At 32.1% G+C, this 60,948-nt stretch overlaps 2 protein-coding genes and 1 long non-coding RNA gene across 5 annotated transcripts; 1 reads left to right on the top strand and 2 right to left on the bottom strand.

The window, feature by feature from the left end:
- Positions 1-6,366: 6,366 nt before the first annotated feature.
- On the bottom strand, positions 6,367-13,555 carry Tsp74f (Tetraspanin 74F). 3 transcript variants are annotated; one of them, XM_071704919.1, is made up of 7 exons: positions 13,289-13,555; positions 8,645-8,742; positions 8,368-8,562; positions 7,971-8,141; positions 7,732-7,824; positions 7,090-7,230; positions 6,367-6,825 (listed from the first exon to the last, which is right to left on the bottom strand). In XM_071704919.1, exons 2-7 carry the CDS (start codon positions 8,720-8,722, stop codon positions 6,778-6,780), a joined length of 726 nt encoding a protein of 241 aa, XP_071561020.1. In that variant the 5' UTR covers positions 8,723-8,742; positions 13,289-13,555; the 3' UTR covers positions 6,367-6,777. The 3 variants fall into 3 exon arrangements, with proteins under 3 accessions (XP_071561020.1, XP_071561036.1, XP_071561026.1); XM_071704935.1 differs by lacking the exon at positions 13,289-13,555 and adding an exon at positions 10,628-10,979; XM_071704925.1 differs by lacking the exon at positions 13,289-13,555 and adding an exon at positions 9,154-9,925.
- Positions 11,074-50,695, top strand: LOC139771841 (uncharacterized). Its single transcript, XR_011717996.1, has 4 exons — positions 11,074-11,250; positions 48,742-48,829; positions 48,967-49,028; positions 49,512-50,695. It is a non-coding gene; the product is annotated as an uncharacterized lncRNA (long non-coding RNA).
- LOC139772583 (F-box/LRR-repeat protein 4-like) lies at positions 44,217-47,351 on the bottom strand. Its single transcript, XM_071706402.1, has 6 exons — positions 47,106-47,351; positions 46,321-46,992; positions 46,045-46,231; positions 45,603-45,957; positions 44,681-45,005; positions 44,217-44,526 (listed from the first exon to the last, which is right to left on the bottom strand). The coding sequence occupies exons 2-6, from the start codon at positions 46,575-46,577 to the stop codon at positions 44,217-44,219; spliced, it is 1,434 nt and encodes a 477-aa protein (XP_071562503.1). The 5' UTR covers positions 46,578-46,992; positions 47,106-47,351.
- Positions 50,696-60,948: the final 10,253 nt, after the last annotated feature.

Below are 60,948 nucleotides of genomic sequence, written 5' to 3'. Positions count from 1 at the left end.
TATGTACTGTGCGTGCTATATTTAATTTCAAGCGTATCTTTGATTAACCAAGTGCGTGTCTTTATAAACCGTCCGTTCGACTTGCGTAGTAAACGATCGCGCCAAGTTGCCGACATCTTAGAACATATTTCGTCGCTATTAACGTAACATCGGTAACGTAACGCGGTAATGAACGCGGAACGAATCGAGGCAATCGGCGTCGCGACTCCTTCAAATTTGCACGAAAAATCTATGTTACTTGCTATTATATATTACAGAGTAAAGTACTTCCTTCCCATGGGTACGACCTTGGCGCGGTGGGAAGGCCCAGTACCCAGTACGTGGATTTTACCCAAGCAAAACTCTTGTTCTGCTTGGATAAAAATCCAAAGACGGGGAAGCTAACGTACCCTCGTCCGCCGATTAATTGAATAAACGAACCGCAGCCGGTTCGTCGCGTTTGCTTCGGGAGTGCCGTTCAAGTAGTCGGACTAAAGGACTTTTTTAAACGGAAGTGCCGTACAATATCGCGCGAGAAAAAAATTAGTCCGCGCGCGATTGTAGTTTATTATCCGCGAGTGTTTCTCGCGAGTGTCCTATGCGGTGAAAGGAGGAGACCTGACGTCCTGAGAGGAGGAGGAGGTCTGAGAGAGACATCAAGCACCGGCGGAGCAACCTTGGGGTAAGTATCATCTCTTATCTGCATAAAATTAATAGTTTTTTACTGGACTGTTTTATTTCGATAAGCTAAAAATAATAAAAAAAAAAAGAAATTATTAAAAATTTTATAAAAATTTATATTTGTAAATATTTTTTCACAACACCTCCACGGAAAGTCCGACTTTCCATGCCTGTAGAGAGGGGCGAAAGTGGCCAATTTCACGTCAGGGCGGCATAGCGGGCGGAAACTAACCACTTTCCTCCCTGTTTAGCGGGCGGAAAGTAAGCCCTGGCTTGAAATTGACCACTCTCGCCTCTCTCTAGGCATGGAAGTCGAACTTTCCGTAAAGGTATTGTGAAAAATATCGTGTGCACCTCGGGGCGAAAGCTTTTTCAGACTCGTGTGATTTGCCGCCCTCGCCTTCGGCTCGGACGGCAAACTTCACACTCGTCTGAAAAACGCTACTTTCGCCCCTTGGTGCACAATATACTATTTCCGGAAAATAGATAATTATATCAATAAATGTAATTGAAAGACGAATTAGATGCGCATAAAATTATGTGTATCTTTTGAAACATCAATCATTTTCAGCGCCTCTTTAATTTATATCTTTCGTTTTTGTTACAGTATCATCGTAGCTACGTGGCCGAATTACTCCGCCCGTTGCGCATCGGATCGGTGAGTGACGAATTTTTTATAATAGTATGGGGTAACGAATTTGCGAGACTAATATTAGATATATTTATGTATTGTATTCATATAATAGTACTATAGATAAATGCGACTTCTCACAGATCCGTTGCCCTAAAAGGAATAGACTAGATCAGACTAGGCTGAATAATTAATCCTGGAGCATCATTATTTATCGATTTATTATGCTTACGGGAAAATGCACCCATAAGCACATACGTTATGTCGGTGCATTATTTATTAATACACCTAATGTTCTTTGTATCGCAGAAGTATACCAGTCGCCTGAAATTTATAGGCAAATTATTTATATTTGGCAAATATATTTTATTATCAAGTATATAAAGTATTTAAAGGTATTAGTTATGATCTTTTTTGTCCAATATTAAAATCAATTATTTAAATTTATTACATTATATAATTATACATTTTTCAAATTTATTTTTAAAATTATTAAGAAATATAGAAAAAGATAAAGAATTAAAATAAAATTGTACAGAATATAGAATAACATTTTTTGGATATCAGATTTTTGGTGACTTTTATTTTTCGTGCAAAATAAAAATTTTAAAAGTATTTATATTTTTTATATACAATTAAAATAAATAGAAAATATTTTTTTTATAGATAGACAATAGATAGTTTAATTACAATTAAGGAATTAAAAAATTATAAAGGATATAGGTATTTGTAGATAAGATATAGATAGGTTTAACGAAATAAAATAAATTAACCGACGATTACATAAATAAGAAAAATTTTTGATATTTTACAACAATTAAATGTGTCTTTTCTTTTCTCTCTCTCTCTCTTTTCCTATCTCAAATATTCCTCCAGGATTAAATATTACATAAATTGCAAAAAGCAAAATGTATTAATAAATTCAATATGCATGTATTATGAAAAAGACTAAATTGATATTTTCATTCATGTTGCATATATTTCACATGAACTTTATTATATATAGATCACACTAAGAAGTGTTAATTGTATTTATTTTTATTGTGTACATATGTATAATGCGCTGATTTTATCCTAATCTTTTATAGTCTATCCATGTAGCTTGGCTTTGTATAAACAAAGCAAAATAAAATAACGTGAGATCCAGTGAATATTTTGTTGCGGGACAGAATAATTTTTTATGTAGAATTATCTCAAAGTTGATAGTTTTTATATCAATTATATTACATTAAAATGCATTAATATAATCGTAGATATGTATTTCTGATATGTCATGTTAAATATAATTTTTATAACAATTTGCATTACTTATAATAACGAAATATTTATATAGATATGCATATATGAAAGTTTGTTTCATGTAAAGACAATTGTTACATGCGCGAGAACTTGATAAATTTATTATATTGATCGCGATATTAATTATGTGGAGAAATTATTAGTCCCTTTGGATCTCACGTCATAATTCAGTCTGAATATCTCACTTAATATCTAAAGTGAGATTAAGTAACGATTCGTGATTCGGTTCGCGGTTCGGTTCGCGATTCGGTTTATACCAAACATTGTTTGTCCATTCATTAATAAATAATTGATTGATCGAGTCATCGATTAATTTTTAAATTTCTGTTGTCTCGTGTTTCTACATTTGAAATTTTGAAACTTTACTATTGAAATCCAGATTTGCGACTGATTGTGAGATATAATCACGACGATTTTTATTAGAACGCGATTAACATAAAATTCTTTCATTTCTTGATATAATTCTGTTTTACTTTCTATTGCTGCTGTATAATTCTTGGACGAATTAAATACATACAAATACATTAATTACGCGTATCATTGTGAAATTAAAAGCAAAATTAAATCGCTTAATTAAGATTTTACTAACGATCCAACGTGGTTGTTAATTTTTTTCCGATATGATTAACGCGCGTTTATTAACGATCGGAACGATTCGTAATCGACCGTAATATTATAATCGTCTGCCGGCGCTGTTAATCAGCCAGCATTCAAGGAGTTTGTCTCCTTCTCATTTTCTGGCTGACATACAGCCAAAATGGATTTGGCCAGTAACAACGAAAGGTGAGTTTAATCTTGGCCAGAAGATACGACGGAAACTACGCTACATCTTGTAAGGTAAGGTCTATATTGACCAGAAGGTTTGTAAGGTAAAGTTAACATATACATAAGACAACATACAAAATAATTTGATATTTCTATTTATTTCCCCAAAGTAGAGGGCTATTTTCTTTATATTAAATTTCCTCGCATATGTGCGAGATTGGAAAATCCCTCCTTAATTAAATCCCAAACGCGCGCGTGTAAAACCTGAAATTTTACATTTCCCAAATCTCAAGTGATCATATCACATTGAGGTATCCCGCTGGATTAACCAGCAAATCAGGTCCCTTATAAATCGTGTCGCGGTCTGAATTAAAGATTTGTATTAGATTTATACTAAATTGCAATATGGATAGGTAGGACAGATAATGGATAGGTAGGACTATAAACTCGGACTATGGGTAGGTAGGTAGGGATACGGGTAGGTAGGGATTCGGGTAAGTAGGGATTCGGGTAGGCAGGGACAAGGGGATATAATTCAATAATTAAAAAGATTGTGGACGAAATGATTATAGTAATAACTTTAATATAATAATAATAAAAAATATAATTATATTTATTATTATTATATTTTTAACAATAACTAAAAAAATACATTAAGTATTACTAATTTTTTTATATTAAATAATTTTTAATATAAAAATTATTTAATATATTAAAAATTAGTATTTTATATTAAATACTCTAATTTTTATATTAATTAAGTAATACCAATTTTTACAGATATTGTAAAATATTATGTACTGGTGTATATTGTATATGTATATGTATTTCAAATATATATACTGTAATATTAATTGTATAATATTAATTGTGTAAATGTAATCGGATGTGTATAATAAGACGGAAATCATGACGTGTTTGGTAAACAGTTTACTTTTTAAAACTTTAGTAGTTTTTATTTGCTAAAAGATTGTTAATAAATTCGGGAGATCTTTCATTCAAAATTTCATATTAGAAATTATCACTATTAGTACAAGTAATATAATTTATTGAATAAAAGTGTGAAAAGGTTCGATGTTAAGACAATTATCATTAACGTGTAAAATTTTTGCTCACAAAAGAGAAATAATTATATAGGGAACTCGCGCGCATTGCAACAATCGAGTGTTATAAAAATGACATGTATCAAAATTGATTTGGGATCGTTTCATTCGTCGCGTATTTTTCAGTTTGATCATTGTCTTACATCAAAGCTTTGTTTAATTTTTCGCATATTGGTCATTTCCTTTGAGTTTCACAAAAATAGTATGACAATAATTGACAGTCTGCTTGATTGAGTAATATAAGTAATTTTATTAACGATCTTTTTGGTTGTGATTGCTCGAGTAAATTAAAAATGAAGTAAAAATAACTTTGGACTAGTTATTTAATAATAAGAAATGTTACATAATAGCCACATGTTTTACATTGTGAGAATTTCGTTTTATTGTACGCATACCGAAAGTTGCATATATAATTTTATGTCAAAAAGAAATATTGTATGTAATTTTATTGTATATTATTGTATATTGTATATTATATTTTCAGTTTTGTAATGAAACTTTTTTATAATGTTGTAACTGTTTACATATTGTAAAATAAATTATAAATGAAATAAAATAAGTGTTAAAAATGTAAAAAACGGATTCTAAAGAAAAGAGGATCGCCGCCCGATCGGGATCGGCGGGGGTGGTGGAGGGCCTCTATAGGTTGACCTGTTTCTATCGGATAAAATTTTAGTTAAAACTTAAGATAAGAGAGAGAATATTTAATTTATAACTAGGAAAATGCGAAGTCCAAATCCATGCATTTAATCGCAATTACATTCGGTACAAGCAGGACGGCCTTTAAAAACATTGCTTATACATATTGTACATATTGTAAAATAAATTATAAATAAAATAAAATAAGTGATAAAAATGTAAAAAACGCATTTTAAAGAAAAGAGGACCGCCGAAAAATCTTGGTAATTTAATAACAAATATTATTTCAATATTAATAAAACAAATACTTATTTTATTAAGACAAGAGCATGACGTATTGAACTAATAAAATTATTTCAAATTAGACTAATGCTGTTAATATATTATTTTTTTATACAAGATATATTCTTATTATTAGGTAATAAATATATTTGGCAAAATATGAAGGCTCTGGTGGAAATCTAAATTGAGGAAAATGGGCTAAATAAGAACCAAGCGCTGTTGTTGGTGCGTCGAGATATAGAATTCTTTTATTTGAAAAAATTTTTTGCGTACGTTTCGATCCGACAGTTTAGACCATCTTCAGCGGAAATAAAACCGCGAAGCAATTTAAATTGATAAATGCCCCCGATGACGCAACCCGGTGGTAAGGAAAGTCGGCCTCTCTACAGTGCCAGTCATGGTTGGCACCGTAGAGAGGCCGACTTACCTTACCACCGGGCTGTCACCGGGGGCGTTTATTAATTTAAATTGTTCTGCCGTTTTATTTCCGCTGAAGAAGGTCCAAACTGTCGGATCGAAACGTACGTAAAAATTTTTTTCAAATAAAAGAATTCTATATCTCGACGCACCAACAACAGCGCTTGGTTCTTATTTAGCCCATTTTCCTCAATTTAGATTTCCACCAGAGCCTTCATATTTTGCTAAATATATTTATTAATAATAAGAATATATCTTGTACGAAAAATTAATATATTAACAACATTAGTCTAATTTGAAATAATTTTATTAGTTCAATACGTCATGCTCTTGTCTTAATAAAATAAGTATTTGTTTTATTAATATTGAAATAATATTTGTTATTGAATTACCAAAATTTTTTCCAATTAGATCTATGCTATTAATACATCATTTTTTTCCGTAAAAAATATGACACAACTAATCATATGAGATATAAAAGAGCGACTATTATAAAATAAAAAATTGTTACATTTTATTTGATATCGATCAAAAGTATTTATTGAGAGAATTGTATCAATGCACACAATATTATATATACATATTGTATTTATTACGGCACAAAATACATATAATGTACGATGCACTAACACACTAGTGATATATATATATATATATATATATATATATATATATATATATATATGTATGTAACTAAATGAAAATATCTTAAACGTATAAATTACATAAAAAATGTAAAGAGTAATGGTAATCGTAATGCGTAATGCTACGTATGTGTAACAAATTAGCGAGACCTGTACAATTGGATGGAGATTCAGTTTTTTTTTATTGTCACGGTGTAATCAACCGCGTTTATGGCGACAAGTAATTTTATTGATTGGTAAAGTTGCGCGAATCTTCTGTAAATTTCGAAGACTCACCACTTCCTCCTTTCTTTTTACGAAAACTGCCTCAGCCTCAGACTGTACTGTTGTCCTGCTGTCATTCGATCATTTTAAAGAGTGCGCAGGAGAATATCATTCCGAAGAACTGCAATGATCCGAGAATTAAAATACTTAGTAAATATCAAGGAACGAAGAAAATGAAAGGAATATTTGCTTAAACACACAATATGCTCAAGAATGCTAGTCACAATATGACTTTAAGAAAAAGTACAGAAAATGCTAGACAAATTTTAAAATTAATTTGATCGTAAAGGGAATACTTGTTCGGGTTTGATCGACTTTATAACGTCGAGGGTTCAATTTTAACCGGGAAGAATATCATAAAAATGCAAAGTGTACGCGTTCTTACCATGAGACATGCAAGTGCAATACCAGCGCCACCCATAACGGCCGCATGTTGCTGCATGTAGATTCGCGTTCCGTTGATGCAACCCTCCACGTAAGCGTTGGAAGGATTTACCGTGTCTGGGCCGGCGTTGCAGTGGAATCGCTGCGAGCAGATCGAACGACCATGAGAAACGCGGTTCTTCGTTCGCGAGAAAGCCGATCGGAAGAGTGAAAGTGTGAGAGGCGCAGACCGGGGCGGTTAAAACTCGGTCGATTAAGTAATTGCGGGCCAAATTGACGGTACTCGACCGGGAGGGAAACTCGGTGTGTCACGTATAAAGAATCGCTTAGACTGCGAATACCTAATTATATTCGCGTCGAGTCGCAATCGCGCGAGTCTCTAATGCGAATCACGAAAAGTCGTTACCTCTATCGAGGAAAATTCCATTTTGCGCAAAATGTAAATCAGAATCTCACCTTTGAATTAATTGACTTCGATAAAAGTGAGCATTATCAAGCGGAGAGTCGTTTATAAACACGCCTTGTAAACACGACACGTTTATGTAACGAGATGCACGTGCGTAACAAAATTGCCGCAATTAAGTCGGTGGATAAACTATTTCATCGAGTAACGCAATCACGTTAAAATATAATTGATCTTTACCTGGCCAGGTTGAATTTCTCGACAGCAGCTCTCTGGCACATTAAGACCGAAGCTTCCCCAGTCCCTCCAGCTGTTAACGCCGCAACAGTGGAGCTGAAAGCGAGAATTGAATAAGCTTCGGGAAGTTTCGAGCAACAATTGGATTCGAGGAAGATAAAGCGCGCTCGAGATCGCGCCACGAGTTTGATCGTCTGATAAAATTAACTTTTATTCACGTAACGTCCGCGGAAATTATTTACCGTCGATTGCGTGGTGTCCCAGGCGTCGCGAATGGATCTACGATGATCGTAAAGTCGAAGCGAACTTTTCATCTCTCTGTCGAGCGTGCCCAGCAATTTCTCGCGGAAAACGTACCCCAGGACGCCGCCGATGAGCATAGTCACAAACAGCAGGAATACGATTATGAAGTACTGAAAAAAAATAATAGATTTTATTAATCGACCGTCACGAGTCGATATTTTGATAAGTTTCGGCGACCTGACGAGCTTTGAAAGCTCAATGTTTAATCAATTTGAGATAAGTTTCTCTTCTGTAAAGATTAAATTCGTCGTTCAGTCGCCAAATCAGGTAAACGCTGGAAATCGAGACGTTGGTTGAAACGTTTTCCCGGTTCGAAAATAGATCCTTGGTACTCACTGTCAGAAGCATACACTTGACTTCCCGCGACGCACCGACGCATCCAAAGAAGGCGATAAACGCCACGACGATTCCGCCGACCAGTAAAACGTAAACTGCGCCGGTTAACAGATCGTTTCCAACGAGTTCGCCTATCCATGGCACTTTGTCAACCAAGGCCCACACGCCCAAACCCGTTACGACAATCCCGCCAATCTGGAGCATAAATTAATAGTAAATTTAATTATACATTAATGCGCAAGTATATTACACCTTCAGCAAAGGGACTGGAACTTACGAAGATAACGAAGTTCGTGAAGAACAGGGAATATTTCATGAAACGTCCGCAGCCATCCATTTCCGTACCGTATCCCATTCCCTCTTAGCTGCGAAACTCTGTTAACAGACCGATAAATAAAAATGCTAATAAAATTAACAATAAAACGCGAGAACGTTAAAAAGACAATAGCGCGGTAGCTCGCAAGTATTTGCTTTTCGTTAACAATTAACGACACTGTAGTTGCTATTTCGTACGAAGGGAAAATTTGAAAAGCGCTTCACTAAAATAAATGGTTCTTCATCTTTCCCGTTAAAATGAATTAAAGTAAAATGTAGTTGTCAATTAATTATTTCTGTTTTTTTTTAATTTTTCCTTAGTTTTTCTTTCTTTGCCTTTTCGTTATATTATTTTGTTTCCTTTTTTTTCTGTGGTAAATAATACAGTGGTAAATGCAGTGACATTAAGCGTCCTGAAGATGACGCGCTTCAACGAACGTAATTAAACGAATTTTTATAACAGTCACGTACATCGCTCTTAATTATGTCACACGTCTCGGTGACATCAGACTTATGTTTGGCCCAGTTTGAAGCACCTTGGCCGTCCACCATAGCCTTGGCAGTATCCATAGGCGCGGGACTTTCTAAGTTTCAATTCGTATTGAAGAATCGAAACTCACGTAACGCGGTGAAAAGCGAATTTCTTAGTCGCGCAATTTGTGTGGCAAACTTTACTAATTAATAAATTAATTATAGTAATTTATCGATTAATTTTCGACCAATGTTACTTTGATTTTAATTCAGTACATATTCCAAATGATTCAAACCATTGTCCATTTAATTACATTCCTCACGAATTAATCCAATCTAAAGCTAAAATCTAATTTAATTAAGTGCTCCTTCCCTCGTTTCTCTGTCGTGCAATAATTTACATACGCAGTAAACTCCGACGTTCTAATAACTATTAATGGGCCGAGAGGTAAAATAGGTGTTCGTGATCAACGCGAATTTTTACGGCTCGGCAAGCAGAGTCGGCGACTTCCTGTTTTGAAAATACTGCGCACACGGCTCAATTGCACGCTATTGTTTGTCGAACGCGTAACAGAGTCCCGCGGCACTCGTCAGCGGCTGATCCTTATCCTCGTAAATCGTCCAAACGATAGAAACGTTTTCGCGTGTACGTTTTCACATAACGAAACTTCGCTCGTTTCTGAAAAACGCGTTCACCTGTCGGCACCCTACGCACCCTATGCAGAATACGATCAATGATGCAACGCGGCCCCCCAGAACGGCTTTGCGCGCGCGTTGATTGTTATCGTTCCGCACAACCTCGTATACCACGAACATATAAGATTGCGCTATACGGACCTCGGTCACGCACCGGTATATCGTCTCGAAAGCATGGAGTTACCGAGAGACCGAGAGAGAAAGTTTGCTTCTCTGCCCGCGCATTAAGTAATCCACGGCCAGAGCGAAGAATGAAAATGACGCGGCGATGCTCGCACTTGCAATCCCGCATCTCGCAAGCGACGCGGCCGTGCTTCCTCCGGTCTTATCTTGCGAAAGGATTAGATCACTTTATGCTAACCGCGTTCGATTACTCCTCATTTCCACGAAACTACAAGCTGAATTCCTTTCTCATCCTCGAAGCCGTCCTCTCTCTAACGTTGAATTTCTAATCGTCAGACTCGCGGCATCGCGTCATTTCTAAGAAAAAGCGAGAAAGTCCGAGATAAAGTCGCGTTAATTAACTTCAAAGTTAAAAGTTTTTCACAACTGCTTTCAATCAAAGATTCAAGGAGCGATGAAAAATGAGTCACACTATATACGTCTGGAACACCTTGCGCGCAAAGCTACGTGCCTTTAGAATTAATTCGCAACTGACGCACAGCTAGCGCCATAGAATCATAAGAACTCTGTTAGATTATTCTTAGGAAAACCGCACGCCCACGATGACGCTAACGCTCATTAATAAATCGCTTTATCTCGGCAAAGCAGTACGTACGCGAACTCTCCAATTAAAATCTTCTGACATCATCAGCTAGAATCGCGTCGTAGTTATCCAGCGGAATGCTGACACATGTGTAGTTTGCCCTATTACACTGTACGTCGAGCAATATCATCTTTTTCTCTCTCAAAACGACAAACATTTATTTGCTTATTAAGCGCACGACATTACGACGTAATCGCTAACGATTTCACGGCCGTCGATTCGGGTTGGAGAAACGGAAAGACGCGTGGGTATAAAAATCTACTCTGTCAAACTTATTCTTAGAGTCTTGTCAATATTAATCTTCGATAACCGCCACGTTCTTCCCGCGCGCGAGAAACGCAGCATCTGCGCGTCTTGCCGCACAATCGCGCGCTTATCTGCGTGATACAAACGTAAGCGAAACGTTTCTTTTTTCCGCGCGCTAAAAATAAACGCGCACACCTGTGAACAATCTCGTTCGCGGTGGTTCACATCGAGAAGAAACGTGAGCGGGAGAAGAAACATTCGCCGAGTAGGCGCCGAGTAGCCGGAGTCTGAGGTGCGGCCCTTCGATGATGAATAATCGAAAGTTAAATCTCGACCCGAGGTCCAGGCTTTACAATCCTCCGGATAATATTTCCAGATAGTACTTCCAGGTAGTATCTATTTAGCCGACCTGTCTCTCGTCATAATTACTGATCCTCGCAAGCTAACGTGACACGTGCAATCGGAGCGCGTTCTTACGCGACGTCGCTCGCGTCGTCGTCGCGTATCGTTGCTCCTGCGATTTACGAGCGTCCGTCATCGCGCGATTCGCGGTGGTTTTCATAAATGCCATAATACGGCGAGGGGGAAGAATCGATAATACCGGCTACGACGTAACGACCGGCGTGTGGAGCATGGCGTTTCGAAGTCGCGTGGAAACTCCCCGCGAGTGACTTGAATGCGCTCTCGCGAAATTACTTATGTGGAACAAAACATTGCGCGCTTCCACGCGAGACTCCTCATCGCGTTGATTAGTCATTTGAGGAAGCCTCTCTGCAAAAGTTGAAGTATTATGCAAATGTTGAGTAACTCTTGTGGTGAAGCGCAACAATTTTATGACTGCTCTGCGGATAGAAGCATTTTTCTCGATGTCTTTTCGTGATATAATCGAAACGCTTGGATATTAATTTAAATGCACATGAGGGTCTCAAATCTGGTTTAGTTGAAGGTTCTCAAGATGTTTCATACCGATTATGTAACGTTATGTAGTAAGCTTTAAAAATTTTCGACTCAAGGACAGAAGAAGGAAAGAGGATAAAATAAAACAACTAATTTTATTTTTTAGTATAATTACCCTTTATTTCAGTGTATTTTTTAATGAATTAATTTTTCTATATTACTAAAAAATAATCTGAAATTCTGTTTTTAGAATGGTTTAACATCGAAAAGATCATTTCTTTATCATTGATAAACGTTTTCCACGCAAATGGGATAAATATTGAAGATAAAAATTAATTTTTAAAATTTAAATCCGATTTGCGTGGAACTACATTTATCAACGATGAAAAAGTAATCTCTTCAGTGTTAAATCATTTTAAAGATAAAAATTTAAAATATTTTTTCAGTGATATAGAAATATAAATTTATCGTTCTAAAAAATGTATTGAAATAAAGGGTGATTAGATTAAAAAATAAAAAGGGTTATTGTTTTATTTTACTCCCTTTTGTCTTCTATCCTTAGACCGGAAACTTTTCTTTAATATATATTATTATACAATTGAAGATTTATTTTAATATTTCGATGTAGAAGATTCTTCTTCAATATAATTGTGTTTTAGAGAAAGCCAAATGAAATTGAAGTTGGAAAGAAATAAAAATGTTGTTTCTCGTTTTATATAAAAATTAGTGAATTGAATTATGTAATAATTAATTTAATAAGGAGCGAAGTGATACGAAACGGTATTGTATAAAAACTACTTAAAGACATTAACACGATGAAACTTGACAGTAAACTCGCAATTAGTCGCGCAGTCAGCAACTTTCTCGTTTATTAGTCATCAAGTTGGTTCTAGGTGTAAATTAAATTAACACATTAATCAAGAAAGTTTCCATTGTTGTTCTCGTCTTTAGCCACTTTACAGATTGATATTATTTGACGAACGTGGGCGTAAGTTAATTCACATATCATTTCCTCAATGAACTAGATGATATCTAATTACACTTCCTTTCTGATTCACGTCTTTAGCACAATGTTATGATAAAACTGTCTATTAAGTTAAGCGAGCTCTTAACTTAGAAGTTATCTTAAAAGAGTTAAACAAAAGTGCGAGTGTGTATGTGCCGGCGACTTTATTTATATCAATATTAATACTAATATTAATTTCAAAGATTAATTTCAAAGATTAAGTATTCACAGAAGGGAGTTTTCGCAGAAGAGACAAAAGTTTCCGATTAGAACTTCCACTTTTTTGCCGGGACAAGAAGTCGCCGAACACGCAAAACATCGAACTGATATAATTCATATTTAACTGCCGCGCGTTAAATCGTTAAATGGCGGTTCAACGATGAATCACCGCGACGCAACTTCGGCGATTCCGCTTCAAACTTCCTCGTTTTAAGACGCGGCGGAGCGAAAATCATTTTCGTGAGAATCGCACGCGACCGGGTATTCTCTAACGCGCCGATCGATTGCTCAACATCTTTACTCACGCTGGTCCCTCGCCGGGTGCCTTTCTCTCGAGCCGGCGGCAGTCGCGGGAAATAAAAAAATTAAACGATTCCTTTCTCCCGCTTGGAAAGCCTCCCCCGTCTCGAAAGGAAACGTCGAAACGATGGAGTCGTTCGGGTTTCGGGGAAAACTGATAAATCTCGCGATGTCGGAACGGATGTTTCGCTACAGACGAAAGAATTCGGGAACCGAGTTTAGACGCGCGCGATTTCAGACCGTGTCGGAGTGAAACTGAAACGGTAAGACTGGGTAAGACTGAATTTCTGCCTCGCTCGCACTCTCTCTTTCGATCTCCGTCCTTCTGTTTCCCTCCTGTTTCTCCCTTCCCCTGCCCGTTCTCGTAGTAGAATCCCGCCGTCTCTCTTTCTCTCTCATCTCCTCTCCCCTTCACAGGCGAGTCATCGCTTACTATACCATACACGTTGCGTACGCGTATACTACCATCGTGATCTAACTATAGTGCGAGAGCCATTGTGTACGAACCGACGCGACGCGCACGAGGAAAACTCACGATGGGGGCCAACGAAAGTGGGGAACCACGTTGGCACATATGCGCCGGTAACAACACGCACGCAGCACGATGTATACGCATGAGTATCCCACAAACACACATACGCGCTGCGAAACACGCGGGGAACCGCTTCTCGAGGCTCGGAGGCCCCACTTTCGGGTAGGAATGTGGATGTGATAATCAAGCGATTCGTTGCTTGCAGAAGGTGATCTGTTGATTTAATGTTACCTCGATAATTACTACGAGAGGTCGAAGATTTTTGCCGCTAAAACGAATACGGTGTATCACTTTCGTTACGCGGAATTTCATCTTGGGAGACGTCACGCGGAGGTCTCTCTTATTTAATAATTAATACGCCGAAAACAAAAATAGAAAATAAATCTTTAAACGTTTATATATATGTATATAATTATCATTTTAATTATAAAATTATAAAATAATCCTATAAATAAATTAATTACTTAAATTGATTACCTTTAAATGAAAGAAGAGAATATATTTTAAATTATTCTTTTGTGAAATTATAATCTGCTGTTTTTTGAAGTAGTTAATGAGTATAAAGTATATACTTCTTGTATATAGATACTTTTTATTTTGTATATACATTTTACAAATATTTTTAAAATATATAATTACCGTAGAATTTCATAGAAGGCATATTAAATCGGAAATATATAATATTAAACTACGAGATGTTACATAACTCAATATAGAGCGTGACCGTTTATCACATGCTTCCGTCATCTCCAAAGTTAGTACACATTCGATTGCAGTAATTTCAAAGTTTGTTTAGCGACTGCTCCACCCAAGTAATAACCGTTGCTTCTAATTGAAGCAATCATCATTCAAGGGTTTTTAATCAAGCCACCATAATAATCAAGCTAGGATAATTTCGAGATTATTTCCCAAAATGTACAGTTTGTAATGTATACACCGCTAAGCTATTTTGAGATATCGAGACGTGTTTGACTTACAAAAGATTATTTTAGTATTTTGTCCACATAAATTATCGTAAATTATTTTAAAAATATTTTTCCATTAAACCATAAAAATCGTTTTTATTTTGCGCAACTGCCAAGGGGTTAATGTAGAAATACAAATTGTCAGAAATTTGTGAAATACTTTTATGTCAATAATATCCGTGCGCAGATACATGGTCAACGTTTATTGTCTAGGTCTAGCATATGCTATGGATGTAAAATCTATACCTGTGTCCTCTTTTTCAGCGATCCTTAAGGATTTAACCTATAGATTTAACCTGCTTTCACATTTTTGGAAGGAAACATTATCGGAACTTAAGAAAAACTATTTGTTTTAAGATATCTTCATAGACATTATTAATATAGACATAAATATTTTTGTTCTTTGACATCTGTTGAGAGAATTGGTATAAAATATATATCTCAGACATTTTTCTCATAAGAGAAAGAAACTTTCTCTTATTTTTGTAAATAATTCTTTAGAAATATAATAAACGAAAGGTTGTTTTAAAACCTGTATACATCAGGCATGATTAATGCTTGTTTATTGTGTAACGTTCATTACAAATTAATGGAAAAATTATTAAAAGTATCGTTTAACTTAATTATAATTAGCGAAGTGTGAAGTAAAGTTTAGACAGAATGTACTTAATGTACTTAATGGTGCAATGTAATAATTTCAGCTCTGATTTTCTTGTAATCAGAGCAATATATTAATTGACAAAGACAGAGTTATCTCTAGTACCGTTTATCAGATTTCTAATATATTTTTTAGGCAATTTATTTAACAAAAAAATGTAATTATTGAAATTAATCTGAGATGCTATTAATTTCAAGATTACATCTACATGGATTGTTTAATTGTTAGGTATTGTTTACGTTAAGTTCACACAAACTTTTTTTTCATATAGGCAACATTATTATAAATTGAATAATCGATTAATTATTTGATTGATTTCTTTGAACCGTATTTTTGCACACAGTCCAATAAAAATAAATAGTTTTAGACTAGGTTAGATTAGATGCATTTTAATGTTAATTAATTAATTAATTAATTAATTATACAGTTACATAAAAGATATATGCATGATATTAATTTAGAAATATTATTATTATACGTTGATGTGAGCTTTTAAGTGACAAAAAGCAGTATATCACATTTTCATTTTAGTGCTTCAAATTCCGTATAAAATTCACGCTATCTGTTGGAATATTTTCACCTTATCTCTGCGAATTGTCAAAAATGTATACGATACTTTTATGTCAATAATATTTGTGCGCAGATACATGGCCAACGTTTATTGTCTAGGTCTAGCATATGCTATGGATGTAAAATCTATACCTGTATCCTCTTCTTCAGAGACCCTTAAGGATTTAACGCATAGATTTAACCTTTCACATTTTTGGAAGGAAACATTATCGGAACTTGAGAAAAACTCTATGTTTTAAAATATCTGCATAGACATTATTAATATATACATAAATATTTTTGTTCTTTGACATCTGTTGAGAGAATCGGTATAAAATCTATATCTGAGACATTTTTCTCATAAGAGAAAGAAACTTTCTCTTATTTTTGTAAATAATTCTTTAGAAATATGATAAACGAAAGGTTGTTTCAAAACCTGTATACATCAGGCATGATTAATGCTTGTTTATTGTGTAACGTTCATTACAAATTAATGGAAAAATTATTAAAATTATCGTTTAACTTAATTATAATTAGCGAAATGTGAAGTCAAGTTTAGACAGAATGTACTTAATGTAGTCATGATGTGTAAAGGCGCGGCGCACAGTTAAATAAATTCCATTTTTTCTGAATTAATAAATAAATAGTAAATTCAGTAAGCAAACTATCTACACTCTACAGTATATGTGACGACAGATTGGCAGCAGATTTGCTCATTGTCAGATATTGCAAGAGATCTTTTATCATCTGATGCTCGCGTTAAACTTGTGTTTTGCTGATAGAGCCTGCCGATATAATTTGACAGCAGATTGTGATCTACAAAAACTGAACAGAAAATTATTCTATTTTATGTTTAAAAAATAAAACGTTATTTTGTAAGCATTAAAATGGAATACATTATTTAAATGATTATAAAACTCAGTTTTTGCAATCAATCCGCCGTTATATACCGTCAGCAATTCTTTTTATATTTCTACCGACATTCTGTCGACAAAATTTACAGCGGATACTTTCAAAATATATTTTTGACAGATTTGGCTATCAGGGGTATGGGTGTAACATCTATAATATTGCGTCCATTTGTTCGATGAAACCTTTCGTTTTTGGGGGGAATTGAGACTTATAAGAAACTATTTGTTTTAAAATACCTGCATAAACATGATTAATAATCATTCTTTGATATCTGTTGAAGATCGGTATAAATTCTACATGGTCACGTATTATAGAACTTTTCGGAATGAATTCCGATCAGAATTATTTCGTTTTTCCTAGAAAACACAATAAAAATTTAGGAAATAAATAAAAAATTCCGATTGTCATAAATTCCGTTGCGTCATAAATTTCAAGATTACGTCTACACGAATGATACAGTTGTTGTCCAGGCTCTGGTACTACTGGTACCGAAAAAATTACAAATTCTCAATATGCTCTCCATTTGAGTCAATACAACACTGTAAGCATCGATAAAAAAGATCTTTGAAACAGTAATTGTACCCCTCTTTCTGAATCGTCTCTAAAGTTTCGGTCAAAGCATTTTCCATGTCCTTAATATTATTGTAACGCTTTTCTTTTATCACCAGTTTTAGTCTTGGGAACAACCAAAAGTCAAATGGAGTCAAATCAGGCGAATGCGGGGGGTATTCGAGTGCTGTGATGCCTTTTTTAACCAAAAAATCGCGTACAATTTTAGATTTGTGTACCAGTGCATTATCGTGCAGAAGACACCAAGATCCTGGCTCTTCGTATTGAGGCCGATCTCGAGAGATACTGTCCCAAAAACGTTCCAGAATACCTAAATAATAATCAGCGTTCACTGTTTGATCTTCCGGTATGAATTCCTTGTGGATCATTCCTTTCGAATCAAAGAAAACGGTGAGCAATGTCTTGCTCTTCTGCATGCACATTCCTTTCGGCTTTGTCTTTTCTGCGCTCTGACATTCCGACGTGGAAGCGTTCTGCTGCTCTGTAAGTGGCTCATATTGAAAAATCCATATTCTGCCACAAGTTACGATATTTTTCATGAAATTCGAATCACTATTGGCCGCTCTTAGCATGTCTTCGCAATGCTCCACTCTGGCGTCTTTTTGATCCTCCGTCAGCGTGTGCGGTACGAAGCGTTCATAAACCCTCCGTTTGCCCAAGTCTTTTAGAATTTTGTATAAAGTTCTTGAATTTATGCCAGTTAGCTCCACGATGACACTTGTGGACACATAGGGGTCCGATTGAAGGATTTCGAGTACTTTTTCCACGTTTTCGGGGGTACGACTTGTTCTTGGTCTTCCATTAGCGTCTGAGATATCCTCTCTACCTCGTTTAAATCGAGTATACCATTTGTGCATGGTAGAAAGGCTGATACAATCTTTACCGTGCACTTTCTTTAGCATGTTGCGCGTTTCGCTAAGTGTTTTGCCTAGTTTCAAACAAAATTTAATATTGGCTTTTTGTTCCATTTTATTATCCATAGTATTTGTTCAACGAATGTCTATGAGATACTGTCAACTTATGAAGAGTCGGCGCTGTAGAAAAAATTAAAAAAAATTAGTCACACTACAGACTGAGCAGACTGTGTGTATGATTTATATTATGTTTATACGAACCTTTTTCACGTAGGCAAAAAGCAGTATTGCTTAGTTTACGGTTGCAATATATACTCGATATACATAAATATATATATTTATTGTCCTTTTCATGTATAGAAATCAAAATATTTAAAACTATTGTTAATTTTTCCTTATATCCTCAAAATTGTGTTCAAGGTGATAATAGTACTGAAAATAAAATTGCAAGTAAAATACAAATTTCCGATAGTTCTGACAAAGTTTGAATTTTTTATGGCCCCCTTCATAGATTACTTATTATTTACATAGGTGACATGTTAAATATACAGTAAATTAAACTCTACGATAAAAGCTCGTTAAGGGGCTACATCCACCTAGAGGCCCGAAAAATAGGTCGAAATTCAGATTTTTTTTCAGAAACAATTAGTGGGAATGAAACAAATTTTTTTGTACTCAAAGATACATGTTTTGAGAGCTTTAAAAAAATTTTTTATCAAAAAATTTCCAAAAACAAAAAAATTATGGCCGCCGGCAGATGATGATTTTTTTTTCGACACGTTCGGCGGTGGACACTGTCCAGTTGAAACGGTCGATCTAAAATAAAAAACGAAAGGGGTTATTCAAGTTAACAATAAAGACGAGTCGGTGACAAATTCGTTTCATTCCCACTAATCGTTTCTGAAAAAAAATCTGAATTTCGACCTATTTTTCGGGCCTCTAGGTGGATGTAGCCTCTTAAAAGCAAAGCTAAAGTGAAAATTAAACCGTCAATTTTCGAGCAAAACAGAGGATGCTAGTTTAAACCAACAAAAACGATTTTATTATAATAATATAAATACAAGTAGTTTATGTTTCGACTTACTTAATTTTTTCAGAAAGCAAAAGAACTTATATGTCATAAAACAAATAAAATTGAGAAGATGTCGAAACAATAATAAAATAAATCGATATTGACTAGTTATTTTATAATAATTTGATAAAATATATAAAATGGAGTAATAATCGAATGCAATACGTCAATACGCACGTTAGATAAAATAGCTATGGTTAATGGACTTAATTGTGTAAATATAATAATAATCAATAATTAAAACGGCATGATGTAAGTTACAAAATGAAATTCAGTCAAGAGTTAATAAAATGTTGTGACAATTTTCGTCATTAGAAAGCGTGAAAAACAAAGTTCCCAAAGTTAACATTGATTTCCGAAGAATTGTAATCAGTGACGGCAAAAATAAACCTTCACTTAGTGTCCACTGTATGGACGGTAAAATCAAAGTCATAATTTGTCTATGCGAGTAAAATGAAATTAATTTATGGTTAAAACTTACATAAGTGGTCTAGATGAATAAAAGAAGAGAGATGATTCCGACGTTCAACCGACAGCTGCCTTTATGTATAATGTTCTGTGTCAGGCTAACATAGAAACTTGGGATCGCCGGAATACATCAAGCATAATAAAGGACTAAGAATAATAACAGTCATGAAGACTTCGTGTATAATCTCGTTTATAATCTCATTGTTTTTGCTAACTCCTTGAAAACGTCAAAACAGAATCATCTAATAATTCTGTATTCTTGTAGACTTAATCCCATTGATTTACTCTTTGATGTGTAACAGTTCCGATGTCAGTCTTTTATGGCAATAAGGTTTGGAATCCAAAATTATTGAATTGTTCCAATAAAATGTATGATTACTAGAGACCGGATCACGATGCCGTTTTCCCCATTCCAAGCGCGTGCTAGCAGCCGTAAGAAGAAGTACCCTCTACACCGTGCGGTCTAGCGGTGTAACGTAGCAAATATATTTATTTATATAATTATTCTCACGACGCTCGGCCGCTAGCACGCGCCTGGAGTGAGAAAAACGGCACCGCAATTCGGTCTCCAGATTACACTGTAGAATGTTCAGATGATATTGAATGCTTTGATTGATCCAGTTTTATATTATTTCTGTGTTCTTTTGATCTGGTACCAAGTTATCTCTTACAGGGTTTGATGAACTTGCTGAACTTGTTTAAATAACGGCATTCTATTGAGGCATTCTTTGATTTATCAATTATTGACGTAATATGTTCAGTGGCCGAATTTAAGAAAGGAAGTGCAACAAATTTTTCGTTGCAATAATGTTTCAGAAATGTTGTCATTCGATGCTACAAATCAATTAAAAACTAGCGCTTTTTCAATCTTATATTAATTTGATAAAAAATCCAGTCAATAGAATAGCCGTTATCGAGTTGAATGATGACCATCAGCACTAAATTTAGATTGAAGTACTCTTTATTTGATATAAACTTTCTTAGTAGGTAATTTTTAAGAAGTTTGTTGAGTTTTTTTTCAATTTTAAGTAAAAGTTTTTTTACAGATGTTAAATATAATTTACATTATACGTATAGAGATGTATATATATTTTATGCGTAAATATCCAATCTTGCATTTACTTACCTTTACGAATCTTTCCTTAAATGAAGTATGAAGAAAGTCTTTGGTTTTAAAACACCAGTTAGCAAGCATAACTCGTTTGCTGCTTAACGTTCGCGGAAAATTGATAAAATAAACTGGTAAATTGATAAATTGATAAAAGTATCGTTTAATTTATAATTAGCGAAATGCGAAATTGAAGCAAAATACACTTAATATAGTCATAATGTAAAAGCGATACAGTTAAATATGTTGCATTTTTTTTTAAATAAAAGAAACACATATATGGTGCAATGTAATACTTTCGACTTTGATTTTTTTGTAATCAGAGCAATATATAATTGACAAAAAAGAGAGTTATCTCTAGTACCTTCTCTCACATTTCTAATATGCTTTTTAGGTAAATTTCCATACAGCACACTTGTCCAAAAGCTGGACATAGTGCTGTCTGGGTTATTTCACAAAAAAGTATAATTATTGAAATTAACCTGAGATATCATTAACTTCAAGATTACATCTACATGGATTGTTTAATTGTTAGGTATTGTTTACGTTATGTTTACACAAAATTTTTTTTCATATATGCAATGTAAATTATTATTGAATGATCGATTAATTAATTAATTGATTTTTTTGAACCGTATTTTTGCACACAGTCCAATAAAAATAAATGGTTTTAGACTAGGTTAGATTAGATGCATTTTAATTTTAATTAATTAATTAATTAATTATACAGTTACATGAAAGACATATGCATGATATTAATATAGAAATATTATTATGTATAATACGTTGATATGAGCTTTTAAGTGACAAAAAGCAGTATATTGCATTCTCATTTTAATGCTTCAAATTCCGTATAAAATTTACACTCATGTCATCTATTGGAATATTTTCACCTTATCTCTGCGAATTGTCAAAAATGTATAAGATACTTTTATGTATACTACTATAAGATACTATAAGACATTATATGTCAATAATGTCCGTGCGCAGATACATAGTCAACGTTTATTGTCTAGGTCTATGCTATGGATGTGAAATCTATACCTGTGTCCTCTTTTTCAGAGACCCTTAAGGATTTAACCCATAGATTTAACTTTTCACATTTTTGGAAAGAAACATTATCGGAACTTAAGAAAAACTCTTTGTTTTAAAATATCTGCATAGACATTATTAATATATACATAAATATTTTTGTTCTTTGACATCTGTTGAGAAAATCGGTATAAAATCTATATCTGAGACATTTTTCTCATAAAAGAAAGAAACTTTCTCTTATTTTTGTAAATAATTTTTTAGAAATATGATAAACGAAAGGTTGTTTCAAAATCTGTAATACATCAGGCATGATTAATGCTTGTTTATTGTGTAACGTTCATTACAAATTAATGGAAAAGTTATTAAAAGTATCGTTTAATTTAATTATAATTAGCGAAATGTGAAGTCAAGTTTAGACAGAATGTACTTAATGTAGTCATGATGTGTAAAGGCGCGGCGCACAGTTAAATAAATTCCATTTTTTCTGAATTAATAAATAAATAGTAAATTCAGTAAGCAAACTATCTACACTCTACAGTATATGACGACAGATTGGCAGCAGATTTGTTCATTGTCAGATATTGCAAGAGATCTTTTATCATCTGATGCTCGCGTTAAACTTGTGTTTTGCTGATAGAGCCTGCCGATATAATTTGACAGCAGATTGTGATCTATAAAAACTGAACAGAAAATTATTCTATTTTATGTTTAAAAAATAAAACGTTATTTTGTAAGCATTGAAATGGAATACATTATTTAAATGATTATAAAACTCAGTTTTTGCAATCAATCTGCCGTTATATACCGTCAGCAATTTTTTTTATATTTCTACCGACATTCTGTCGACAAAATTTACAGCGGATACTTTCAAAATATATTTTTGACAGATTTGGCTATCAGGGGTATGGGTGTAACATCTATAATATTGCGTCCTTTTGTTCGAAGAAACCTTTCGTTTTTGGGGGGAATCGAGACTTAAGAAAAACTATTTGTTTTAAAATACCTGCATAAACATGATTAATAATCATTCTTTGATATCCGTTGAAGATCGGTATAAATTCTACATGGTCACGTATTATAGAACTTTTCGGAATGAATTCCGATCGGAATTATTTCGTTTTTCCTAGAAAACGCAATAAAAATTTAGGAAATAATTAAACAATTCTGATCGTCGTAAATTCCGTTGTGTCATAAATTTCAAGATTACGTCTACACGAATGGCACAGTTATTGTCCAGGCTCTGGTGCTACTGGTACCGAAAAAATTACAAATTCTTAATATGCTCATCTCCATTTGAGTCAATACAACACTGTAAGCGTCGATTAAAAAGATCTTTGAAACAGTAATTGTACCCCTCTTTCTGAATCATCTCTAAAGCCTCGGTCAAAGCATTTTCCATGTCCTTAATATTATTGTAACGCATTTCTTTTATCATCGGTTTTAGTATTGGGAACAACCAAAAGTCAAATGGAGTCAAATCAGGCGAATGCGGGGGGTATTCGAGTGCTGTGATGCCTTTTTTAACCAAAAAATCGCGTACAATTTTAGATTTGTGTGCTAGTGTATTATCGTGCAGAAGACACCAAGATCCTGGCTTTTCGTATTGAGGCCGATCTCGAGAGATACTGTCCCAAAAATGTTCCAGAATACCTAAATAATAATCAGCGTTCACTGTTTGATCTTCCGGTATGAATTCCTTGTGGATCATTCCTTTTGAATCAAAGAAAACGGTGAGCAATGTCTTGCTCTTCTGCATGCACATTCCTTTCGGCTTTGTCTTTTCTGCGCTCTGACATTCCGACGTGGAAGCGTTCTGCTGCTCTGTGAGTGGCTCATATTGAAAAATCCATATTCTGCCACTAGTTACGATGTTTTTCATGAAATTTGAATCACTTTTGGCCGCTTCTAGCATGTCTTTGCAGTGCTCCACTCTGGCGTCTTTTTGATCCTCCGTCAGCGTGTGCGGTACGAAGCGTTCATAAACCCTCCGTTTGCCCAAGCCTTTTAGAATTTTGCCTACAGTACTTTCATGTATGCCAGTGAGCTCCACGATGACACTTGTGGACACATAGGGGTCCGATTGAAGGATTTCAAGTACGTTTTTGGTGTTATTTATTGTTTTTATTCGGCGACCGTCTGCGATATCCTTTCTACCTTGTTTAAATTGATTATACCAAAAACGAACATTATTATACAAACAATCATCTCTACCGTACACTTTCTCTAGCATGTCGTGCGTTTCGCTGAATGTTTTGTCTAGTTTCAAACAAAATTTAACGTTGGCTCTTTGTTCCATTTTATTATCCATAGTATTTGTTCAACGAATGTCAATGAGGTACTGTCGAAAGAACTTTTAATGCCTTGCACGTGATTCGGATTCTTTGTACACATACATCACATGTCAAAGTTTTAGCTCATATAATAATACAATTATGCAATAAGTACTATATACTATATACCATATACACGCAACAGATGTAAATGCGTAATATCTCAGACATATGTTTCAATAAAAATAGTAGTTTTAATTGATAGAATACTTAATAATAGTAATTTTATTGATAGAACTTATCAAGAGACGACGCTGCAAGGAAAAATTTAAAAAAATTAGTCACACTACAGACTAGACAGACTGTGTATATGGTTTATGTTATGTTTATACGAACCTTTTTTACGTAGGCAAAATGCTGTATTGCTTAGTTCACAGTTGCAATATATACACAATATGCATATATATATATTTGATTTTCTTTTCATGTGTATAAATTCAAAATATTTAAAACTATTGTTAATTTTTCCTTATATCCTCAAAATTGTGTTCAAGGTGATAATAGTACTGAAAATAAAATTGTAAGCAAAATATAAATTTTCAATATTTCTAACAAAATATGAATTCTCGAGATGGTCATCTCCATAGATTATTTATTATTTATATAGGTGACATGTTGCATATACAGTAAAAAGAAACCTTTATGCTCGATAAAAGCAAAGCTAAAGTGAAAATTAAATTGTCAACTTTCGAGTAAATCAAAGGATGTTAATTAGTTTAAGAAAATAAAAACAATTTTATTATAATAATATAAATACAAATATAAATAGTTTACGTTTCGACTAACTTAATTTTTTCAGGAAGCAACAGAACTTATATATCATAAAATAAATAATATTGAGGAGATGTCGAAACAATAATAAAATTAATCGATATTGACTAGTTATTTTGTAATAATCTGATAAAATATATAAAATGGAGTAATAATCGAATGCAATACGTCAAAACGCACGTTAGATAAAATAGCAATGTTTAATGGGCGGACTTAATTGTGTAAATATAATAATCAATAATTAAAACGGCATGATGTAAGTTACAATGAAATTCAGTCAAGAGTCAATAGAATGTTGTGACAATTTTCGTCATTAGAAAGCGTGAAAAACAAAGTTTCCAAATTTAACATTGATTTCCGAAGAATTGTAATCGGTGACGGCAAAAATAAACCTCCACTTAATGCCCACTGTATAGACGGTAAAATCAAAGTCATAATTTGCCAATGCGATAGTAAAATGAAAATAATTTATGGTTAAAACTTACATAAGTGGTCAAGACGAATAAAAGAAGAGAGATGATTCCGACGTTCAACCGAGAGCTGCCTTTATGTGTGATGCTCTGTGTCAGACTAACATAGAAACTTGGAATCGCCGGTGTACATCAAGCAAAATAAAGGACAAAGAATAATAACAAACAGTGATCAAGACCTCGTGTTTATAATCTAATTGTCTTATCTAAACTCCTTGAAGGCGTCAAAATAGAATCATCTAATAATTCTGTATTCTTGTTAGAATTAATTAACTACTAAATTAACTAATTAACATTTCCGATATCAGTCTTTTATGCCAATAAGATTCGGAATCCAAAATTCTTGAATTGTTCCAATCAAATGTATGATTACACTGTAGAATGTTCAGATGATATTGAATGCTTTGATTGATCCAATTTTATATTATTTCTGTGTTCTTTTGATCTGGTATTAAGTTATCTCCTACAGGGTTTGATGAACTTGCTGAACTTGTTTAAACAACGGCATTCTATTGAGGCATTCTTTGATTTATCAATTATTGACATAATATGTTCAGTGGCTGAATTTAAAAAAAAAAGTGCAACAAATTTTCCGTTGCAATAGTGTTTCAGAAATATTGTAATTCGACGTTACAAATTTATTAAAAACTAGCGCTTTTTCAATCTTATATTAATTTGATAAAAAATCCAGTGAATGTGATAGCCGTTATCGAGTAGAATGGTTGACCATCAGCCTTGTGAATCTTTCTTTAGATGAAATATGAAGAAAGTCTTTTGTTTTAAAACAGCTGAAAACAGGCAGTTGATAGAATAAACTGATAAATTGATAAATTGATAATTTATAATTAGCGAAATGTGAAATCGAGGCAAAATACACTTAATATGTATAGTCATAGTGTAAAAGCGATACAGTTAAATATGTTGCATTTTTTCTTAATAAAAAAAACATATATGGAGGGGTTAAAGCCATAGTGGTGTAAGTTACTTTTTTTAACATATCGAGTTAAGTTCATAGATGCAGTCTACACATGCAGATATGTTGAAAAAAGAAGAAAAAAAAGTGGTCAAAAAAATTGACTTACACCAGAAAGAAACTTTCTCTTATTTTTGTAAATAATTCTTTAGAAATATGATAAACGAAAGGTTGTTTTAAAATCTGTATACATCAGGCATGATTAATGCTTGTTTATTGTGTAAGGTTCATTACAAATTAATGGAAAAATTATTAAAACTATCGTTTAACTTAATTATAATTAGCAAAATGTGAAGTCAAGTTTAGACAGAATGTACTTAATGTAGTCATGGCAAAATGTATGTATTTAATATAATCATGATGTAAAGGCGGCATAGTTAAATACTATACTTAATCGTACGCTGTTTAATTAATAAATAGTAAAATTATTGTCAGTAAGCAATCTATCTGCAGTATATGACGACAGATTGGCAGCAGATTTGCTCAGATATTACAACAGATCTTTTAACATCTGATGTCCGCGTTAAACTTGTGTTTTGCTGATAGAGCCTGCCGATATAATTTGGCAATAGATTGTGATCTATAAAAACCGAATAGAAAATTATTTTATTTTATGTTTAAAAAGTAAAACGTTATTTTGTAAACATTGAAATGGAATACAACATTATTTACGTTGTTTAATGTATTCCATTATTTAATGGAGTACATTATAAAACTCAGTTTTTGCAATCAATCTACCGTTATATACCATTATATACCGTCAGCAATTTTTTTTATATTTCTACTGACATTCTGTCGACAAAATTTGCAGCGGATACTTTCAAAATATATTTTTGACAGATTTGGCTATCAGGGGTATGTATGTAAAATCTATATTGCGTCCTTTTGTTCGAAGAAACCTTTCGTTTTTTGGGGGAATCAAGACTTAAGAAAATCAATTTGTTTTAAACAAAGTTACCTGCATAGACATTATTAATATATAATCGTGAAGATCAGTATAAATTCTACATGGTCACGTGTATTATAAAACTTTTCGGAATGAATTTTGATCGGAATTATTCCGTTTTTTGAAGAAAACACAATGTAGGAAATAATTAAAAATTTAGGAAATAATTAAACAATTCCGATCGTCATAAATTCCGTTGTCATAAATTTCAAGATTACGTTTACATGAACGATACAGTTACTGTTCAGGTTCTGGTGCTACTGGTACCGAAAAAATTATAAAACATTAATTATATTTCTAATTCAAAATGCACTCCTTTTTCGTCAATACAATTATGTAAGCGTATAGCAAAAAAAATTTCGAAACAGTCTTTGTACTCCTTTTTCGGAATCTTTTCTAAAGTCGCGGTCAAAGCTTGTTGCATGTCCTTAATATTATTGTAACGCATTTCTTTTATCTTCGTTTTTAGTATTGGGAACAACCAAAAGTCATATGGAGTCAAATCAGGCGAATGCGGAGGGTATTCGAGTGCCGTGATGCCTTTTTTAACCAAGAAATCGCATACAATTTTAGATTTGTGTGCCAGTGCATCATCGTGCAGAAGACACCAAGATCCTGGCTTTTCGTATTCAGGCCGATCTTGAGAGATTTTGTCCCACAAACGTTCCAGAATACCTAAATAATAATCAGCGTTCACTGTTTGACCTTCCGGTATGAATTCCTTGTGGACCATTCCTCTCGAATCAAAGAAAACTGTGAGCAATGTCTTGATTCGGCTCTTCTGCATTCTTTCCGGCTTTGTCTTTTCTGGGCTCTGACATTCCGACGTGGAAGCGTTCTGCTGCTCTGTGAGTGGCTCATATTGGAAAATCCATATTCTGCCACTAGTTACGATGTTTTTCATGAAATTTGAATCACTTTTGGCCGCTTTTAGCATGTCTTCGCAGTGCTCCACTCTGGCATCTTTTTGATCCTTCGTCAGCGTGCGCGGTACGAAGCGTTTACAAACCTTCCGTTTGCCCAAATCCTCTTCCAGAATTCTGTTTATAATTGTTGTAGGTATTCCAGTGAGCGACTCGATGAGTTCTACAGACACATAGCAGTCCGATCGAAGAATTTCAAGCACTTTTTTCACGTTCTCGGGGGAATTTGTTTTTGGACTTTGTAGAGCGTCTGCGATATCCTCTCTACCTTGTTCAAATCGAGCATACCAATCACGAACAGTATCAGCATGCAAACAATCAGTATCATACGCTTTCTTTAGCATGCCGTGCGTTTCCCTTAGGTCCATTCCCAATTTAAAACAAAATTTAATATTGGCTCTTTGTTCCGTTTCATTATCCATAGTATTTGTTTAACGAATCTCAATGAGGTACTGTCAACTTATCAAGAGGCGACGCTGCAGGGAAAAATTTAAAGAAATTAGTCACACTATACACTATAGACTAGACAGACTGTGTATATGGTTTATGTTGTTTTTATACGAACCTTTTCCACGTAGGCAAAAAGCTGTATTGCTTAGTTCACGGCAATATACACACAATATGCATATATATATTTAATTTCCTTCTCATGTGTATAAAATCAAAATATTTAAAACTATTGTTAATTTTTCCTTATATCCTCAAAATAGTGTTCAAGGTGATAATAGTACTGAAAATAAAAATGCAAGAAAATTACAAATTTTTGATATTTCTGACAAAGTATGAATTTTCGATGGCCTTCTCCATAGATTACTTATTATTTACATAAATGACATGTTGAATATACAGTAAAAGAAAACTACGATAAAAGCTCGATAAAAATAAAGCTAAAGTGAAAATCAAACCGTCAACTCTTGAGCAAAACAAAAGATGCTAGTTTAAACCAACGAAAACGATTTCATTATAATAATATAAATACAAATAGTTTATGTTTCGACTTACTTAGTTTTTTCAGAAAGCAAAAAAACTTATATGTCACAAAATAAATAAAATTGAGAAGATGTCGAACAATAATAAAATAAATTGATATTCACTAGTTATTTTATAATAATTTGATAATATACATAAAATGGAGTAATAATCGAACGCAATATGTCAATACGCAAAAGTTAGATAAAACAGCTATGATTAATCGTCGGACTTAACTTAATTGCGTAAGCATAATAATTAATAATTAATACAGCATAATATGTAAGTGACAATGAAATTCAGTCAAGAGTCAATAAAATGTTATGACAATTTTCGTCATTGGAGTGCACAAAAAACAAAGTTCCCAAATTTAAAATTAATATCCAAAGAATTGTAATCGGTGACGGCAAGAATAAACCTCCACTTAGTGCCCACTGTATAGACGGTAAAATCAAAGTCATAATTTGCCAATGCGATAGTAAAATGAAAATAATTTATGATTAAAACTTACTTAAGTGGTCAAGACGAATAAAAGAAGAGAGATGATTCCGACGTTCAACCGAAAGCTGCCTTTATGTGTGATGCTCTGTGTCAGACTAACATAGAAACTTGGAATCGCCGGTGTACATCAAGCAAAATAAAGGACAAGGAATAATAACAAACAGTGATCAAGATCTCGTGTTTGTAATCTAATTGTCTTATCTAAACTCCTTGAAGGCGTCAAAATAGAATCATCTAATAACTCCGTATTCTTGTTGGAATTAATTAACTATTTAATTAACTAATTAACATTTCCGACGTCAGTCTTTTATGGCAATAAGGTTCGGAATCCAACATTCTTGAATTGTTCCAATCAAATGTATGATTACACTGTAGAATGTTTAGATGATATTGAATGCCTTGATTGATCCAATTTTATATTATTTCTGTGTTCTTTTGATCTGGTACCAAGTTATTTCTTACAAGGTTTGATGAACTTGCTGAACTTGTTTAAACAACGGCATTCTATTGAGGCATTCTTTGATTTAGCAATTATTGACGTAATATGTTCAGTGTCTGAATTTAAAAAAGAAAGTGCAACAAATTTTCCGTTGCAATAGTGTTTCATAAATATTGTAATTCGACATTACAAATTTATTAAAAACTAGTGCTTTTTCAATCTTATATTAATTTGAAAAATCCAGTTAATGTGATAGCCGTTATCGAGTAGAATGGTTGACCATCTAATGGTTGAAATATGAAGAAAGTCTTTTGTTTTAAAACAGCTGAAAACAGGCAGTTGATAGAATAAACTGATAAATTGATAAATTGATGATTTATAATTAGCGAAATGTGAAATCGAGGCAAAATACACTTAATATGTATAGTCATAGTGTAAAAGCGATACAGTTAAATATGTTGCATTTTTTCTTAATAAAAAAAACATATATGGTGCAATGTAATAACTTCGACTTTGATTTTTTTGTAATCAGAGCAATATATTAATTGACAATAAAAAAGTTATCTCTAGTACCTTCTCTCACATTTTAAATATATTTTTTAGGTAAATTTCCATACAGCACACTTGTCCAAAAGCTGGAGATATGGTGCTGTCTGGATTATATTTCACAAAAAAGTGTAATTATTGAAATTAACCTGAGATATCATTAACTTCAAGATTACATCTACATGGATTGTTTAATTGTTAGGTTTTGTTTACATTATGTTTACACAAACTTTTTGTTCATATATGCAATGTAAATTATTATACGTTGAATGATCGATTAATTAATTGATTGATTTCTTTGAACCGTATTTTTGCACACAGTCCAATAAAAATAAATGGTTTTAGTCTAGGTTAGATTAGATGCATTTTAATTTTAATTTATTTATTAATTAATTATACAGTTACATGAAAGACATATGCATGATATTAATATAGAAATATTATTATTTATTATACGTTGATATGAGCTTTTAAGTGACAAAAAGCAGTATATCGCATTTTAATGCTTCAAATTCCGTATACAATTTACACTCATGTCATCTATTGGAATATTTTCACCTTATCTCTGCGAATTGTCAAAAATGTATAAGATACTTTTATGTATACTATAAGATATTATAAGATATTATATGTCAATAATGTCCGTGCGCAGATACATGGTCAACGTTTATTGTCTAGTTCTATGCTATGGATGTAAAATCTATACCTAGTGTCCTCTTTTTCAGAGACTCATAAGGATTTAACCCATAGATTTAACCTTTCACATTTTTGGAGAGAAACGTCATCGGAACTTTAGAAAAACTATTTGTTTTAAGATATCTGGATAGACATTATTAATATAGATATAAATATTTTTGTTCTTTGACATCTGTTGAGAGAATCGGTATAAAATTTATATCTGAGATATTTTTCTCATAAGAGAAAGAAACTTTCACTTATTTTTGTAAATAATTCTTTAAAAATATGATAAACGAAGGTTGTTTTAAAACTTGTATACATCAGGCATGCTTAATGCTTGTTTATTGTGTAAGGTTCATTACAAATTAATGGAAAAATTATTAAAACTATCGTTTAACTTAATTATAATTAGCGAAATGTGAAGTCAAGTTTAGACAGAATGTACTTAATGTAGTCATGGCAAAATGTATGTATTTCATTTAATCATGATGTAAAGGCGACATAGTTAAATACTATACTTAATCGTATGCTTTTTAATTAATAAATAGTAAAATTATTGTCAGTAAACAATCTATTTACAGTATATGACGACAGATTGGCAGCAGATTTGCTCAGATATTACAACAGATCTTTTATCATCTGATGTCCGCGTTAAACTTGTGTTTTGCTGATAGAGCCTGCCGATATAATTTGACAGCAGATTGTAATTAAGCAATTCTGATTGTCATAAATTCCGTTACGTCATAAATTTCAAGATTACGTCTACACGAATGATACAGTTGTTGTCGAGACTCTGGTACTACTGGTACCGAAAAAATTACAAATTCTCAATATGCTTTCCTCTTCACGTTTTTTGGGGGGGAATCGGGACTTAAGAGAAACTATTTGTTTTAAAATACCTGCATAGACATTATTAATAATCGTTCTTTGATATTTGTTGATGATCGGTATAAACTCTACCTCGTCATGAGTATTATGGAACTTTTCGGAATGAATTCCGATCAGAATTATTCCGCTTTTCCTAGAAAACACAATAAAAATTTAGGAAATAATTAAACAATTCTGATCGTCGTAAATTCCGTTGTGTTATAAATTTCAAGATTACGTCTACACGAATGATACAATTATTGTTCAGGCTCTAGTGCTACTGGTACTGCAAAAATTATAAAGCATTAATTATTTTTCTATTCAAGATGCACTCCTTCTAACTTAATACAACACTCTAAGCGTCGATTAAAAAGATTTTTGAAACAGTTTTTGTAATCCCTTGCCAGAATCGCCTCTAAAATCACGATCAAAGCATGTTGCATGTCGTAAATAGTATCGTAACGCTTTTTTTCTATATCATATTTGAGTTTTGGGAACAACCAAAAGTCACATGGAGTCAAATCAGGCGAATGCGGGGGGTATTCGAGTGCTGTGATGCCTTTTTTAACCAAAAAATCGCGTACAATTTTAGATTTGTGTGCTAGTGTATTATCGTGCAGAAGACACCAAGATCCTGGCTTTTCGTATTGAGGCCGATCTCGAGAGATACTGTCCCAAAAACGTTCCAGAATACCTAAATAATAATCAGCGTTCACTGTTTGATCTTCCGGTATGAATTCCTTGTAAACCATTCCTTTCGAATCAAAGAAAACGGTGAGCAATGTCTTGCTCTTCTGCATGCACATTTCTTTCGGCTTTGTCTTTTCTGCGCTCTGACATTCCGACGTGGAAGCGTTCTGCTGTTCTGTGAGTGGCTCATATTGAAAAATCCATATTCTGCCACTAGTTACGATGTTTTTCATGAAATTTGAATCACTTTTGGCCGCTTCTAGCATGTCTTTGCAGTGCTCCACTCTGGCGTCTTTTTGATCCTTCGTCAGCGTGCGCGGTACGAAGCGTTCACAAACCCTTTGTTTGCCCAAGTCATTTAGAATTCTGTATACAGTTATTTGATGTATGCCAGTTAGCTCCACGATGACACTTGTGGACACATAGGGGTCCGATTGAAGGATTTCGAGTACTTTTTCCACGTTTTCGGGGGTATGACTTGTTCTTGGTCTTCCATTAGCGTCTGAGATATCCTCTCTACCCTCATCAAATCGTTTATACCATTTATGCACGGTAGAAGGTCTGATACAATCTTTACCGTGCACTTTCTTTAGCATGTTGCGCGTTTCGCTAAGTGTTTTGCCTAGTTTCAAACAAAATTTAATATTGGCTCTCTGTTCCATTTTATTATCCATAGTATTTGTTCAACGAATGTCAATGAGGTGCAGTCTACTTATCAAGAGACGACGCTGCAGGGAAAAATTTAAAAAAATTAGTTACACTACAGACTAGACAGACTGTGTATATGGTTTATGTTATGTTTATACGAACCTTTTTTACGTAGGCAAAATGTTGTATTGCTTAGTTCACAGTTGCAATATATACAATATGCATATATATATTTAATTTCCTTCTCATGTGTATAAATTCAAAATATTTAAAACTATTGTTAATTTTTCCTTATATCCTCAAAATTGTGTTCAAGGTGATAATAGTACTGAAAATAAAATTGTAAGCAAAATATAAATTTTCAATATTTCTAACAAAATATGAATTCTCGAGATGGTCTTCTTCATAGATTACTTATTATTTATATAGGTGACATGTTGCATATACAGTAAAAAGAAACCTTTTTGCTCGATAAAAGCAAAGCTAAAGTGAAAATTAAATTGTCAACTTTCGAGTAAATCAAAGGATGTTAATTAGTTTAAACCAATAAAAACAATTTTATTATAATAATATAAATACAAATATAAATAGTTCACGTTTCGACTTACTTAGTTTTTTCAGGAAACAACAGAACTTATATATCATAAAATAAATAAAAATGAGGATATATTGAAACAATAATAAAATTAATCGATATTGACTAGTTATTTTGTAATAATCTGATAAAATATATAAAATGGAATAATAATCAAATACAATACGTCAATACGCACGTTAGATAAAATAGCAATGTTTAATGGGCGGACTTAATTGTGTAAATATAATAATCAATAATTAAAACGGCATGATGTAAGTTACAATGAAATTCAGTCAAGAGTCAATAGAATGTTGTGACAATTTTCGTCATTAGAAAGCGTGAAAAACAAAGTTCCCAAATTTAACATTGATTTCCGAAGAATTGTAATCGGTGACGGCAAAAATAAACCTCCCCTTAATGCCCACAGTATATAGATGGTAAAATCAAAGTCATAATTTGCCAATGCGATAGTAAAATGAAAATAATTTATGGTTAAAACTTACATAAGTGGTCAAGACGAATAAAAGAAGAGAGATGATTCCAACGTTCAACCGAGAGCTGCCTCTATGTGTGATGCTCTGTGTCAGACTAACACAGAAACTTGGAATCGCCGGTGTACATTAAGCAAAATAAAGGACAAAGAATAATAACAAACAGTGATCAAGACCTCGTGTTTATAATCTAATTGTCTTATCTAAACTCCTTGAAGGCGTCAAAATAGAATCATCTAATAACTTTTGTATTCTTGTTGGAATTAATTAACTATTTAATTAACTAATTAACATTTCCGACGTCAGTCCTTTATGGCAATAAGGTTCGGAATCCAGAATTCTTGAATTGTTCCAATCAAATGTATGATTACACTGTAGAATGTTCAAATGATATTGAATGCCTTGATTGATCCAGTTTTATATTATTTCTGGGTTCTTTTGATCTGGTATCAAGTTATCTCTTACAGGGTTTGATGAACTTGCTGAACTTGTTTAAATAACGGCATTCTATTGAGGCATTCTTTGATTTATCAATTATTGACGTAATATGTTCAGTGGCCGAATTTAAGAAAGGAAGTGCAACAAATTTTTCGTTGCAATAATGTTTCAGAAATGTTGTCATTCGATGCTACAAATCAATTAAAAACTAGCGCTTTTTCAATCTTATATTAATTTGATAAAAAATCCAGTCAATAGAATAGCCGTTATCGAGTAGAATGGTGACCATCAGCACTAAATTTAAGTTGAAGTACTTTTTATTTGATATGAACTTTCTTAGTAGATAATTTTTAAGAAGTTTGTTGAGTTCTTTTTCAATTTTATACGTATAGAGATGTATATATATTTTATGCGTAAATGTCCAATCTTGCATTTACTTTCCTTTACGAATCTTTCCTTAGATTAAGTATGAAGAAAGTCTTTGGTTTTAAAACACCAGTAAGCAGGCATGACTCGTTTGCTGTTTAACGTTCGCAAAAAATTGATAAAATAAACTGGTAAATTGATAAATTGATAAAAGTATCGTTTAATTTATAATTAGCGAAATGCGAAATCGAAGCAAAATACATTTAATATAGTCATAATGTAAAAGCGATACAGTTAAATATGTTGCATTTATTTTTGAATTAAAAACACATATATGGTGCAATGTAATAATTTCGACTTTGATTTTTTTGTAATCAGAGCAATATATTAATTGACAAAAAAAAAAGTTATCTTTAGTACCTTCTCTCACATTTCTAATATATTTTTTTAGGCAAATTTCCATACAGCACACTTGTCCAAAAGCTGGACATGGTGCTGCCTGGGTTATTTCACAGCAAAGTGTAATTATTGAAATTACCCTGAGATATCATTAACTTCAAGATTACATTTACATGGATTGTTTAATTGTTAGGTATTGTTTACGTTATGTTTGCACAAACTTTTTTTTCGTATAGGCAATGTAAATTATTATACGTTGAATGATCGATTGATTAATTGATTGATTTCTTTGAACCGTATTTTTGCACACAGTCCAATAAAAATAAAAAGTAGTTTTAGATTAGATTAGATTAAATGCATTTTAATTTTAATTAATTAATTTTAATTAATTATACAGTTACATAAAAGATATATACATGATATTAATATAGAAATATTATTATTTATAATACGTTGTGCTTTTAAGTGACAAAAGGCAGTATATCACATTTTTATTGCAGTGCTTCAAATTCCGTATAAAATTTACACTCATGTCATCTATTGGAAATATTTTCACTTTATCTCTGCGAATTCATTGTCAAAAATGTATGAGATACTTTTGTGTCAATAATATCCGTGCGCAAATATAGTCATCGTTTATTGTCTGACATCTGCTATGAATGTAAAATCTATACCTATATCTTATTTTTCAAAGAAACTTTTCACGTTTTTGGAGGGAAACGTCATCGAAACTTGAGAAAAGTTATTTGTTTTAAAATATCTGCATAGATGTAATTAATATGTAGACATAGATAGTTTTGTTTCTTTGACATCTGTTAACAAAATCGGTATAAAATCTATATTTGAAACATTTTTCTCGAAGAAACTTTTTCTTATTTTTGTAAATAATGATTTAGAAATATGAGAAACGAAAGATCGTTTTAAAACCTGTACACATCAAGATTAATGATTGTTTACTGTTTAACGTTCGTTACAAATTGTTACAAGAATTGATATAAAAGCATCGTTTAATTTATAATTAGCGAAACGTGAAATCAAATTTAGGAAAAATGTATCATGTGTAATTTAATACAATAATGTAAAAGCGGCATAGTTAAATAAATTCGCGATCCATTTTTTCTTGAATTATTAAATAGTGTACTATTAATGTATTATTAAATATTATATTATTAATATATTATTAATTATTAAATAGTATATTTATTATTAAGTATACTTATTAATAAATAGTAAACTCAGTAAGGACCGGTCTACAATCAGTCGTATGTCGGAGTCGAATGTCGGAACGTAGCCGATGGTCCAATGAGGAAAATTCGTTTTCGAAAAAGAAATTCTCTCATTGGACCATCGGCTACTTCCGACATCCGACTCTGACATACGACTGATTGTAGACCGGCTCTAAGCAAACTTTCTACAGTATATGACGACAGATTGGCAACAGATTTGCTCAGATATTGCAACAGATCTTTTATCATCTGATGTCCGCATTAAACTTGTGTTTTGCCGATAGAGCCTGCCGATATAATTTGTTAATTTGCCAGCAGATTGTGATTTATAAAAACTGAGAAAATTATTCTATTTTATATTTAAAAAATAAAACGTTATTTTGTAAACATTGAAATGGAATACATCATTATTTACATTATTTAATGTATTCCATTATTTAATGGAGTACATTATGAAACTCAGTTTTTGCAATCAATCTGCCGTTATATACCGTCAGCAATTCTCTTTATATTTCTATTGACATTCTGTCAAAAAAATTTGCAGCGGATACTTTCAAAATATATTTTTGACAGATTTGGCTATCAGTGTTATGGGTGTAAAATCTATAATATTGCGTCTTTTTGTTCGAAAAATTCTTCACGTTTATTGGGGGGAATCGGGACTTAAGAGAAACTATTTGTTTTAAAATACCTGCATAGACATTATTAATAATCGTTCTTTGATATTTGTTGAAGATCGGTATAAATTCTACCTCGTCACGTATTATGGAACTTTCGGAATGAATTCCGATCGGAATTATTTCGTTTTTCCTAGAAAACACAATACAAATTTAAGAAATAATTAAAAAATTCCGATTGTCATAAATTCCGTTGCGTCATAAATTTCAAGATTACGTCTACACGAATGATACAGTTATTGTCCAGGCTCTGGTACTACTGGTACCGAAAAAATTACAAATTCTCAATATGCTCTCCTTTTGAGTTAATACAACACTGTAAGCGTTCTTTTAAAAAATTTTTGAAACAGACATTGTACTCCACATTTGGAATCTTTTCTAAAGTCGCGGTCAAAGCTCGTTGCATGTCGTAAATAGTATCGTAACGCTTTTTTTCTATATCACATTTTAGTTTTGGGAACAACCAAAAGTCACATGGAGTCAAATCAGGCGAATGCGGAGGGTATTCGAGTGCCGTGATGCCTTTTTTAACCAAGAAATCGCGTACAATTTTAGATTTGTGTGCTAGTGTATTATCGTGCAGAAGACACCAAGATCCTGGCTTTTCGTATTGAGGCCGATCTCGAGAGATACTGTCCCAAAAACGTTCCAGAATACCTAAATAATAATCAGCGTTCACTGTTTGATCTTCCGGTATGAATTCCTTGTAAACCATTCCTTTCGAATCAAAGAAAACGGTGAGCAATGTCTTGCTCTTCTGCATGCACATTCCTTTCGGCTTTGTCTTTTCTGCGCTCTGACATTCCGACGTGGAAGCGTTCTGCTGCTCTGTAAGTGGCTCATATTGAAAAATCCATATTCTGCCACAAGTTACGATATTTTTCATGAAATTCGAATCACTATCGGCCGCTCTTCGCATGTCTTTGCAATGCTCCATTCTGGCGTCTTTTTGATCCTCCGTCAGCGTGTGCGGTACGAAGCATTTACAAACCCTCCGTTTGCCCAAGTCTTTTAGAATTTTGTGTACAGTTGTTTTATGTATGCCAATTAGCTCCACGATGACACTTGTGGACACATAGGGGTCCGATTGAAGGATTTCAAGTACTTTTTCCACGTTTTCGGGGGTATGACTTGTTCTTTGTCTTCCTTTAGCGTCTGAGATATCCTCTCTACCTCGTTTAAATCGAGTATACCACCCATAAGCAGTAAAATAATTCAAACAATTCTTACCGTACACTTTCTGTAGCATGTTGCGCGTTTCGCTAAGTGTTTTGCCTAGTTTCAAACAAAATTTAATATTGGCTCTCTGTTCCATTTTATTATCCATAGTATTTGTTCAACGAATGTCAATGAGGTGCAGTCTACTTATCAAGAGACGACGCTGCAGGGAAAAATTTAAAAAAATTAGTCACACTTCAGACTAGGCAGACTGTGTATATGGTTTATGTTATGTTTATACGAACCTTTTTTACGTAGGCAAAATGTTGTATTGCTTAGTTCACAGTTGCAATATACATACAATATGCATATATATATTTAATTTCCTTATCATGTGTATAAATTCAAAATATTTAAAACTATTGTTAATTTTGCCTTATATCCTCAAAATTGTGTTCAAGGTGATAATAGTACTGAAAATAAAATTGTAAGCAAAATATAAATTTTCAATATTTCTAACAAAACATGAATTCTCGAGATGGCCATCTCCATAGATTACTTATTATTTATATAGGTGACATGTTGCATATACAGTAAAAAGAAACCTTTATGCTCGATAAAAGCAAAGCTAAAGTGAAAATTAAATTGTCAACTTTCGAGTAAATCTAAGGATGTTAATTAGTTTAAACCAATAAAAACAATTTTATTTTAATAATATAAATACAAATATAAATAGTTTACGTTTCGACTTACTTAGTTTTTTCAGGAAGCAACAGAACTTATGTATCATAAAATAAATAAAATTGAGGAGATGTCGAAACAATAATAAAATTAATCGATATTGACTAGTTATTTTGTAATAATCTGATGAAATATATAAAATGGAATAATAATCAAATGCAATACGTCAATACGCACGTTAGATAAAATAGCAATGTTTAATGGGCGGACTTAATTGTGTAAATACAATAATCAATAATTAAAACGGCATGATATAAGTTACAATGAATTCAGTCAAGAGTCAATAGAATGTCGTGACAATTTTCGTTATTAGAGAGCGTGAAAAACAAAGTTCCCAAATTTGAAATTGATTTCCGAAAAATAGTAATCGGTGACGGCAAATATAAACCTCCAATTAGTGCCTACTGTATGGACGGTAAAATCAAAGTCATAATTTGTCTGTCCGTGCGAGTAAAATGAAATTAATTTATGGTTAAAACTTACATAAGTGATCAAATTAAATAAAAGAAGAGATAGGATTCCGACGGTCAACCGAGAGCTGCCTTTATGTGTGATGTTCTGTGTCAGACTAACATAGAAATTTGGGATCGGCGGTATATACATCAAGCAAAACAAAGAATAATAACATGAAGATCTCGTGTTTATAATCTCATTGTCTTTGCTAACTCCTTGAAGACGTCAAAATAGAATCATCTAATAATTCCGTATTCTTGTTGAAGTAATCTTAACGCATACTTTTACGGCTATTGTAGGATGGGCTTAAGAGTTTTCAAAATGTATTTTTTATCTTATTTAATGTATCTTTTATCTTATTTTCCGATAACGTTATAGCGTGTTCCATGTGGTAGAAGAACATACACGCGTGCACGAGCACCAAAGAAAAATAAATTGCAAAATTTAAATTGCTCACGTTCGCTACACTTACGCTTGCGCTTCTAACGATAAGTGACTAAACAATTTTTCAAAATGTATTTTTTCATTTATTTAATATATCTTTTATCTCATTGTTTGATACATGTTATACTTCATAGTGATCTAACAATAATAAGTCGAACAAGATTACACTATTACACAGTGAATAAAGAGATTTGCTGGAAATTAGACTCAAAATTGAATCAAAAAATTAATCAGAAAATTAATTTCCATCGATTTTCATACTACTTACTATTTATCTATTATACTATTTATGCAAGGCAGATTTGATTTTTTCCGTATAAAATGAAAAAATCATTAAAAAAAAGAAATGTTGGAACATGTGATGAGCGCATACTACTTCTGTGTAGGTTCACATCTATATTGTATACTAGACTACCAACTCCCACAAAATACATGGTCCTGAAAAGTATTACATCTACAAACCTAGAGATTCAGGTAAATTACTGGAAAGTAAAGAAAAGACTAGCTAGAGAGTGAGAATAATGGAAAAACGCAAGCAGATAGGTATAAGTAGCGTTTTCTACTGGGAAAACTACCCAGATAGCACATAACACTAAAAGATAACGAAAATAATGTTTTTTTCTTAAGTTATCTTTTTGATAAAACAAAAACCGTGTGAAAGACATCTCTTGATCTTATTGAAAAAGTCATCGTAGAAAAAAAATACTCTTTCGTCATCTCTTTTATGTCTTTCAATGAAAGCAAAAGAATGGTAAAAATATCTTTCCGCGGTTAATCAAAAATAGTTATTATTTTATATTTATATTGAACATCAAAACTCAATATACCGATCGAAAAAACTGTTTTATTCTGCAGTTTTATTTCGCTTGCAAGATAAGCCAGCCCGTTTATTAGTATAGTCACTGGCTGCGTTCAGCAGAGAAAACTGCCTTGCAATTGTAAAATTTAGGAATCTGATTGATGTATACTTTTAATTTTTATCAGAGCTAAAAGTACACAAATCAAATTCACGATATTTACAAAAGATGCAAAGCAGCTTTCTCTGCTGAACGTAGCCATTTTTAATTCCCTTCAATTTTGTACATATAATCCATCCATCCATCCACACATATCTAAAAAAGGCATGTAAAGTTGATACTCGAATTTATTAAAGTTTATTGTTGTCTCGTTTCCGCGATGCTGACTGGTTCTCTCGCTGCGCTTACTTCATGAGCAGCTGTCATATTTTGACAATTGTGTGCATCAAGGAGTTAATATTGTAATAGTGATAGTATAAAGTTAAAGCTAAATAGCGCGCGCAATGAAGTGTGCGTCTGGTATGTGTCGTGTTATAAAAGACTAATATTTGAGTTTTATTAACAACTTTAAATATTAGATAATTTTTAATGATAAATTTTTAGACAATTTTTGAGATTATATTTAAACATTAAGATTACAATTAACAAAATAAATCTTGTCCTACAGAGAATAATGTATAAGGTATTTTTAAAAACTATTTTTAAAAACATTAATTATCACTGAAATTACTTTTTCAACTTTTCTATTAACAAAATTGTACTTCGATTATAGAATATTATGTATGGGCAATTCCACGTCAAATCGGATGAGAAATGACCTTGTATTTTTTAAATCGATCGGAATTTTTTTACACAAAATATACATATAAAAGGCGATTTTTCGCGTGACTCTGGTATAAGCAACCAAAGTGTACCAAACTGCACCAGCAACAATATATTGTAGTAACCACCGATAGCAACTTTGGTGTATGTACCAAACCATACCAAACGATTGCCAAAAATTGCCTAAAATAAGAAGATATGTATTTGTTTGTTCGTTCAAAATATTTTCTTGCAGAAGTAAACAATACAATTTTCATGAAAAATGAAGTTGTTACTTTAAAAATTAATATCTCTGGTTATACTTGTAATAGAGAAATCTTCCGAAAAGCATTTTAAAGCTAAGGAAACAATCCTTTTTATAAAAATATTTTAAGTTACAAGAAATTGCAAAATCCAATTGTTATAAGTAATTGAAATGTTTAATGATTTTTTTTCACAAGGAAATATAATTTTTATAATTTTCAAAATAATGCTATTTTATTCTTTATTTCATTCTAAAGGTATACATATTTTTTCTTTTATAGAGAAACGATGGATTCTTTATATATATAGAGGAATATATATCTATATATATATCTTTATATATATAGAAGAAAGTACCCGATTATGAGATACCATATCTATTTTGTGTGATTGCCGGAAGTCTATGGGCAGAATTGAAAAAAATAGTAGGTCATTTTAAAGGGAATTTAATAAGCTTTAAGATGCTGAAATGTAAAATTTAATTTAAATATTAATTTTGCTGAAAATTAGAAAAATGTGAAAAATGAGCTTTCAAAAAAATCGAAAAAGTGTGCTCCTAATATGAGAGACCCCGGGAAATCGCTAATAAAGTGCAAAATACATCATATTGCAATTAAAAATCTTTATTTAAAGTTTTTGAAAGACAAATGTAATGGAGAAGCATATTTGCAACAATCGTAAACCCACTTATACTCAATATTGTACCTAATCTTCCCCCTCCACCCTTTCCCCTCAAATCAAGGTCAGCACAGTCTTATAAATTCGTATAAACCTTCCCTTAACGTTAATATAGTATTTTCTCTTTTTTTATTACTATACAATAACTTTCATACTTCAGCAACCCAGGAGTACCCTGAGTATCTCATGTTACGAGCACCACGACTTGCGGTTTCGCGATCACCAAATCTAATCTCTACAATTGAGCAACTCAACATATCCCGTATTTTCCTATTAATACGACCTTACTCTATCGCTGCATGCTGAACTTATTGCCAAATATTTATTAATTATATAATAAACAAGGTTTAAAGACTCATATCCATGGCACTTGACAACATCCAATTTCACAATTTCTTTCTCTGCAACGACTACACGCACGATCAAACAATGAATTTTCCACTAAATAGGTTTTACCCCAAGGGCAATAAGTTCATGGTAGAACCAACAGATAGGGCCTATTAGTTTAGCAGAAACCTCGCTGTCGCATATTAGGAGCCTATCTCATAATCGGGTACTTTCCTCTATATATATATTTTTAATGACTAAGGCGCCGCGCCGTGCTCGTGTCTCTGGCTCGAATAGCACAATACATCGATTTCTTCGGAAATCTCTTGTAGGATGAATGTACAGTATGAATGAGACATCGCCCAGTAAAAGTTAAAAGGATTAAATTATGAAAAGGAAAAGAAAGATTAAACTGTTCGAAAATAACAAAATTATAAATAAATATGATCAAATATCTTGTTTTTTATTAGACATTAACTTCTTTTACACACCAACCTAATTTAACAAATAATTTTTACAGAGTAATATGTGAGTATAAAAATATAAAAATTTAAAAACTAAGCGTAACTAAAAAGTAAATTGAGATATGTCCTAAACTAGCAAACATAAACTATTGAAATTATCAGGGGAGTATATAGACGGACACATGTGGATATCTCTCCTTCCATTGATTAACCAATTCATCCTCTATATCAAAGCTTATGAAATAAAACTCTTGCAGTTTAGGACATTGTTCGAAAATAACGGAATAATTATCAAGTGTTTTAAGTGTCACAAACTCAAGATATAATTTTTTCAAGTTTCTGCACTGCGCTAGTAATTCCAACTGGTGATCAGTGAGGACAGCATCGGACAAATAAACTTCTTGCAAGTTTTGATAAGACGAAAGTAGTTTAAATAAGCTATCATCAGTAGTCACTGAATAATAGCATCTGTAACAAAAATGATGTAATTACTACAGTACTTTAATTGCAAAAAGAAAATTCATGTAACTTTTTCAAGATGCTCGCAAAAGAAGCAAACAAATTTCAATAAAGAATACAATAATATGTATTTTAAAAGAAAATGTAGCACACACACACTTACGGGTCACTGAAGTTAAGATCCATTTTTCGTAAATTCTTACAGTTAGCGAGGGCATTAATACCCTCAGATGTAAGATCATGTATAAATAAATTATATATTACTTCCAAGTTAGGACACGAATTTGCCAACTCTATTAGAACTGCATCGTTTATTAAGTCGGGATCTGTCAATAACTGACGCATCCGTTGATTATTTTGCAGTATTTTGCAAAGACGTTCAGTTTTTATATCTGTATCATAAAGGTTTAAACGTTCCAAACCTTCCAGCTTCTCGAGGTACGAAAATCCTTCGTCGTCTATACCCCAACAATGACTTAGATTCAGTTCTAAAAAAAATATGTATTGGTTATATGCAATTTACCCATAATCTTGACAATTATATATACAGGGTGTCCTATTTAAAAAATATGCTTAATTATATAAAGAACATCGAGTTTTAGAAAAAAATGTTTCGAACAAAAATTGATTGGCTTTGAAAGAGGCACAAAATAATAAAGTCAGCTTGACCTTGCGTAACAATTTCAAGGTCACGGAAAAGTCACATAGAAATTTTTTAATGGAAACCTAAATTCATTATTGTATTATAGTACCTTATAGCTGACCTTTACAAATGTCTATGATTAAGTTGAATTTTATGCAGAATTTTCTGAGTTTATGAGTTATGAGGCATTAATATTTGAACAACACCGGCATTAGCGTTACCCGGTGTACACTTTTGTTTAATCGGAGAATTTGTACATCATGTAACCTTAAAAAAAAGCTGATGGAGTGTAAGTATATGTATGTGGGCGTGTTTGATTTCATTAATAAAATATTCAAATGTTGCATTAACTTGTATAAAAGATTAAATACAGCATTCGAGATGCCGAACACACACACACACACACACACACACACACACACACACACACACACACACATACCTTTTAAATTTTTGCACTTCTCTGAAATTTTAAGTAGCGCCTCAACAGATATGCAGTGACGTAGTTTTAAGTGCGTTAAACGCATGCCGCAATTATCAAGAAAGTTTACGAAATCCTTAACATCAAAGATGCTTGCTGTAAGATCCAACTGTTGCAAATATTTACATCTAGGTGTAAAATAACAAAATATGTCGTGCATACGAGTATATTTGTCAGATTTGATACATCGCATGTTCAAACATGTGTAGAGTAGAGGATCTCGTGACAAATTATTGAAGCGCATATTATATACTTCATTCATGCGGCATAACGTTATCAAATCTAAGTATTTAAATATTTTTAGTAGTATTTCATTCTGTAAAGATAAAATATAAAACTTTAATACTGAACTGACATTGCAATAAATATTATGATGAGAAATAGACTTCTTGGAATACTTTACAGGAAGCGTAGATAAACTGCAACGTGATAGGTCCTTGAATTCATCCGATGAGAGTTTCATACGCTTGGCATAATTCGAATCACTTTTTAATGAAATACGACGCGAGTATCTCGGTCCAAGAGGTTGCTCATAAGCATAAATTACATCCTGGGATACATCCAAATTACATCCAGCGATATTTATATCGCTGCAAATAACATCGAAACAAATTAATTTTTATTTTATTGAAAGAATAAAAGAATATTGAATATTAATTAATATCAACGATTATCATACCTTTCCCAAATAACACAATATTTGGAAAAATTCTGTTGCAGATGAACTATATCCAAGTGTGCACTTTCTAAATCTGCTGTTAAATTATGAACAACGTCATGACATGGAGAGTACATGCAGTTAATTCTTTTTAATACGTTTGTTAAACTCTCATTAGCATTTCTAGAAACAATTAATTTTGATGTACCGATAAGCATCACAGCATCTATCTTTGAACAAGATTGAGGTGAGCTGTCCTTAAATACTAATCTGAGCATTTTGGTTTTAAAATTACACGGATGCGACAACGGTGGAGAAAATAATCTTGATGTAGGGGATACAATCTGAGACGATTCATCCCACAATTTAAACCACTCATTATTAAAATTTTGAGCCCAAATTTGAATTACGCTTCCAGGATTACATATTTCGTAAATACAGACTCTGATTGGATATACAGCTTCATGAAACTCGATATCTTCAAAATAGAAAATATATTTATACTCTCTTCTCAACAAAACCGTATCGTTTTACAGTATCTTATTTGTTAATTCAAGTGTATTACATACCAATATAGTTATACGGTCCTATTATTATTATCCAGGGATCAACTTCAACACGATTAATAATACGTCTTTCGAAAAAATCTTCGTTTTGTATTGGAGATATTGAAATGTCGAAATCATACTGCCTCTATATTAGAAATTCAAAATGTGTCAAATAGTAGAAAATCTCTTAACATAAATTTATAGATAGCGATTAATTTGTACAGGGCAATAGCAGACAGTACCAGGAAATACACATACCAACATTTTTCCAGAAAAAAATGGTAAATGAAATAGTTGTCCATAGTTTTGAAATTTGGGTGGCCCAATTATATCAGGGGCAGTACAAAATATGCTAAAATTCTGATGGTGCCTGGGAACAAATCTCTTCTTCGCAAATTGATAGATGAAGTCAACACTATCCTCTTCTCCTACGGATACTCTGCCGACATAGGGATATCGACTGCAACTCTCGCAGTATAAAGGTTGATAATGGGATGTCATATTTTCTTCCTAAAAAACGACAAAAAATATGGAGAATATAGTAATCCTTGCTTTTGTAGTATATGCTAGAATGTATGTTAATATCATATATTTATAATTATAGCAGTAAGGTTATATAATCTAAGTTTATCTCTTGCTTCCATTCACATTGCTGGTACTGAAATTATTACATAGTCGGCATATATATATATATATATATATATATATATATATATAATTATTAAATAATTAATTACTTTTAAAGAAATAACAGTTTTTATTTTGCTAATATAAAAAAATGTTTTTTTATAAATCTGAAATATTGCAAACTCTGTGTTCTTCTACCACCACGTGGCACACACATGCATGAACACAAAAGATAGAATAAAAAAATTACAAAATTTAAACTGCTCACATTTGCCATACTTAAACTCAATTTCTGAATGACTAAGGTACATTCTACAATAGCCGTAAGAGTAGATGTAAGACGCGTAAGCAGTAACCTATTGACTAATAAGATTTTTACAATCCAAGAATAATCGATTGTAGTTGGTCAACTTTTACTGCTTACATCTTACCGCATACTCTTTCAGTTATTGTACAATGGATTTAAGATTTTCCGAAATGTATTTTTTATCTCACTCAATGTATCTTTTATCTCATTTTCCGATACGCGTTATAACATGTTCCACCACGTGGTACTGTGTTTCACACGGTAGAAGAACATACGACATACACACGTACACGTGCACCAAAAAAAAAATTGCAAAATTTAAATTGCTTACGTTCGCTACACTTTTACGCTTACGCTTTTAAATGACTAAAATTTTTCAAAATGTATTTTTTTATTTATTTAATGTATCTTTTATCTCATTGTTTGATATAGGTTATAGCTAAGTTCACAAAAGATCACACAGTGAATAAAAAGAATTAATTATTTACCGGAAATTTAACTCGAAACTGAATCAAAAAATTAATCAGTAAAACTAATTTTTATCGATTTTCATATTTTATTTATTTTATATTCTTCATCGATTTGAGTACTTCTGTATTTGGTTGCTACCAGCAGACTGAAGCAGACTGAAATTTTACAGGATCCTTGCGGGCCCTTGTGGCCTCTTATCCCCTCCACTATAAATTCTTTTTATGGTGGACGGAGAGAAGAACCTAGAACAAGAGCCTTTTTTCCCTAGAAAAGTTTTGCTATATGATGTACGAAATATGCACGTGTTGAGTTTGAAAACTAAAATCAATCGGTTTAGATACATGGAAGGTAGATTACGCGCGTTGCTTTTCTAATAATATTGAATAATATCGATTTTACGTATTATTTCTGTTTTCAAATATTCGATTAATTATTTGGAGTTATTTACAAGTGATTTTGTCCGACGTGAAATATAATTTCATGTTTAAGAATCGGTTTCAACATTGGAACGTTTGATCCAGATGAATCTGGATGTACAGAATGCAACTCCATCAACAAGCAGAGAAGAAAATAACAGGTAATAATAAGAGACTAGTAATTATTTTCATAAACATTTACCAAAAAAAAAATATATATAATAATTTTTTTGCAATGTTTGGAAAATATTTGAATATTGTAATAAAAATAACATTCTTTTAATTATACCTTTTTCAGTAATTTGCAATTACCTGAACCTGAACGTGTAATGGATAATGATGTTGAAATTGCTGGATCTCGTAAGTTTTATTTATTTTACTTCAATCTATATATCTCTTTACTGTATTACGTGATCAAAACTATGAATGCTTATAGGCTACAGTCCACATAACACTACAAATGATTCAAAGCTGTCATTTTCTCCTTTTTTTCAATAAAGAAAGAAGAAGACAAAGAACGCTTTAAAGCATAAATTGTAGCATTAAATGGACCGCAGCCTTAATTAATACCTGATATGTTGTACAATATGATTTGTGTGTAATGATTTATATTGCACTTAATCTTATGTCTTCACATATATTGGTATTTCTTGTTATTTAATGTTAAGTCATATGACTGCATTATGCATTATATTGAATTAACACTATTTGAAATAATATAATAGAAACTTTATATTTCACTTATTTCTATCTAGCAATTGCGTTATTTTTATTTATAATCTGTTATCGTTAATTTATCTGTTTTTGCAATCTGGAAGAAATGTAAATATTTTGTGTGCGCAGGAGCACATCTGGCACATGTACGAAGACATCCCAGCAAGCAAATATGTCTTCCGACAATTCTCCTCGAAAGACGAAACTGAAATTGAAGAATAAGAAATTGAAAGCGCAAGTTAAAAGTCTGCGAGAAACGATTAGACGGTTACGAAAAAGTAAAGTGCGTAACTGCAAAAGAAAAGCAGCAAATGCGGAGAATGCGGATCAGTTAATTTTTGTAGACCGCATTGTTGTTTGTGAGCAAGGAGTTCCTATCATTATGGGGTTTGAGGAATTTGCTGAGCTTGTTTAAACAACGACATCCTATTGAAGACTTTCATTTATTAATTACTGACGTAATAGTTCACTAGCCGAATTTAAGAAAGAAAGTGCAACAAATTTTCCGTTGCAATAGTGTTTCAGAAATGTTGTTATTCGACAAATTTATTAAAACTAGCGCTTTTTCAATCTTATATTAATTTGATAAAAAATTCAGTCAGTAGAATAGCCGTTATCGAGTAGAATGGTGACCATCAGCACTAAATTTAGATTAAAGTTTTCTTTATTTGATATAAACTTTCTTAGTAGGTAATTTTTAAGAAGTTTGTTGAGTTCTTTTTCAATTTAAATAAAAGTTTTTTTTACAGATGTTAAACATAATTTACAATATATGTATAGAGATGTATATTATATATATTTTATGCGTAAATGTCGAATCTTGCATTTACTTACCTTTACGAATCTTTCCTTAGATGAAGTATGAAGAAAGTCTTTGGTTTGAAAACACCCGTAGACAGGCATGACTCGTTTGCTGTTTAACGTTCGCAGAAAATTGATAGAATAAACTGGTAAATTGATAAATTGATAAAAGTATCGTTTAATTTATAATTAGCGAAATGCGAAATCGAGGCAAAATACACTTAATACAGTTAAATATGTTGCATTTATTTTTCTTAATGAAAAAACACATGGTGCAATGTAATAATTTCAGCTCTGATTTTCTTGTAATCACAGACATTTTACTCGAAGAAACTTTTTCTTATTTTTGTAAATAATACTTCAGAAATATGAGAAATAAAAGATCGTTTTAAAACCTGTACACATCAGGCATGATTAATGATTGTTTACTGTTCAACGTTTGTTACAAATTGTTACAAAAATTGATATAAAAGCATCGTTTAATTTTAATTTATAATTAGCGAAACGTGAAATCAAATTCAGGGAAAATGTATGATGTATTTAATACAATGATGTAAAGGCGGCATAGTTAAATAAATTCGCGATTAATTTTTTCCTAAATTTTTTCTTAAATAGTATACTATTGATATATTATTAAATAGTATACTATTAATATATCATTAATTATTAAATAGTATATTATTAAGTATACTGTCAATAAGTAATAAACTCTGTAAGCAAACTATCTACAGTACATGACGACAGATTGGCAGCAGATTAGTTCAGATATTACAACAGATCTTTTATCATCTGATGTCCAAGTTAAACTTGTGTTTTGCTGATAGAGCCTGCCGATATAATTTGACAGCAGATTGTGATTTATAAGAACCGAACAGAAAATTATTCTATTTTATGTTTAAAAAATAAAACGTTATTTTGTAAACATTGAAATGGAATACATCATTATTTACATTGTTTAATGTATTCCATTATTTAATGGAGTACATTATGAAACTCAGTTTTTGCAATGAATCTGCCGTTATATACCGTCAGCAATTCTTTTTATATTTCTACTGACATTCTGTCGACAAAATTTGCAGCGGATACTTTCAAAATATATTTTTGACAGATTTGGCTATCAGTGTTATGGGTGTAAAATCGATAATATTGCGTCTTTTTGTTCGAAAAAATTCTTCACGTTTATTGGGGGAAATCGAGACTTAAGAGAAACTATTTGTTTTAAAATACCTGCATAGACATTATTCATAATCGTTCTTTGATATTTGTTGAAGATCGGTATAAATTCTACCTCGTCACGTATTATGGAACTTTCGGAATGAATTCCGATCGGAATTATTTCGTTTTTCCTAGAAAACACAATACAAATTTAAGAAATAATTAAAAAATTCCGATTGTCATAAATTCCGTTGCGTCATAAATTTCAAGATTACGTCTACACGAATGATACAGTTGTTGTCCAGGCTCTGGTACTACTGGTACCGAAAAAATTACAAATTCTCAATATGCTCTCCTTTTGAGTCAATACAACACTGTAAGCGTTCTTTAAAAAAAATTTCGAAACAGACATTGTACTCCTCATTTGGAATCTTTTCTAAAGTCGCGGTCAAAGCTCGTTGCATGTCGTAAATAGTATCGTAACGCTTTTTTTCTATATCATATTTGAGTTTTGGGAACAACCAAAAGTCACATGGAGTCAAATCAGGCGAATGCGGGGGGTATTCGAGTCCTGTGATGCCTTTTTTAACCAAAAAATCGCGTACAATTTTAGATTTGTGTACCAGTGTATTATCGTGCAGAAGACACCAAGATCCTGGCTTTTCGTATTGAGGCCGATCTCGAGAGATACTGTCCCAAAAACGTCCCAGAATACCTAAATAATAATCAGCGTTCACTGTTTGATCTTCCGGTATGAATTCCTTGTAAACCATTCCTTTCGAATCAAAGAAAACGGTGAGCAATGTCTTGATCTTCTGCATGCACATTCCTTTCGGCTTTGTCTTTTCTGCGCTCTGACATTCCGACGTGGAAGCGTTCTGCTGCTCTGTGAGTGGCTTATATTGAAAAATCCATATTCTGCCACAAGTTACGATATTTTTCATGAAATTCGAATCACTATCGGCCGCTCTTAGCATGTCTATGCAATGCTCCATTCTGGCGTCTTTTTGATCCTCCGTCAGCGTGTGCGGTACGAAGCATTTACAAACCCTCCGTTTGCCCAAGTTTTTTAGAATTCGATATACACTTGTTGTAGATATTTTAGTGAGCTCCACGATGTGTTTTAGAGATACATGGGGGTCCGATTGAAGGATTTCAAGCACTTTTTCCGCGTTTTCGGGGGTATTTATTCTTTTTGTTGGGGGAGCGTTTGCGATAGCCTCTTTACCTTTAAATCGATAATACCAATAATAAATATTAGATTGTCCAAAATCTTTACCGTACACGCTCTTTAACATGTCCCATGTTTCGTTAGGTGTTTTGCCTAGTTTTAAACAAAATTTAATATTGGCTGTTTGTTCCATTTTATTATCCATAGTATTTGTTCAACGAATCTCAATGAGGTACAGCCAACTTATCAAGAGACGACGCTGCAGGGAAAAATTTAAAAAAATTAGTCACTACAGACTAGGCAGACTGTGTATATGGTTTATGTTATGTTTATACGAACCTTTTTTACGTAGGCAAAATGTTGTATTGCTTAGTTCACAGTTGCAATATATACAATATGCATATATATATTTAATTTCCTTCTCATGTGTATAAATTCAAAATATTTAAAACTATTGTTAATTTTTCCTTATATCCTTAAAATTGTGTTCAAGGTGATAATAGTACTGAAAATAAAATTGCAAGCAAAATATAAATTTTCGATATTTCTAACAAAGTATAAATTTTCGAGATGGTCATCTCCATAGATTACTTATTATTTTTATAGGTGACATGTTGCATATACAGTAAAAAAAAATCTTTACACTGGATAAAAGCAAAGCTAAAGTGAAAATTAAATTGTCAACTTTTGAGTAAATCAAAGGATGTTAGTTTAAACCACTAAAAACAATTTTATTTTAATAATATAAATACAAATATAAATAGTTTACTTTTCGACTTACTTATTTTTTTCAGAAAGCAAAAGAACTTATATATCATAAAATAAATAAAATTGAGGAGATGTCGAAACAATAATAAAATAAATCGATATTGACTACTTATTTTGTAATAAATCTGATAAAATATATAAAGTGGAATAATAATCAAATGCAATACGTCAATACACACGTTAGATAAAATAGCTATGATAAATGGGCGGACTTAATTATGTAAATATAATAATCAATAATTAAAACGGCATGATGTAAGTTACAATGAAATTTAGTCAAGAGTCAATAGAATATTGTGACAATTTTCGTCATTAGAAAGCGTGAAAAACAAAGTACCCAAAATTGATTTCCGAAAAATTGTAATCGGTGACGGCAAATATAAACCTCCACTTAGTGCCTACTGTATGAATGTAAAATCAAAGTCATAATTTGTCTATGCGAGTAAAATGAAATTAATTTATGATTAAAACTTACATAAGTGATCAAATTAAATAAAAGAAGAGAGAGGATTCCGACGGTCAACCGAAAGCTGCCTTTATGTGTGATGCTCTGTGTCAGACTAACATAGAAACTTGGAATCGCCGGTGTACATCAAGCAAAATAAAGGACAAGGAATAATAACAAACAGTGATCAAGATCTCGTGTTTGTAATCTAATTGTCTTATCTAAACTCCTTGAAGGCGTCAAAATAGAATCATCTAATAACTCCGTATTCTTGTTGGAATTAATTAACTATTTAATTAACTAATTAACATTTCCGACGTCAGTCTTTTATGGCAATAAGGTTCGGAATCCAAAATTCTTGAATTGTTCCAATCAAATGTATGATTACACTGTAGAATGTTCAGATGATATTGAATGCCTTGATTGATCCAATTTTATATTATTTCTGTGTTCTTTTGATCTGGTACCAAGTTATTTCTTACAAGGTTTGATGAACTTGCTGAACTTGTTTAAACAACGGCATTCTATTGAGGCATTCTTTGATTTAGCAATTATTGACGTAATATGTTCAGTGTCTGAATTTAAAAAAGAAAGTGCAACAAATTTTCCGTTGCAATAGTGTTTCATAAATATTGTAATTCGACATTACAAATTTATTAAAAACTAGTGCTTTTTCAATCTTATATTAATTTGATAAAAAATCCAGTAAATGTGATAGCCGTTATCGAGTAGAATGGTTGACCATCAGCCTTGCGAATCTTTCTTTAGATGAAATATGAAGAAAGTCTTTTGTTTTAAAACAGCTGAAAACAGGCAGTTGATAGAATAAACTGATAAATTGATAAATTGATAATTTATAATTAGCGAAATGTGAAATCGAGACAAAATACACTTAATATGTATAGTCATAGTGTAAAAGCGATACAGTTGAATATGTTGCATTTTTTTCTTAATAAAAAAACACATATATGGTGCAATGTAATAATTTCGACTTTGATTTTTTTGTAATCAGAGCAATATATTAATTGACAATAAAAGAGTTATCTTTAGTACCTTCTCTCACATTTCTAATATATTTTTAGGTAAATTTCCATACAGCACACTTGTCCAAAAGCTAGACATGTTGCTGTCTGGGTTATTTCACAAAAAAGTGTAATTATTGAAATTAACCTGAGATATCATTAACTTCAAGATTACATCTACATGGATTGTTTAATTGTTAGGTATTGTTTACGTTATGTTTACACAAACCTTTTTTTCATATATGCATTGTAAATTATTATACGTTGAATGATCGATTTATTAATTGATTGATTTCTTTGAACCGAATTTTTGCCCACAGTCCAATAAAAATAAATGGTTTTAGACTAGGTTAGATTAAATGCATTTTAATTTTAATTAATTAATTAATTAATTATACAGTTACATGAAAGACATATGCATGATATTAATATAGAAATATTATTATTTATAATACGTTGATATTTGTGAGCTTTTCAGTGACAAAAAGCAGTATATCGCATTTTAATGCTTCAAATTCCGTATAAAATTTACACTCATGTCATCTATTGGAATATTTTCACCTTATCTCTGCAAATTGTCAATAATGTATAAGATACTTTTATGTATACTATAAGATACTTTAAGATATTATATGTCAATAATGTCCGTGCGCAGATACATGGTCAACGTTTATTGTCTAGGTCTATGCTATGGATGTAAAATCTATACCTGTGTCCTCTTTTTCAGAGACCCTTAAGAATTTAACCCATAGATTTAACCTTTTATATATATACATTTTTGGAAGGAAACATTATCGGAACTTGAGAAAAACTTTATGTTTTAAAATATCTGCATAGACATTATTAATATAGATATAAATATTTTTGTTCTTTGACATCTGTTGAGAGAATCGGTATAAAATTTATATCTGAGACATTTTTCTCATAAGAGAAAGAAACTTTCACTTATTTTTGTAAATAATTTTTTAGAAATATGATAAACGAAAGGTTGTTTTAAAACCTGTATACATCAGGCATTCTTAATGCTTGTTTATTGTGTAACGTTTATTACAAATTAATGGAAAAATTATTAAAACTATCGTTTAACTTAATTATAATTAGCGAAGTGTGAAGTCAAGTTTAGACAGAATGTACTTAATGTATTTAATGGTGCAATGTAATAATTTCAGCTCTGATTTTCTTGTAATCAGAGCAATATATTAATTGACAAAGACAGAGTTATCTCTAGTACCGTTTATCAGATTTCTAATATATTTTTTAGGCAATTTATTTAACAAAAAAATGTAATTATTGAAATTAATCTGAGATGCTATTAATTTCAAGATTACATCTACATGGATTGTTTAATTGTTAGGTATTGTTTACGTTAAGTTCACACAAACTTTTTTTTCATATAGGCAACATTATTATAAATTGAATAATCGATTAATTATTTGATTGATTTCTTTGAACCGTATTTTTGCACACAGTCCAATAAAAATAAATAGTTTTAGACTAGGTTAGATTAGATGCATTTTAATGTTAATTAATTAATTAATTAATTAATTATACAGTTACATAAAAGATATATGCATGATATTAATTTAGAAATATTATTATTATACGTTGATGTGAGCTTTTAAGTGACAAAAAGCAGTATATCACATTTTCATTTTAGTGCTTCAAATTCCGTATAAAATTCACGCTATCTGTTGGAATATTTTCACCTTATCTCTGCGAATTGTCAAAAATGTATACGATACTTTTATGTCAATAATATTTGTGCGCAGATACATGGTCAACGTTTATTGTCTAGGTCTAGCATATGCTATGGATGTAAAATCTATACCTGTATCCTCTTCTTCAGAGACCCTTAAGGATTTAACGCATAGATTTAACCTTTCACATTTTTGGAAGGAAACATTATCGGAACTTGAGAAAAACTCTATGTTTTAAAATATCTGCATAGACATTATTAATATATACATAAATATTTTTGTTCTTTGACATCTGTTGAGAGAATCGGTATAAAATCTATATCTGAGACATTTTTCTCATAAAAGAAAGAAACTTTCTCTTATTTTTGTAAATAATTTTTTAGAAATATGATAAACGAAAGGTTGTTTCAAAATCTGTAATACATCAGGCATGATTAATGCTTGTTTATTGTGTAACGTTTATTACAAATTAATAGAAAAGTTATTAAAAGTATCGTTTAATTTAATTATAATTAGCGAAATGTGAAGTCAAGTTTAGACAGAATGTACTTAATGTAGTCATGATGTGTAAAGGCGCGGCGTACAGTTAAATAAATTCCATTTTTTCTGAATTAATAAATAAATAGTAAATTCAGTAAGCAAACTATCTACACTCTACAGTATATGTGACGACAGATTGGCAGCAGATTTGCTCATTGTCAGATATTGCAAGAGATCTTTTATCATCTGATGCTCGCGTTAAACTTGTGTTTTGCTGATAGAGCCTGCCGATATAATTTGACAGCAGATTGTGATCTACAAAAACTGAACAGAAAATTATTCTATTTTATGTTTAAAAAATAAAACGTTATTTTGTAAGCATTGAAATGGAATACATTATTTACGTTGTTTAATGTATTCCATTATTTAATGGAGTACATTATAAAACTCAGTTTTTGCAATTAATCTATCGTTATATACCATTATATATACCGTCTCTCAGCAATTCTTTTTATATTTCTACTGACATTCTGTCGACAAAATTTGCAGCGGATACTTTCAAAATATATTTTTGACAGATTTGGCTATCAGGGGTATGTATGTAAAATCTATATTGCGTCCTTTTGTTCGAAGAAACCTTTCATTTTTTGGGGGAATCGAGACTTAAGAAAAACAATTTGTTTTAAAATACCTGCATAGACATTATTAATATATAATCGTGAAGATCGGTATAAATTCTACATGGTCACGTGTATTATAAAACTTTTCGGAATGACGTTTGATCGGAATTATTCCGTTTTTTGAAGAAAACACAATAAAAATTTAGGAAATAATTAAACAATTCCGATCGTCGTAAATTCCGTTGTCATAAATTTCAAGATTACGTCTACACGAATGGCACAGTTATTGTCCAGGCTCTGGTGCTACTGGTACCGAAAAAATTACAAGAAGTTAATTATTTTTCTTAATTTAAATACATTCCTTTTGATTTAATACAACACTGTAAGCGTCGATAAAAAAGATCTTTGAAACAGTAATTGTACCCCTCTTTCTGAATCGTCTCTAAAGTTTCGGTCAAAGCATTTTCCATGTCCTTAATATTATTGTAACGCTTTTCTTTTATCACCAGTTTTAGTCTTGGGAACAACCAAAAGTCAAATGGAGTCAAATCAGGCGAATGCGGGGGGTATTCGAGTGCTGTGATGCCTTTTTTAACCAAAAAATCGCGTACAATTTTAGATTTGTGTGCTAGTGTATTATCGTGCAGAAGACACCAAGATCCTGGCTCTTCGTATTGAGGCCGATCTCGAGAGATACTGTCCCAAAAACGTTCCAGAATACCTAAATAATAATCAGCGTTCACTGTTTGATCTTCCGGTATGAATTCCTTGTGGATCATTCCTTTCGAATCAAAGAAAACGGTGAGCAATGTCTTGCTCTTCTGCATGCACATTCCTTTCGGCTTTGTCCTTTCTGCGCTCTGACATTCCGACGTGGAAGCGTTCTGCTGCTCTGTAAGTGGCTCATATTGAAAAATCCATATTCTGCCACAAGTTACGATATTTTTCATGAAATTCGAATCACTATTGGCCGCTCTTAGCATGTCTTCGCAATGCTCCACTCTGGCGTCTTTTTGATCCTCCGTCAGCGTGCGCGGTACGAAGCGTTCATGAACCCTCCGTTTGCCCAAGTTTTTTAGAATTTCGTATACAGTTGTTTTATGTATGCCAATTAGCTCCACGATGACACTTGTGGACACATAGGGGTCCGATTGAAGGATTTCAAGTACTTTTTCGGTGCTATTTATTTTTTTTATTCGGCGACCGTCTGCGATATCCTTTCTACCTTGTTTAAATTGATTATACCAAATACGAACATTATTATACAAACAATCGTCTCTACCGTACACTTTCTCTAGCATGTCGTGCGTTTCGCTGAATGTTTTGTCTAGTTTCAAACAAAATTTAACGTTGGCTCTTTGTTCCATTTTATTATCCATAGTATTTGTTCAACGAATGTCAATGAGGTACTGTCGAAAGAACTTTTAATGCCTTGCACGTGATTCGGATTCTTTGTACACGTACATCACATGTCAAAGTTTTAGCTCATAATAATACAATTATGCAATAAGTACTATATACTATATACCATATACACGCAACAGATGTAAATGCGTAATATCTCAGACATATGTTCCAATAAAAATAGTAGTTTTAATTGATAGAATACTTAATAATAGTAATTTCATTGATAGAACTTATCAAGAGACGACGCTGCAAGGAAAAATTTAAAAAAATTAGTCACACTACAGACTAGACAGACTGTGTATATGGTTTATGTTATGTTTATACGAACCTTTTTTACGTAGGCAAAATGCTGTATTGCTTAGTTCACAGTTGCAATATATACACAATATGCATATATATATATTTGATTTTCTTTTCATGTGTATAAATTCAAAATATTTAAAACTATTGTTAATTTTTCCTTATATCCTCAAAATTGTGTTCAAGGTGATAATAGTACTGAAAATAAAATTGTAAGCAAAATATAAATTTTCAATATTTCTAACAAAATATGAATTCTCGAGATGGTCATCTCCATAGATTATTTATTATTTATATAGGTGACATGTTGCATATACAGTAAAAAGAAACCTTTATGCTCGATAAAAGCAAAGCTAAAGTGAAAATTAAATTGTCAACTTTCGAGTAAATCAAAGGATGTTAATTAGTTTAAGAAAATAAAAACAATTTTATTATAATAATATAAATACAAATATAAATAGTTTACGTTTCAACTAACTTAATTTTTTCAGGAAGCAACAGAACTTATATATCATAAAATAAATAATATTGAGGAGATGTCGAAACAATAATAAAATTAATCGATATTGACCAGTTATTTTGTAATAATCTGATAAAATATATAAAATGGAGTAATAATCGAATGCAATACGTCAATACGCACGTTAGATAAAATAGCAATGTTTAATGGGCGGACTTAATTGTGTAAATATAATAATCAATAATTAAAACGGCATGATGTAAGTTACAATGAAATTCAGTCAAGAGTCAATAGAATGTTGTGACAATTTTCGTCATTAGAAAGCGTGAAAAACAAAGTTTCCAAATTTAACATTGATTTCCGAAGAATTGTAATCGGTGACGGCAAAAATAAACCTCCACTTAATGCCCACTGTATAGACGGTAAAATCAAAGTCATAATTTGCCAATGCGATAGTAAAATGAAAATAATTTATGGTTAAAACTTACATAAGTGGTCAAGACGAATAAAAGAAGAGAGATGATTCCGACGTTCAACCGAGAGCTGCCTTTATGTGTGATGCTCTGTGTCAGACTAACATAGAAACTTGGAATCGCCGGTGTACATCAAGCAAAATAAAGGACAAAGAATAATAACAAACAGTGATCAAGACCTCGTGTTTATCTAATATAATCTAATTGACTTATCTAAACTCCTTGAAGGCGTCAAAATAGAATCATCTAATAATTCTGTATTCTTGTTAGAATTAATTAACTACTAAATTAACTAATTAACATTTCCGATATCAGTCTTTTATGCCAATAAGATTCGGAATCCAAAATTCTTGAATTGTTCCAATCAAATGTATGATTACACTGTAGAATGTTCAGATGATATTGAATGCTTTGATTGATCCAATTTTATATTATTTCTGTGTTCTTTTGATCTGGTATCAAGTTATCTCCTACAGGGTTTGATGAACTTGCTGAACTTGTTTAAACAACGGCATTCTATTGAGGCATTCTTTGATTTATCAATTATTGACATAATATGTTCAGTGGCTGAATTTAAAAAAGAAAGTGCAACAAATTTTCCGTTGCAATAGTGTTTCAGAAATATTGTAATTCGACGTTACAAATTTATTAAAAATTAGCGCTTTTTCAATCTTATATTAATTTGATAAAAAATCCAGTGAATGTGATAGCCGTTATCGAGTAGAATGGTTGACCATCAGCCTTGTGAATCTTTCTTTAGATGAAAT

The sequence above is a fragment of the Temnothorax nylanderi genome, unplaced genomic scaffold (assembly GCF_030848795.1).
Source record: "Temnothorax nylanderi isolate EJ_2023f unplaced genomic scaffold, tnyl_v1.0 TNYL_tig0003_pilon, whole genome shotgun sequence".
Classification (NCBI taxonomy): Eukaryota; Metazoa; Arthropoda; class Insecta; order Hymenoptera; family Formicidae; genus Temnothorax; species Temnothorax nylanderi.
The sequence above is the reverse complement of the archived record's forward strand: the minus strand, read 5'-3'. Positions and strand labels throughout refer to the sequence as shown.

Excerpts from the sequence above, each read along its gene's own strand:
- Tsp74f (XM_071704919.1), bottom strand. The coding sequence starts at position 8,722 with ATGGGATACGGTACGGAAATGGATGGCTGCGGACGTTTCATGAAATAT. Across the intron at positions 8,563-8,644 it reads TCACGAACTTCGTTATCTTC|ATTGGCGGGATTGTCGTAAC; the intron begins GTAAGTTCCAGT and ends TTTATGCTCCAG. Across the intron at positions 7,825-7,970 it reads GGGACACCACGCAATCGACG|CTCCACTGTTGCGGCGTTAA; the intron begins GTAAATAATTTC and ends TCTCGCTTTCAG.
- LOC139772583 (XM_071706402.1), bottom strand. The coding sequence starts at position 46,577 with ATGCTCAGATTAGTATTTAAGGACAGCTCACCTCAATCTTGTTCAAAG. Across the intron at positions 46,232-46,320 it reads TATTGTGTTATTTGGGAAAG|CGATATAAATATCGCTGGAT; the intron begins GTATGATAATCG and ends TGTTATTTGCAG. Across the intron at positions 44,527-44,680 it reads GATCTTAACTTCAGTGACCC|ATGCTATTATTCAGTGACTA; the intron begins GTAAGTGTGTGT and ends TTTTTGTTACAG.